This window comes from Molossus molossus, unplaced genomic scaffold, assembly GCF_014108415.1.
Source record: "Molossus molossus isolate mMolMol1 unplaced genomic scaffold, mMolMol1.p scaffold_m16_p_11, whole genome shotgun sequence".
Classification (NCBI taxonomy): Eukaryota; Metazoa; Chordata; class Mammalia; order Chiroptera; family Molossidae; genus Molossus; species Molossus molossus.
In genome coordinates, this window is record NW_023425346.1 from 47,024,348 (window position 1) to 47,096,436 (window position 72,089).

The 72,089-nt window shown below is 37.6% G+C and overlaps 1 protein-coding gene across 2 annotated transcripts; it reads right to left on the reverse strand.

Annotated features, from left to right (window-relative positions):
* Window positions 1-11,570: 11,570 nt before the first annotated feature.
* Window positions 11,571-59,539, reverse strand: GALNT3 (polypeptide N-acetylgalactosaminyltransferase 3). 2 transcript variants are annotated; one of them, XM_036254548.1, is made up of 11 exons: window positions 59,308-59,539; window positions 36,073-36,692; window positions 30,623-30,795; window positions 26,232-26,381; window positions 24,075-24,309; window positions 23,516-23,633; window positions 21,792-21,992; window positions 18,700-18,831; window positions 18,391-18,492; window positions 13,846-13,998; window positions 11,571-12,689 (listed from the first exon to the last, which is right to left on the reverse strand). In XM_036254548.1, exons 2-11 carry the CDS (start codon window positions 36,585-36,587, stop codon window positions 12,567-12,569), a joined length of 1,902 nt encoding a protein of 633 aa, XP_036110441.1. In that variant the 5' UTR covers window positions 36,588-36,692; window positions 59,308-59,539; the 3' UTR covers window positions 11,571-12,566. The 2 variants fall into 2 exon arrangements, 1 of the variants encoding a protein (XP_036110441.1); XR_004958689.1 differs by lacking the exon at window positions 59,308-59,539 and adding an exon at window positions 38,151-38,231 and having other exon boundaries at window positions 12,604-12,689; window positions 18,338-18,492.
* Between the last annotated feature and the right edge of the window lie 12,550 nt (window positions 59,540-72,089).

Below are 72,089 nucleotides of genomic sequence, written 5' to 3' on the forward strand. Positions count from 1 at the left end.
CAGTGATCCCACTTCTAGGAATATACACTAAGAAGCCTAAAACACCAATCAGAAAGAATATATGTACCCCCATGTTCATAGCAGCACTATTTACAATAGCTAAGATCTGGAAACAGACCAAGTGTCCATCAGTAGACGAATGGATAAAAAAGCAGTGGTACATATACACAATGGAGTACTATGCAGCTGTAAGAAAGAAAGATCTCTTATCCTTTGAGACTACAGGAAGGGACCTGGAAAGTATCATCTAAGTGAAACAAGCCAAACAGAGAAAGACAAGTATCATATGATCTCACTTATTTGTGGAATATAATGAACATAACAGTCTGAAGAATGGGATAGTCTCAGAGATGTGGAAGTGGGGTACAGACTGACAATCCCCAGAAGAGGGGTTGGTGGGAGAGAGATAAACCACAGAACTTATATGCAAGTATGCATGAACAATGGCCATGAACAACAAAGCTGGGGACAGGGCAAGGAGGGAAGGGGAGGGGGAATCAGTGGGGGGGGGGGGAGAGAAACATCTGTAACAAAAATAAATTAATTATTTAAAAAAGATAGTGGAAGCATATACCTTGTTCATCGATTGGAAAAATTAACATCATTAAAATGTCCATACTACCCAAAGCAATCTGTAGATTCAATACAATCCCCGTTAACAATAACCAACAACATATTTCATGGAACTAGAACAAATACACCAAGCAAAAAGACCCAGAATAGCTACAGCAATCTTGAAAAAGAAGAACAAAGTAGGAGGGATCACAATACCAGATATCAGGTTATACTACAAAGCCACTGTAATCAAAACAGCCTGGTACTGGCACAAGAACAGGCATATAGATCAATGGAAAAGAATAGAGAATCCAGAAATTGAGCAAATTGATAAATTAATATTTGCCAAAGGTGGCAAGAGCATACAATAAAGACAGCCTCTTTAATAAACAATGTTAGGAAAATTGGACAGCCACATGCAAAAAAATGAAACTAGACCACCAACATACACCATTCAGAAGAATAAACTCAAAATGGATAAAAGACTTAAATGTCCATAAAAATCTTAGAAGAAAATGTAGGCAACACAATTTCAGACATCACACACAGCAGAATTTTCACTGATACAACGCCTAAGGCAAGAGAAACAAAGGATAAAATGAATAAAATAAATGGGACTATATCAAACTAAAAAGCTTCTGTACAGCAACAGAAACAAGCATCAAAATTGAAAGGAACCCACTGTATGGGAGAACATAATGGCAGATACTGCATCAGATAAGGGGTTAATTTCTAAAATCTATAGAATACTCAAGCAGAGTACTCACACAACTCAACAAAAGGAAGACAAAGAATCAAGTTAAAAAATAGGCAGAGCACTTAATAGATACCTTTCCAAACAGGACATACAAATGGTCAAGAGGCATATAAAAAAATGCCCAATGTCACTAATCATCAGAGAGATGCAAATTAAAATGACTGGGGTATCACTTCACACCTGCCAGAATGGCCGCCATCAACAAATCATCAAATAAGTGCTGGCGAGGGTGTGGAGAAAAGGGGACTCTAGTACATTGCTAGTGGGAATGCAGACTGATGCAGTCACTATGAAAAACAATATGGTGTTTCCTTAAAAAATTAAAAATTGAACTGCCATTTGACCTAGTGATCCCACTTTTTTTTTTTTTTTTTTTATGAATTTTTATTTATTTTTTTGTTACAGATATTTTACCTTTTTACCCCATTGGCACCCCCCACCCCACCCCCTCCACCCTGTCCCCGGCTTAGTTGTCCATGTCCATTGGTCATGCATACATGCATATAAGTTCTGTGGTTTATCTCTTCCCACCCCCCCACCCCCCATCCCCTCTTCTGAGGGATGTCAGTCTGTGCCCTACTTCCATGTGTCTGGGTCTACTGTATTCCTCAGACTGTTATGTTCATTATATTCCGTATATAAGTGAGATCATGTGGTATTTGTCTTTTTCTGCTTGGCTTCTTTCACTTAGGATAATACTTTCCAGGTCCCTCCATGTCGTCTCAAAGGATAAGAGATCTTTCTTTCTTACCGCTGCATAGTACTCCATTGTGTATATGTACCACAGCTTTTTGATCCATTCGTCTACTGGTGGACACTTGGGCTGTTTCCAGATCTTAGCTATTGTAAATAGTGCTGCTATGAACATGGGGGTACATATATTCTTCCTGATTGGTGTTTCAGGCTTCTTAGGGTATATTCCCAGCAGTGGGATCACTGGGTCAAATGGAAGTTCAATTTTTAATTTTTTGAGGTAGCACCATATTGTTTTCCATAGCGGCTGCACCAGTCTGCATTCCCACCAGCAGTGTATTAGAGTTCCCTTTTCTCCACACCCTCGCCAACACTTGTTGTTTGATGATTTGTTGATGGCGGCCATTCTGACAGGTGTGAGGTGATACCTCATTGTTGTTTTAATTTGCATCTCTCGGATGATTAGTGATGTTGAGCATTTCTTCATATGTCTCTTGGCCATTTGTATGTCCTGTTTGGAGAGGTGTCTATTCAGCTCCTCTGCCCATTTTTTAATTGGGTTCTTTGTCTTCCTTTTGTGGAATTGTGTGAGCTCTCTGTATATATTGGAAATTAACCCCTTATCTGATACATCATTGGCAATGATGTTCTCCCATACAGTGGGTTGCCTTTCCATTTTGATGATCGTTTCTTTTGCTGTGCAGAAGGTTTTTAGTTTGATGTAGTCCCATGTGTTCATTTTCTCCTTTATTTCTGTTGCCTTAGGTGATGTATCAGTGAAAATTCTGCTCCGTATGATGTCCGAAATTTTGTTGCCTACATTTTCTTCTAGAATTTTTATGGATTCACGGGTCACATTTAAGTCTTTTATCCATTTTGAGTTTATTTTTGTGTATGGTGTAAGTTGATGATCGAGTTTCATTTTTTTGCATGTAGCTGTCCAATTTTCCCAACACCATTTATTAAAGAGGCTGTCTTTACTCCACTGTATGCTCTTGCCACCTTTGTCAAATATTAATTGAGCGTATTGCCTTGGGTCCATTTCTGGGTTTTCAGTTCTGTTCCACTGGTCTATATGCCTGTTCTTGTGCCAGTACCAGGCTGTTTTGGTTACAGTCGCTTTGTAGTATAACCTGATATCTGGTAATGTGATCCCTCCAACTTTGTTCTTCTTTTTCAAGATTGCTGTGGCTATTCGGGGTCTTTTTTGGTTCCATATGAACTTTTGAAGTATTTGTTCTAGTTCTATGAAATATGTCGTTGGTATTTTGATGGGGATTGCATTGAATCTATAGATTGCTTTGGGTAGTATGGACATTTTAATTATGTTAATTCTTCCAATCCATGAACAGGGTATGTTCTTCCACTTTTTTATATCTTCCTCTATTTCTTTTTTCAATGACCTGTAGTTTTCTGCAAATAGGTCCTTTACTTCTTTGGTTAAGTTTATTCCTAGGTATCGTAATTTTTTGGAGCGATGGTAAATGGGATTGTTTTTTCAGTTTCTCTTTCTGTGAGTTCATCATTGATGTACAAGAATGCCGTCGATTTCTTGACGTTAATTTTGTATCCTGCTACTTTGCCAAATTCATTTATTAAGTCTAATAGATTTTTGATGGAGTCTTTAGGGTTTTCTATGTACAATATCATGTCATCTGCAAATAATGACAGTTTCACTTCCTCCTTTCCAATTTGGATCCCTTTTATTTTTTCTTCATGTCTGATTGCTGTGGCTAAGACTTCCAGTACAATGTTAAACAAGAGTGGCGAAAGTGGACATCCCTGTCTTGTTCCTGTTCTTAATGGAAATGTTTTTAGTTTCTGTCCATTGAGTATGATGTTGGCTGTAGGTCTTTCATATATGGCCTTTATTATGTCGAGATATGATCCCTCTATTCCTACATTGCTGAGCGTTTTTATCAGAAATGGATGCTGGATTTTGTCGAATGCTTTTTCAGCATCTATTGATATGATCATGTGGTTTTTATTCTTCATTTTGTTTATGTGGTGTATCACGTTTATTGATTTGCGAATATTGTACCAGCCTTGCATCCCTGGAATGAATCCCACTTGGTCATGGTGAATAATTTTTTTGATGTATTTCTGGATCCGATTTGCTAGTATTTTGTTCAGGATTTTGGCATCTATGTTCATCAGGGATATTGGCCTGTAGTTTTCTTTCTTCGTAGTGTCTTTTTCTGGTTTTGGAATTAGAATTATGCTGGCCTCATAGAACGTGTTTGGAAGTCTTCCTTCTTCTTGAATTTTTTGAAATAGTTTGAGGAGAATGGGTGTTAGTTCTTTTTTGAATGTTCGGTAAAACTCCCCCGTGAAACCATCTGGGCCTGGGCTTTTGTTTGCTGGGAGAGTCTTGATTACCTCTTCAATTTCCTTAGTTGTTATTGGTCTGTTCAAGTTTTCTATCTCTTCCGGGAATAGTTTTGGGAGACTGTGTGTTTCTAGAAATTTGTCCATTTCGCTGAGATTGTCGAATTTGTTGCCATATAGTTGTTCATAATAGTTGTTAATGATCTTTTGTATTTCCGTGGTGTTGGTTGTTACTTCTCCTCTTTCATTTCTGATTTTGTGTATTTGGGTTCTCTCTCTTTGTTTCTTGGTGAGTCTAGCTAAGGGTCCATCAATCTTGTTTATCTTTTCGAAAAACCAGCTCTTTGTTTCATTGATCCTTTGAATTGTTTTTTTGGTCTCTATGTCATTTATTTCTGCTCTGATCTTTACTATTTCCTTCCTTCTACTTGCTCTGGGGTTTTCTTTTTGTTTGCTTTCTAATTCTTTAAGTTGTGAGGTTAGACAGTCAATTAGAAATTTTTCTTGTTTTTTGAGGTAGGCCTGTAGTGCTATGAACTTCCCTCTCAGAACTGCTTTCGCTGCATCCCATAGATTTTGTGTTGTTGTGTGTTCATTTTCATTGGTTTCCAGGAAGTTTTTGATTTCTTCCTTGATCTCCTCGGTGACCCATTCATTGTTTAATAACATGCTATTTAGCCTCCATGTGTTGAAATGTCTTTGCATGTTCTTGTTGCAGTTGATTTCTAGTTTCATGCCATTGTGATCTGAGAAGATGCTTGATATGATTTCAATCTTCTTGAACTTGTAGAGATTTAGTTTGTGTCCTATCATGTGGTCTATCTTTGAGAATGTCCCATGTGCACTTGAGAAGAATGTGTATTCTGTAGTTTTGGGGTGTAATTCTCTGTAGATATCTATTAAATCCATTTGGTCTAGTGCTTCATTTAGAGTCTCTGTTTCCTTGCTAATTTTTTGCCTAGAGGATCTATCCAGTGCTGTCAACGGGGTGTTGAAGTCCCCAGCTATGATTGTATTGTTGTCGATTTCTCCTTGGAAGTCCTCCAGAAGATTTTTAATATATTTTGGTGCTCCTATATTGGGTGCATATATGTTTATCAAGGTTATATCTTCCTGTTGGATAGATCCTTTCAATATTATGTAGTGGCTGTCTTTGTCTCTAGTTATGGTCTTCATTTTGAAATCTATTTTATCAGATATGAGAATTGCTACCCCAGCTTTTTTTTGCTTTCCATTTGCTTGGAAAATTTTTTTCCATCCCTTCACTTTCAACCTATGTGAGTCTTTTGTTGAGAGATGGGTCTCTTGTAAACAACATATAGATGAGTCATGCTTTCTTATCCAATCAGCTACTCTGTGTCTCTTTATGGGAGCATTCAGTCCATTTACGTTTAAGGTGATTATTGATATGTACTTATTTATTGCCATTTTTGTTTAGTGTGGTTCTATTTTTGTTCCCATTTCTACTGCTAATTACAGCAGTCCTTTTAACATTTCTTGCAGTGCTGGTTTGGTGCTAATGTATTCCCTTAGCTTTTTTTTGTCTGGGAAGCTCTTTATTTGATCTTCTATTTTGAATGATAGCCTTGCTGGGTAGAGTAGTCTTGGATTCAGATTCTTGTTTTTCATGACTTTGATTACTTCATGCCATTCCCTTCTGGCCTGTAGTGTTTCTTGTGAGAAGTCAGCTGAGAGCCTTATGGGGTTCCCTTTGTAGGTAACCTGTTGCTTATCTCTTGCTGCTTTTAGGATTCTCTCTTTGTCTTTAATTTGTGGCATTTTAATTACTATGTGTCTTGGTGTGGGCCTGTTTGGGTTCTTCTTACTTGGGACTCTCTGTGCTTCTTGAACTTGAATGCCTTCTTCCTTCACCAAATTAGGGAAGTTTTCTCTCACTATTTTTTTGAATATATTCTCTATCCCTTGCTCCTTTTCTTCTTCTTCGGGGACTCCTATGATGCGAATATTATTACGTTTCCAGTTGTCCCATAGTTCTCTTAAGCTGTCTTCCTGTTTTTTAATAGTTTTTTCCTTTTGTTTTTCTGATTGGTTGATTTTTTCTACCCTGTCTTCTAATTCGCTGATCCGGTCCTCAGCTTCCCCTACTCTGCTTTTTAAACCTTCCAATGTGTTTTTCATTTCGGATATGTCATTTTTTATCTCTTCTTGTTGGTTTTTAATTTCCATTTGGCTTATTTTCAGTGTCTCTATGTCCTTACTCATGCTGTTCAGCTTCCTCAAGATCATGGCTCTGAATTCTAGCTCTGTTAACATGCCTAATTGCTCCACATTGATCTCATCTTCGGTGGAGGTGGTTTGCTCTTTCATTTGGCTTCTGTTTCTGTGTTTCACCATTTTAGCTATCACTCTGGGCTTTGGAGCCTGTCAAGTTCTCCCTGTGGGTGTTGGTGTTCTGCTGTTTGTGGCTCCCTCTCCTGTGTTTAGATGAGCGAGGGAGGACCCGCGTTGAACACCACTGTCAAGTCTTACTTTCCTGGTTAAAGCTGCCAGCCCAGGAAACGTACTGTTATCCTCTAGCTTTTTGCCTGGAAGCTAGCAGTCTAGGTTAATTGATGAGTTTTGGGTTGTCAGTTGATTGAAAAACTCCCTCTGGTGCTCAGCCAAGGGGCTTTCAGGAGGGTGGGGCAGATGCTGGTCCTTAGTGAGCCTCAATTAACACTTCAATGGCCCACAGGGTGGGGTTGGATCTCCGAGGGAGGGGCTGCTGCCTCTCTCAGAGCCCTGGGAAGAAGCAATGTGGCCACCGTCCTGAGTGGCTGCACTCAGCCAAAGCTCCGAGAGCCCTCCAAACCCCGAGTGTCCCGACACAGTTCCAGTCCAGTCTGCCCTCCCTCTGCCGGAGCCCAAGGTGAGTGGCTGTGGCTGTTTTAGCCTCAGTCCCGGCTGCGCTGCGGGGCCGCCTGGGAGTGTAACCTGCGGGCGCCGCTTATAGCTAAGGCCGCTGCCGAGCTGCCGACCGTGGGCTCCCAGCCCCGTCTCGCGCCTTCGCAAGCCTACCGGGATGGAGTCAGTGTCCCTCGTTGTATGGTCCTTGCAAGCTGCTTTTCTGTTGGTTTTTCCCGTCGATTTGTCTGTGTTATAGTTGTAATTCCAGTTTGGTTCTGGGAGACGGTCTGTGTAGCTCTGTTCACTCCGCCGCCATTTTTCGGTCTCGTGATCCCACTTTTATGAATATACCCTAAGAAGCCTGAAACACCAATCAGAAAGAATATATGTACCCCCATGTTCATAGCAGCACTATATACAATTGCTAAAATCTGGAAACAGCCCAAATGTCCATCAATAGATGATAGATAAAAAGCTGTGGTACATATATGCAATGGAACACTTTGCAGCTGTAAGAAAGATATCTTATCCTTTGAGAAAACATGGAGGGACCGGAGAGTATTATGCTAAGCGAAATGAGCCAATCAGAGAAAGACAAATACCACATGATCTCACTTATTTGTGGAATATAATTAACAAAATAAGGTGATGAACAAAATAGACCCAGAGACATAGTAGTAGAATACAGACTGACAAACATCAGAAGAGGGGGATGTTGGGTCAGGGAAGGAAGAGATAACCCAAAGAACTTATATGCATGTATGCTTAACCAATGGATACAAATAACAATGCGGGGGGGGGGGGGGCAGAGGAGAGGAGGTCGGGAGGGGGATGTCAATGGGGGCAAAAGGAGAAACATCTGTAACAAAAATAAATTAAAAAATAAAACAGAAAGCCATTAAAATGAAGATACATATCAAATATTTTAACTTAAAACACACACACACAGTGTACATTAATTCCTTCACAAATATTCCATTGTAAGGCCAAGGCCTTTTATTTCAGTATGAATTGGTTTATGATAATTGTAACATCTTTCCTGCACAAACCACACTAAAATCCATCACCTGAAGACACTGTGTTTTGCTTTCTCTGCAGCGGTTCTCAACCTGTGGGTCGCAATCCCTTTTGGGGGTCGAACAACCTTTTCACAGGGGTCGCCTAAGACATAACAGTAGCAAAATTACAGTTATGAAGTAGCAACAAAAATAATTTTATGGTTCCACAACATGAGGAACTATATTAAATGGTCACAGCATTAGGAAGGTTGAGACCCAAAGCCTATTGTGAAGCAATTTTAGCACAGAATCTTCCTAGATTTTTGTTTTCCCTATCTTTTATAATTCTCATCCACATATAATTTAGCCACATTTAAAACAATAATTGGATATTTTTCTAGTTTTCCCAAAGCATTCAACCTTGTTTTCTTAGAAATAGCTGCTGCCTACACCTTTTGCTCTGATATGTTTATGGTTTACATAGTATTTAATTAAATTGTGAACAGCAAGGCCAATTCTTTGGCAATACAGCAACTTAAAAGTTATCATTATTGGTTGTAGTAATAGGCAATTTTAGTGTATTGCTTGTTTTTTTCTACTGGTTGTGTGGTCATATCCTGGTTTTCAGTGAGCCCACCCATCAGGTTGACTCCTAACAGGTTTGGCAGTATAGGTACCCAATCTAGAGTTCTGGGGCCTTGGTCCTCTGGAAAAAGGCAACATGTCAGGTCTTCTGCAGCATTTGCCACAGTAGCTTCAAACTGAGCAAGAGTTCCACAGTTTCACAAGAGCACATCATAAAAAGCATATCAAGTCAACCAGGTTTCATAAATAACTTCCTATTCAGACTTTTAAAAGATACTACCTGACCCAGAAGGACAAATCCCTAGTGAAATGAGTTAAATGACACTCGAGCAACAGCCTTGGGCTCCCAAATCAGGTAAGAACTCTCCCTTCTCAATGCTTGTAACACAGCCATAAACCCATCAACCTAATTAAACAGATTTAGGTTGGCTCTTGTCTTGACAGCATGTGACTAATATACAAAAGGCACTCAAGTTTGTTTTTGTTTTTTTTTTTAGTATGCTTTACTTCAGTTCTTTGATAAAATACCTTTGAGAATTTGTTTTGTTTTGTATAATGAGATATAACAAATTCTAAGAATAACATTTTCTCCTGGATGTTCACTCTAGAGCAGCAATTTTCAACCCTTCTCATCTCATGGCACACATAAACTAATTACTAAAATTCTGCAGCACACCTGTCAGAATGGCCGCCATCAACAAATCATCAAACAACAAGTGTTGGCGAGGGTGTGGAGAAAAGGGAACTCTAATACACTGCTGGTGGGAATGCAGACTGGTGCAGCCGCTATGGAAAACAATATGGTGCTACCTCAAAAAATTAAAAATTGAACTTCCATTTGACCCAGTGATCCCACTGCTGGGAATATACCCTAAGAAGCCTGAAACACCAATCAGGAAGAATATATGTACCCCCATGTTCATAGCAGCACTATTTACAATAGCTAAGATCTGGAAACAGCCCAAGTGTCCACCAGTAGACGAATGGATCAAAAAGCTGTGGTACATATACACAATGGAGTACTATGCAGCGGTAAGAAAGAAAGATCTCTTATCCTTTGAGACGACATGGAGGGACCTGGAAAGTATTATCCTAAGTGAAAGAAGCCAAGCAGAAAAAGACAAATACCACATGATCTCACTTATATACGGAATATAATGAACATAACAGTCTGAGGAATACAGTAGACCCAGACACATGGAAGTAGGGCACAGACTGACATCCCTCAGAAGAGGGGATGGGGGGTGGGGGGGTGGGAAGAGATAAACCACAGAACTTATAGGCATGTATGCATGACCAATGGACATGGACAACTAAGCCGGGGACAGGGTGGAGGGGGTGGGGTGGGGGGTGCCAATGGGGTAAAAAGGTAAAATATCTGTAACAAAAAAATAAATAAAAATTAATAAAAAAAAAAAAAATAAAGCACTTTGTATCTGACACATAATAAATGTTTCACAAATGGTGAAAAAAAAAAATAAAAATAAAAAAAAAAAAAAAAAAAAAAAAATAAAATAAAATTCTGCAGCACACCAAAAAGTATATAATATCTGACTGAAAAACAAGGTATAATTTTGACTTATTCCCTCCGGACATCTATTGTTGTGTCAGCTGTTGTTATTTTTTTATTTGACAATCTAAGGGGAAAGATGTCAGTGCCTCTGATTAAATAGTCAGGTATCACATGTTTTAAAAATTTTTGCAGCATACAGCATGTCATGTACACTGGTTGCAAATCGCTGCTCCAGAGTAACAAACTGAGAAACAGAGGTTGTATACGTAAGTGGTCACTGGTGTATATTTCACCTTACATATTAGAATATTATAGCAATAAAGAAATATCTTTACTTATTAAATCAATATCAAATATGAATGAGCTGGCATCCACATCATAAAATAGATATAACATCGTAATGTCACTCATTATACTATTTCAAAATTATTTGTCTTTTTTTCCTGCTCCATAAGACCTAAGCTCAAAGGCAATGTAAATCTTACTCTGCCTACCATAACTTGTCACATAGTTAGACACATAGTGAAAGGTACTTGAATTGAAATAAAAGTTTGCATTGTAATAAATTAAAGAATGCAGGTTTTTTGCCCTGGCTGGTTTGGCTCAGCAGTTAGAGCGTCGGCCTGCGGTCCAGAGAGACCCGGGTTCGGTTCCCGCTAAGGGCATGTACCTGGGTTGCAGTTTGTCCCCGGCCCTGGTTGGGCCCTGGTTGGGCCCTGGTTGTGTCGTGCGGGTGGCAGCCACTCGATGTGTCCCTTTCACGTCGATGATTTTTTTCTCTCTCTCTCCCTCCCACTCTATCTGAACAAAAAATGAAAAAAAAATGTCCTCGGTGAGGATAAAAAAAAAAAAATGCAGGTTATTTAAAATGCAATTTCAAAGTTATAAATAATGAGAAGATGGGACCAATAATTTAAAATTTTTCTTTTGTACAACTGAGGCTTTGCTGGATTTAAAATAGAAAGCCAATCATATGTTACTTCTTAAGTAAGAATACAAGAGATCTGTATATAAGATGGCCCAAAAGAAAAAAATGCTAACTCCTAAATAAGCATCACATTAAAAAAAAATTGTTCTATCAATGCTCAAGGAAAGTTACCAGAAATCAGTACAAAATTTTCTAAACATATAACATGGAATCCTCCATTCCCATTTTTTATGTGTGAGTTTTTCTTGAGAAATATCTGATGGCTCTACAATCAGTGCTTAGAATTCAGGAGACCAAATTCACGCTTCCCCCACCTACTGTCAATCAGGTATTTATCCAAAAGAGAAAAATACTTAGATCCAGTGATTACAATAGTAAGGATTTGTTTTATTGTGTTTTCCACATAGAGAGAAATAAGGGTTTTGGGGGGAAAAAAATTTGTTACAAAGACAATCTATTAATTGAACAGTTAACAAATTGACTTAAATCAGTAACAAATAAAATTTAGCTTTAAATGAGTCAAGTATTCTGCATTTAAGATTCAATTTCGCAAATATTCAAGATTAGTGAATTTGGGTAAGAAAAAAGAGACTAACAGAAAGGAAGAAGACAACTTTTCAACAGATAGTAAGTTATAAAGTCTTTTTAATTGATTTGGGAAAACACAGTATTGTTACTTAAGAAAAGTCTTTTAAGAAAGACTTAAGTGCTTCAAGTCAAGTGGACTTCAGACTAAAAATAGTTTTAAATTTGCAAAGAAATCAAAGTGTCAAAAATAGTTTTCTGCTTATTTATTTAATTCCATGTTTAAGGAAACATTTGACATATAAGTAAACAAATGGCAAAAAAAAAAAAAATGTTTACCTGCATTTTCATGTAATAAATTCTAGATCTATAAAAATTTCCTGGTATGTATACAAAGGCCAATGTTTGACCTTAATTGATCCATTTGTATGTAGTTAAAAAATACAGTATCAAATCTTTCTCCCTTCCCCCAAAAAACTAGAATATTTTAAGTTGTGAGTGTGTGAATGTAGCTATGTATATTCTCAAGTGTACAAAACACACAAACATCACTTGACTTGGAAAATTATCATCATCATACTGTAAACATCTCTTCCCCTACATCTGGACATTTCAAAAGAGTCTTTGGTATTATTAATTATTGTGCTTTGAAATGGAGACAAGAGATTTCTGTATTAATGCTACAGAGACATTGTAAGATATAAATAAGAAAAATGCACTTGGAATAAGTTACAATTAGCTGCTTTTGCATAATTTTCAAAAACTACAGTGTATGCCTAGTCACAGTTTTATGAGAAAAAATATCTCCTTTTTTAACTCCTTAATTTTAAGGAACACTTAATCATTTTGGTTAAAAATCCATTTTTGGAGTGGATCCGATGGATTGCATGGCACTAAGTTTGGATGCTCTCCATTCGCTGAAAGGCACATCTTTAAGAATGGATTATATAGAAGTTGATCCTAGAATAAAAGGAAACACAACAGACATTAAGTTTTAAGACTCTTAGTTAACTGATAAGTACAAACACTACTTTATGGTCTCATTGAAGCTAAAGGGAGACCTGCACACCAAATATACACCATTCTTCTTTCTAAGATCAACTCTGTCTGATAAAATCTTGGTTTCTGGGGTAACCAGCACTGTTTGTGCCACTATAGAAGGCACTGTATACATGAAGAGAGGTACACAGAGCAAGGTTTCCATCAAGTTTTCAAACAAGAAACATTCCATTTATATATCCATAAGTGACAAACTCTTTTTAAAAAATGTAAGTCATAAAAGACAGTCTTATAGTGTTTTGCATTGTACAAAACAATTTTCAGGTAAGAATTACTAGGTTCCAGCTAAGCCCTAAGATATGTTTTTAAAACCAAACAAGATCTTTTATGTATTCTCTCAGTTCTAGATTCACACAAAGAAGTACTGAAATGGGGAAAGAAAGAATTAAGCATTTTTAGGTAAGAAACAAATAATGGTTTCCTTTTCTCTCTGCCAAAAAAAAAATTGTGCCTATTACAAGAAGCACTATAAGAAACTTTAAAAAGACAAATACTGTCAACAACTATTAATAATTCACAGAAGTGTTCATCTGTACAAATCATGCTTTAACTAAGAAACTTTCCAATTATTTTGTTCCTAAGAGTACTTAACTCATAGATACAGTCTCTCTCTCTCTCTCTCTCTCTCTCTCTCTCTCTCTCATTAATCCCAAGGACATTTTTTCCATTGATTTTTAGAGACAGTGGAAGGAAAGGAAGGAGGGAGAGAAGGGGAGAAAGAGAAACATCAATGTGAAAGACACACATCGACTGGTTGCCTCCCACATGCACCCTGACAGGGGCCAGGGATGAACCGCAAACCAGGTACATGCCCTTGTCTGGGCAAACCTGAGACCCTCTAGTGTGCGGTCTGACACTCTAATCACTGAGCAACACCGGCCAGAGGAATACAGTCTCTTTTATCACATGTAGGCAAACAATAACAAAGTTAATAAAAGCTGAAAATTTCTGAAGGATAACATTAATACAATATGTTTCACGTATTTTCCCAGATAAACAGTTAGGGCTATTTAAAATAGTAATTACATAAAGGGGTGAATTAACTGTACTAAGGTACCTTTTGGATCTCCCATATCTGTTCTCCAACGGCAACTGTCTTGTGACCTTTGTAGGAACATGCCTTCAGTAGAACAGGACCTTGAGCAGCATGGAGACATAATTCCTTCTGGATGTTATGTCTAATTTCATGTTGAGCAGAGTATTCAAAGTACTATAAGAAAAAGACTGCTGTTACTGACAGAAGCACCCTAGATGTTCAGTTGCAAAATAACAGTTCAATGGAAAAAAAAAAAGTCAGCAACTTACTGAATAATGAAGTCATGTCTACTTCAACAAAATACAATAAAAATTGGTATCAGAAACATAAGCTGAGTTTTTTATGATAGAAGATACTGTAACCTTTTCAGGTAGAATGGAGGTTAGGACAGATACTCCCCAGAAAAGGGACTGGAAAGGTCTAGCAGGTACCTTAACTGCCTCTTTCTCTTCAAAAATGTTCCTTCTCTCTGATTCATCTCAATTCCTGGCATTTTTATTTAAACCACGACATTTAAAAGGGATACTTTCCATGCCTCCGTTTCCTTGGCTATAAGGTGGGTAATTTAATAGCTCCTACTCCTTAGTTTTATTAAGAGAAATAGGTTAATACATGCAAACCACGACAATAACTAGCTCATGGTAGGCATTCAATACATTTTAGCTATTGTTACTAGACTGATGATTCTTTCTCCCCATCGATCCAGTTAATTAGTCCCTTTGTCCTACTGAATTTTTCTCTCAGATGTTACCATCCCACCATCCTTACTTCCATATCCCCACTTCTCTTGTTCAGGCACTCAAAATCTCTGCTGCAACACCTCCAGTTATCTTCAATTTCTGCTCCTATACTTCAATTCACTCTGCTGCCTGAGTAAATGGAAACTCACTCTGCTTCAATTCACTGTTAGTCTATTAGAACATTTATCTGATCCCCTCCCTCCCCTGCTAAAGTGAGTCACTGCCGTTGCTAAGATAAAGTCCACACTCCTTAATTGGTACATGAAACTTCCATTTTCAATCTTTTATCAACCAATGCCCCAGTTATATACTATACTCTTTTCACACAATTCTACCAATGCAGAACATCTGTATCCATAACTCTAAGACTATGCTGTGCTGCGCTCTGCCTGGAATATCCTTGTGGGTCCTTCTATGCCAGCTAACTCCTTTTTAGTCTTCAAAAGGCCAATTCAAATATTACATTCTTTCTTTTTGGTTTCCATGAATTTGTCCTACTGCACAAAATTACATCCTTTTTAGGGTTCCCACAGTCCCTCAAAGATAACTTTTATTGCACTCTATTAGAATTGTGTGTATAGCTAGCTTCACTACAGACCAAAGTCAGGAAGTATGACTAGTAATAACACTCATCACAAATCAAAGATTTCATAATGGTGACATACTAAAAATAAAATAGCTGAATTATAATTGATTTTCAGTAGTGAAATAATTAGTCTTAGCACTAATATTTATTGAGGCCTTATTATGTCCTAGGCAGAGACTGTTCGAAACCCTTTTAGACATATTAGAGTAGACACTCTACAAATATTAGCTGAACTAATCTTGAGCTTCCTTGGTCTTAGTCTCATGCTTAATTTACCTCCTTCCACAAATATAATGTCAGTCATTTTTATAACTGGTAGTTCTTCAGATGGAGACATTGAAAGGAAATGGGTCTAGATCATGAAAACAGCACTCTGGTCATACATCTTTAAGAAAAATAAATCTGCCCTGGCTGGTTTGGCTCAGTGGTAAGAGCGTCGGTCTGTGGACCAGAGAGTCCCAGGTTTGGTTCCCACTAGGGGCATGTACCCAAAAAAAATAAATAAATAAATCTAAGGATTTCAAAGATGGTAAGAAAGGCTGTTCAGTATTTCACTTCACTCATATTATAACTCTTTTAATCGTTAAAAGGGACATTATTATAAGAAATGGAAACTAGCTGAAGATACTTAGGCAACAACAACAAAAAAGAGTATAGAATTAGCTAGCTGAGAGCATTGGCTAAACATGTAACTTAGAACCAGAAAGAATACCCTGGGAGAAAAAGTGGAAGAAGCAAAACACTGTGTTAAAAAACCTTTATGACTTAGACTGCATTGCACAGTTTACTTGTCAATTTAGTCACCTCATCAAAATACTTATTCTTACTTGGCATATACAAATACCATTACAATGAACCTTCAGTCATAAAAATATCATTATCTGGTCAAAGCAGTAGAAAAGCGCATGAGGAAACGATTACGTTAGATGACATCTCACAAAAACGTTTAGCATGGGAAACTAAAATTCGCAAAGTAGTTTAAATGTGAGGCTTGACTGGAAAGAAATGAGCCAATATAAAACTGATGGCTGGGTTAGGGGGATAGAAGCCAGAGTTACCTTCTTAAATATAAACCAGAAAATAGGCTTCTCCTGCTCAAAACCCTCAGATGGCTTCTGTCACTCAGAATTAAATCCCTGGTCCTTAAGAAGGCCTGCAGAGCCTACAGGACCAGGACCCTCATTGATGTCGCCACCCTCATTTCCCACACTTCTCTCCTTGGACCACGCTGCTCCACTCACGCTAGCCTTGTGTGTGCTCCACGCACCTGCCACTGGGCCTCTGGCCCACTGTACTCCCTTTGCCAGGATGCTTTTTCCCTGGAAAATGGTTCCTCTCCCAACCCCTTCAGGCTTCCATTCTGAAGTCACCTTCTCAAACAGGGCTTTCTGAACCTTCAAAATTACTCCCCTACACACACACACACACACACACACACACACACACCCTACCCTGCTTTATTTTTCTTCATACTCAAAATTACATACTTCTTGTTTGTTTCCTTTCCTTCTAAACACTAGCTCCACCAAAGCAGGGACTCTGTCTCTTTCACTACTATAACAGTGTGTGTTTCATTAGAGGCTCTAAACAAATATTCATTGGAAGAATATTTGAATTATTTCTCCAGAGACTAAACTATAAAAACATCTTTATGGCAATGATAGAGAAAAACACATAGAACAGTGTGTCATATATATCCTCAACTTTTATGATAAAAATCAATGTAATGCTAGAGAAAGCCTGAGGGAAATTTATTAAGTATTTACCTTTAGTGAGAAGAATTTTACAAATGAGGAAATATTTCTTATTGCTCAAGACCTTAATTTTTCCTAGCACAGTCCAGTGTTAGTTCCAAAAGAATGCAACTATTCATACAGTTACTTTTCTTCTAATATATAAACAAAAAGGAAAATTTTTAAATATGCATATATGTGTATATACCATACACACATGCATGGATGTGCATCTCCATCCCATTTCAGAATTACACATTAACCATCTAGCAATAAACACTGTTCACTAGCTGTTGCGTCTGGGCATCTGAATCATCTGCCCTCAGTGGACTGCTTGGTTTGGATAAGGACTGGAAATAAATTAAGATGAGGTTAAGGAGTAGGAAAACATGGAAGAACATGGACCAGGAGATAAATTGATCCTTTCTTCTTAAAACTGACATCATCAAAGTCTCATCCTGTTAAAACAGGATATTGTATTTAATTTTGTGAAAATCCCTCATATACATCTTGAACTCTACACCTGTAATTCCCCCAAAAAAAGACATACCAGCTTCTCTCCTTAGTACACCCTTCTTCACAGTTTTCTTGTTCCATTCTCATTCCCACCTCACTAACTCCTATGTACCTTTCAAAACATGTTTTCAAATGGCATCTTTCCAAAACAAATGTATGGGCACCAAGTCTAATTCAGATGCCCTTCTCCATATTCACAGGGCACTCTGAATATTTTACCCCAGATCTTATCATCCTGACTGTAACCACTGGTTTTGAAATGTTGATTTCCTGAAGGAGTTAGAATCGAAATGGTTTGACCCCAACGGAGTATCTGACATGCAGGGGTCACTTCATGAATTTGTTGAATTAATAGAGTCTAATCATTTCAGGAGTTCACTTGTAAAAGACAAGGAAAGAAAGGTAAAAACTCGAAATAATATTTTAATATGTTCTCTACTCATAGTAGGCCAAATAGTGACATTTGACATTAGAGTCTAAATTGCTAAAAACAGTGAAAATGTGGTAATAAGCAGAGATGTCATCAATCAAAGAGAATCAAGAACATACTTTTTAGAACATTTATTATGGCCTACCAAAGTAACTTATAAAGCTGATTTTTTAGTATTAATATGATGTAATATACTATTGAATCCAGTTAAATATAGCTTTTATGTATAATTTTGCAAAATCATCACACCAATAGTCACACAATATCAAAGTTCACACAAAAGATCCCACTTTTTATTTCTAAGGGCATTATTGCATTATTTCCTCTTGTACCTTTCTACTAAATGGGTAAGCAACTTTAAATTGTTTTCAGAACCAGAGTAAAAATCAAAATAAAGCACTCTACAATGTCAATATAAATTGCCAAACTTAATCTAAAAACATTTCATACATCACTTATGTGACTATAGAACTGATTTAGGACTTCTGAAAAATATGGGACAACTTACTTGGATTTGTATGACCAATGAGAAGGGACCAATGAGAAGGAAGCAGGGCTCACCTGGTTTCCCCCAAGTCCATGACACGTGTATAAAATTAATGGCTTGCCTCCTTGATTATTTTCTCCTACATCCAGACATATAGGCTGACCAACACTTTTAATCTAAAGAAAAAATTTCAAGTTTAAAAACTTTTTCAAATCTATGTGGTTAATATATTTTTCAACTGATTTCAAGAAGTAGTGTAAATAATAATAGTGTAAAAATCTCAAAAGCAAACAACCAGAAAGTATTTCAGCAATTTTCCCTGAACCACATAAATGTTGGTGGCCAGGAGTAGACCAAGTAAAAAAGAACAAGAAAATACTCACATATCCAGCTATAACAGGATTAAGGTCTGGCACATATACTTCTGGATAAATATTGTTTAGATACCATGTAAAATTTTTACATTGAAGGCGGTGCTTTATCTCAAACCTTTTTGAAAGATCACCAAATGATTTCTGGAGAAAGATAACAAGTGAAGAGAAGGCTTAATCAAAACAACACTGGTAAAGTACTTCAAATGCTACTATTTGTATTTATCTTTAGGTCTTAAAAAAATTTCTAGGCTAGCCCTGGCCAGTTTGATTCAGTGGTTAGAGCCTCGGCCCACAGACCAAAGAGTTGCGGGTTAGATTCCGGTCAAGGGCATGTACCTTGGTTGCAGTTCATCCACGGTCCTGGTCAGGGTTGTGAAGGAGGCAACCAGTCGACGTGTCCCTCTCACGTGAATGTTTCTCTCTCTCTCCCTCTCTCCCTCCCTCCCACTCTATCTGAAGATAAATGGAAAAATATCTTCAGGTAAGGGTTAAAAAAATAATAATGTCTGGGCTAAATGTAAGATTAAATTTAACTGCACTCATCATTCATTCAGGCAACAGGTATACCTGCCTGCTCATTTCTGGCTTCGAAGAGAATCAGGTACCACTGTGGTGCTATTTCATTTATTCTTCCTACGCACCACAAACCTCCCCCATAGGACAAAGATCTCTAGCAAACAGCTATGAGCAAAGAAATGGTAGTGGGAGCATTCAAAATTGATCCCAAAAATGATCTGTAAAGTGAGGCGTGAGAAAGCATGTATTGAGAAAGTGCCAACACATAATGTAATTTATACCTTTTCTCTGGTCAAGACCACAAAAAAATACAACACAGATGGGAATACTTTTTTCTAGTTTTATGGGTGTGGTTTACTCCTAACACCATCCCTAATAATATCCTAGCAATAACATCGTATTGCCAGAAAAAGGTAAGATTTTAGTCAATCACATTTTATTTTCCTTTATTTTAAGGGACTAAGCAAACAACTTTATTTATTTATTTATTTATTTATTTATTTATTTATTTATTTATTTAATTTATTGATGTTAGAAAGAGAGAGTGGAAGGGAGAGAGATAGAAACATCAATCGGCTGCCTCCTGCATGCCCCCCACTGGGGATCGGGCCCACAACCTGGGCATGTGCTCTGATCGGGAATTGAACTGGTGACCTCCTGGTATATGGATCAACACTCAACCACTGAGCCACACCGGCTGGACCAAACAACTTTTAAAAAAATAAAAAACTATTAAACTGAAAAGGAATTTAGTCTGTAGGTAAAATTTTGAAGAAAATTATATTATATTTGGTGCCTAAATATACGAAAAGGTAAATTCTCAAGCTTGTCAGCTCAACTACAGAAAATATTTTCCCTGCCAACTTCTAAGTCTTAAACCCAGGTGTTTTAGCAAAAAGTATAAAACTCTATAAAAGACTTTTGGCTAGCTTACACCTTTTACAACATAGAGCTATTTGCCCTGTACCAGGGAGGGGTTGCTTGCTGACTCTCCTCTTTGTGGGTGACAAGAGCATAAGCTGTATTTTTGCCTGCTTAGCCAAGTACACTTGCGCAGTACACAATCTGTCTTGGTGGCCTTGGGTAAAAGACAGCAATCTAACTCGGCAGTGCTCTGACCTTGCATCCTTCTGAACTGTTACATGGACACACTAAAGGCCAAAGAAAAGGTGAAAAGTGGGAACCAGATCTTCATGACCCTCAACATGATGCCCTTTAAACCCAATAATATACTGCCCCCTCCCCCAAAACAGCACTGTTTCTTATAAAGAGAGTTGTGTACCCGTCACTGAGCATGTTCTTAAATCGTCTAGTTCATTTACACATCCAATGTGACAACTAGTGGAACTCAGTTCTCCTGTATCAGTCACCATGATTCTGCAGAGCTCTTATCTGACAGGCAATAACAACAGTACCAAACATTTGTTAGCACTTATTTCCTTATTTCACAGCTACTCTGGGAGATAGGCAACTATTTCCTCTCTTAAGACAGGGAAGGACAGAGAAGAGAATTGGCTGAGCACACATCCCACATCCAGCTTATGGAGGAAGTGCTGTCACTAATTAAGAGTCTCAAAGGGACTTTGCCAAGGTGACCCCTCCAATGTGTAGTGGAACCAGAACTTAAGAGAAAAAAAAAAGCCTTAATACGCCTGGTATATTCTGACACTGTCTTTATCTCCAGTTCAAAAAAAACCACTTAGCACCTTGATTTAAGTGTTAATCACATCACCTAAAACCAGTTGAAAACAATTCCACTTAATCTTATCTTCTTTGAGAAAAATATTGAACCAAGGCAGTTACAAAACTAAATGGCTTCCAATAGTATAAAGGATAATATCAAGGAGAATGTCTACATTTTTTAAAAGCAGTTTACTCACCCTGGCCAGTTTGGCTCAGCGGTTAGAGCATGGGCCTGAGGATGGAAGGGTCATGGGTTCAATTCTCGGTCAAGGGTCATGCGGGAGGCAACCAACTGATGTGTCTCATATCTATGTTTCTCTCTCTCTCTTCTACTACTCTATGTAAAAAAAAAAAAAAAAAAAAAAAAATCAATGGGAAAATAGCCTCAGGTAAGGATTAACAACAACAAAACTGTTTATTCAATTTTCCTTAAAAAAATTTAAACTGGCATCACAAATTACATATTTTAAGAGTTAAAAAAGCCAGCTTCAAGATCAGCTTTTAAAAATAGTTTGTTCTTGCCCTGGCCAGTTTGGCTCAGCGGTTAGAGCGTCGGCCTGCGGTCCAGAGAGACCCGGGTTCGGTTCCCGCTAAGGGCACGTACTTCGGTTGCAGTTTGTCCCCGGCCCTGGTTGGTCGTGCGGGTGGCAGCCACTCGATGTGTCCCTTCACGTCGATGTTTCTCACTCTCTTCCTCTCTTTCCCTTCTACTCTATCCTAACAAAAAAAAAAAAAAAAATGAAAAAATGTCCTCAAGTGAGGATAAAAAAAAATTAAAAAAAAAAAAATAAAAAAAATAAAAAATAAAAATAGTTTGTGCTTGAGTTAATCAAATAAGTAAAAGAACGTGCAAACTTGGGAAAGGATTTTTATTGTAATTGAATTACTTAGCTCTAACTTACTTGTTTAACAATTTTTGCTGCATCTGTGTTTCTCCTGTAAAATATTTCCTTATATTCATCCATCCAGACTTCTGCAAGGCGAACTTGGTTGCGAGCAATCACCTGAGTGCCTTTTGGAAAGGTATGAGGGCTTTTGCTGCGAAAAACATGTCCAACAACAGAGCAAGGCATAATCTCCAACTGCCCACCACATTGCCATACCTGATAATTAATGATATTTGTTTAAATTTACAGTATTTTAGAAAAACCAGAGTGTTGCTTTTTAAGTTCACCTTTAAGATATTAATAAAAGCAAAATATAGAAAAGAGGTTAATCACAACTTCACAGATAGGCTTTGCCCCCTGTCAGTTCAGCTTAAGTTCTTAAATATAAAGAACAATTTTATTAAATGGTATACTAATGTCAACAAATGCAAATTTTCAGAAATCAAATGAAATTATTTCAGATCTTTCATAAAAATGAATTCCAAAATTTCTTTTTTGCAAACAATTATGCAAGCTCTCTAATATACACAGAAGATCAAAGGCTCTTTTGCATTTGACTTCTGTCTTATACAACTTATATGGTTACTTCACTTGAACAGTCTCTCTTCTAGCCGTCTTGGAGTAAGTGAGCCCATACTCTATGATTGCTTATGAAGCAACTGTGAGTGAAGACGAGAATTCTGGATAGTCATTATTACCAAAGTAAAATCTATTAAACTTATAAAGTAATTGGTCATTATTTTTTTTATAAAACCTCATACTTATTTAAAGATAGTAAAACAAAACAAAACAAAACAAAAACAAAAACAAAAAAACTTCCTTGCATTAACTCTAAATAAAATGGCAAATCATTAAATCAATGCCCATTCAGGTAAATATCTTGACAATCAGTTCTACCATAAATAAACACGAAGCAAATGATTTAAAATAATGTTTCATAGCATGCGCTAGTATTAGGGCAAGTGATCAAATTCTCTCTCTGCTTTTGTCTTTTAAAGAAATGAGAAAACTCAGTGATATGTTTAATTCAACAAACTGTGCTTGAGATCTAACATGTGTTACAGGTTGGGAATACTGAAATAAATAAAACAAGACCCCTGCCCTTAAGCAGTTCAAACTTGGCTAAGATTGTCACTGCCATTACGTGATGGAGTCAGAGCCAAAACTTAAAATCTGCTCACTTCTAGTTGTTATTTTTCCACTACATTTCAGCCTACAGGATGAAAATGAATGACAAAGTCATTGCAGATAACAAATTCATGAAATCAAGCAAGTACATGTGGAGACCATCCAAAGCCTTTGTTTTGTTTCTCATATTAACTTTTCATCTGTAGGGGGGGGGGGGGGACCAATTTAAGCCAAAAAGTTAAGTTCAATGTCCTTTTAAATTATACATAAATGTTTTTTTCCATTCTGACTCCCTTGATAATCAACTTATTTCCTGAAGCACTAGATTTAATTATATTTATCTTGGCTGGAATTCAGTAGCTACAAGTGCATTAATTGGTGTTATTGCCTGGACACAGGCATTTAACTGATTCCTCTTGTTACATGGGCAGCAAGAAATAAATATATTAAGTTACATTTTTAAAGGAAATATCCTATTCTAAAATTTCTAGCAATTAAATTTTAGAAAGCACAACATGAAAAGATTGCACACATCCACGGTAATCTGTATCAGCCAGTTAGAACAAAATATATATTTCATTGTTTCATATGTATGCTGTTTATAAACTTACTCTGAAAGACATTTCTATATTTTCACCTCCCCAGATTTCCATTTCTTCATCGTAAGTTCCAATATATTCAAAGTATTCTTTTGATATGGAAAAAAGACCTCCTGCAAAAGTGGGTGTTCTGAAAAATAACCCATTGCCAAATTTTACTATAAAAACCAAATAAGAAAAAATATATATTTAAAGAACAATATTAAATTCACAAACATATTAAAGATTCTAATTTCTATGTAAGAAGTTCTTACATAGATGAATAAAGGCTAAAAATGCTATCTTCAAAGTCAAGGTGGGGAGGGGGTACTTTAAGTACCCTTTCTCAACAGAGTCAAATGATTACATATCTTCTAACCAAGTTTAAAGATTCTTAAGTAATAATTATGAAGAAGGCACAAGAGCTATTCTAGTTCGTGCTCAGCAACATCATGTGTAGGCACATAAATAAATGAATTCTCTATTCCCTACATATAGAATGTGTGTGTTCTTTATTTTGTTGGCAATTACTGTAAAAAGCAAAGCTTGCATATATATACATATATACTGACTTTGTGAGCAATCAACTTACTTAATTGGGTAGGTTTCATCTTTCCTTCTTTGCCTCTCATGATCAGGAAGTGCTTCCCAGCCAAAAGAAAGGCTCCAGTCAAAATTTCCCCGGTTATGGTTACTTCCGTAAGGAGAGGGTTTGTTGAATTCAAATGTGTTCATATCTATGGACGCGATATCTGGACTCACAACGGCAGTGTAGTTCTCAGCTATTCTGGCCAACAAAGGTTCTAACCAACCATAAAAACACTCGCCTAGAAGGAACATATTTAATTAATTCAATGACAACAGGTTTTTTTTCTTTGGTTTTGAGGGAGTGGGTTTAGAGAGAAATGAGAACAAAGTTATTTATGCTTTGAACGCTTATATAGGGGGAGATTTTTTAAAGGCTTCTTGTGAAGAGATTAGGGTAGGAGTTGAAAAGTAAAGTAAGATTCAGCATTCTTAGGAAAACTTTCCTACACATGACAATCTGTTTTTACCTTTGACAGGTAGCAAAATGATACTGGCATATTTAAGTTCCAGATGAGCTTTCTCTTTCTAATGGGCCATGAATCAAAGATAACTTTTTCTGATCCATACCACCTAGCCCTAAATATGTTTTGACTTAAACTCGTCTCCCTGAGTAAAATATAGTAATCAAATTTTTCATTTTTCTGACTGGATCTTGAGAAAGTAAGTCAAGAGTCAGAATATTCTGATTTTAGCAGTTAGAGGACAAGGAACAGTCAAATCTGTCCCAACCTTAATGGAAGGTGGAGCAAAGGAATACTATGAAAGGTCTGGGCCCTGGTCACAAAACAGAGTTCAGGAAACGCAGGCATGTGCAGTCCTACTCAGGGCTCCCAGCAGGGGGAGTTCCGCAGTCATGGTCCTGAAGGAACATCAGATACATTCTTCAGGCAGGGAAGAATGCCCAGTCTGACATTATCGTAATTTTGGAAAGAGAGAGCATACTGAAGAATGGATCATTTCCTTTAAAATCACCTCTCTTGGATTATCTTAGATCTCTCTTCATTTTTTTAAGTGGCTTTTACTGAGAGAATACAGGATGTGTTAGCTCTAAAGACTCCAGCAAATCTGAAAGTCCTTCTGTGACAATTAGTATAAGCTTGCTACCACTTGCTGAGTCAAACACAACCAAGGACTGGCAAATCCAAAGCTAAACACTCATACAAAAGTAACACCCACTAAACTTAGAGCTGAAGGGACAAAGTGACATTTCATTAATACCTATCATGTACATTAAACATTGACTCTAAAAATACCTTCTAAATCCTTTACTGAAAATCATTGACACTGGAAAATAAAACCAACAACAACAAACATTAAAATACAAAGGAAAAAAAACCCAGCAGCAACAAAAACTGACAAAATTCATGGGAGAGCCCTGGCCAGTTTGGCTCAGCGGTTAGAGTGTCCGCCTGTGGTCCGGAGAGACCCGGGTTAGGTTCCCGCTAAGGGCATGTACCTTGGTTGCAGTTTGTCCCCGGCCCTGGTTGGTCGTGCGGGTGGCGGCCACTCGATGTGTCCCTTTCACATCGATGTTTCCCTCTCTCTCTCTTCCTCTCTCTCCCTCCCACTCTGTCTGTACAAAAAATGGAAAAATGTCCTCGGGTGAGGATAAAAAAAAAAATTCATGGGAGAGATATCAGAAGTTGGGAGGAAGAACCCCTAACTCAGCACAAGCAGTATGTGAATCTTTGGAGGGAAAAAAAAAAAAGAACTGAAATACACAACTTAAAAATGTGAGTACAGGAACAAAGTTTAATGATAGGGGTTGACTATATTTAAACAAGCAAAACTTTCACTTATTTTAAATTATAGAAATCAAGAAAGATAATTTAAAAAAATAAAAAACACTTTTTTTTTCCCCCTACAGAATGAGCATCTGAAAAAAATTCTAGGCAAGGATAACTCCATGGGGAAGCTGGTCACTGGAAGACATTAAAGTTGAGGAACCTTAATAGCAAAGAAGGTAAGAAATTTGCATAAGTGAAAGGAAGTTCCTATGCAGAGCTGCAATCTGCTTGGGCTGTCATTACTATAATCACCAGTTGAAAAGGATGTTAAAGAAAATGCAATTAGGCATTTAAAGCAAAGACTTCCTTACCTTTTAAATTAGGGGGTAGGGGGAGGAAAAATATTACAACTATGTCTACAGATATATACTTACAGTGAGCATCTAAAAATGTGAGCGTTTCAGCTGTTGCTGCTGTTGCTCCTAGCAACCGTGCAGTGATCAGACCTTTTCTCTCTTTTTGTCTGACTATTTTTACTATAGAAAATTGTTTTATATATTCCTCTAGTTTATCATGTAAGTACTCTGAAAGAAAAAAAAATCAGGATTAACTCTTCTTAAGTTTATTTTTATATATGATATATAAAAACTAATAAACTACAGGACAAAAATACCTACACATTCATTAAAAATACCTACATGTTAACTGTTAAGATTACACATATTCTTCCATTAAGATGAAAATTATACTTTAACTCTTTATTGAAAAAAAAAGCTGTATATCCAAATCTTGTGAACTACAGTAACATGTAACATTATAACATATATTCTGTATATACTCTATCAATACTTTGGGGCAAAATGAGAGACTTCAAATGGAGCATACCCCAGGAGTTAAGAAAATTCATTGAGACATCTGAGGAAGTAAAGAAACTAAATTGAGCCAAAAAGACATTTAATGCTTTTAAAAATTGTTATTTAATTTGGAAATTGGAAGAAAAACACCCAGTATCAAAAGGATTCTGATACTAAGGCAATGATCAAAATAACTTAAGACCATAATGTCGAGCAAAAGAGAGTAAGAAAGACCAGGGCTACAGAAGTTTGGGAATATTTCTACAGTCAGCAGAAAATTTTCGAAAGCTTTGGAGTCTCCTGACACAGAATTTTTTCCAGTAAAAATATGAAAGAATAAGAGAGCATGTGAATCAGGAATGAAGCTAAACTTAGGCAAAATTTTACTAATAGATATATAATTTTAGGTATTCAATATTCCAATTTGGATGAAGCATATTATAAGCAAGAGTTAAGACAGTAGGTAAAAGAAAACACATTAATCAAGTCAGTCAAGTGTTCATATTTTTAAACGATTTCTTAAGCCTGCTTTTCATCACTAAATTTTGATTTCTCGTTGAGCATATAAGGCAGTTCTTTCAGAGGGCTTCTTGGGCCCATAAGATAGCCTCAATAAAGATTAGGGAATATTGAGAACATAAATAAATGTTCTATGGCAGATGTCTGCTTCTGTCAGATTTCAGAAGCAAATGTAGATGGCTTCATCTGTGATTATATATGTTTTTTAAGTTCTCCAGTGATGCAGATAATAGAGCTGTTACTCAAAGCTTAAACATTCATAAAGTAAGAATCTAGGAACAATTTTAGTTTAAAAACAAATATAAACATTGTTGTCTCAGAGTAATAGATTAACTTTTTAAACACCTTCTAAGTACATACCTCACAATTAATTTTCTGCAAGACAAGCAGGATTGTAATTTGTCTTAAAAATATAATTATGGATATTTCTGCTTTAATCCTAGACTTGTAAAACAGAAACTTATAAAATAAAAACATTTCAAAAGTATTAATGGAGATTTTTAAAAACTGTAGTTACTACAGATTCCATTAAAAAAAAAAGTCCCAATAAACTGTTTGAATTTTTAAAAATTTTTATTTATGAACACCTTCGAAACTTCCCATATAGTCTTATCTGCCCCCTAAATTTAGTCCCCATCTACATCTCAATTTTTGTGAGGTTAAAAGCACAAAGCTATGAAATCAGACCTCAGTTCAATTTATAGCACCATTACTTTTAGCTGTGTGACTTTGGGCAAATTATCTCATCTTTTTGTAACTCAGTTTCTTATCTATAAGTTGATGATGATAGGATTTACCCTTACAGGGGACTGTTAGGAGGCTAAAATGAGAGGTTACTGTGTGACTAAGCATTTAAAACAGGGCCTATGCTCTGTTAAGTGTTGATTATCTTCTGTTTTGCTATCATTGGTATTTAACTATGTCTCTTACTTTATTACCCACACATTTATGCTGCTTCTCCCTAAGCCAGTTGGAATCAGGGACTGCGGTTTCTACTTCACAAGCTACTCACAGCAAGCAGGGACACATTTTCCACAGTGGATATTCATTAGACGGCTCTTTGATTCAGTAAGACACGTTACACTAGTATGCAAAGATAGCCCTCGCCAAGAAAACTGTTCCAAATTGATTGTTAATTGCTATAAAAATTATAAAAATACTCAGACCCTTTTGATCAAGCAGTCCTACTTCTGACTTATCCATAGATATAATTCAAAAGAAAAATAATGGAACTGCAAGCATTTTCATTGCAGTAGAATGTAGAGTAATAATATGAAGTGAATAAAGGTGAAGGGTTAAGTAAAATGCATCTAGTCCGTACTTGCCATTAAAAATAAAGTTTTGAAGGTAAAAATAAATGAGCTAATAACAAGGTTATATGATATGTCAGATTTCATAACTAGATTTCTGACATGAGTATAATTAGATAAACATTCAATATTTATTTAGATAGTGATTTAAAAAGGAAAATATTAAAATGGTTGAAACAGGAAGATTAAGAATGTCACTTTTCATTTTGATTTCCTTTAATTCTATTAATTTTCTTTGTGCAATTAAATAATAAAGTTTCTTTCAACTGAATGCTTACGAGAAGTAGCCTTACTATATTCCTATTGTCTCACTACTTGAAAATCAAGCAAAATAAAAATCTTCTAAAAATAAAGTTTAAGAAATCAAAGAGGGAAAGATTTCTCAGATAAAGCAGTTATTGTTGAAAGTAAAACATATGAGGTATGCAGAAGTTAATCAGATGTCACTTTAAACTCTATGGACTTCAGTCCAAGTAGAAAGAATAAGAAAATGTTCAGAACAGATCAAGCAGTAAGTTAGTTGATTACAACTGAGTGGTAAAGTAACCTGACTAAGAGGATTAAAGATTCAAATCAGAGATCTGGATAAAGTGTGTAATTGTATGTAGGGGACTGGGATTATAAAACTTCCCCCTTTAGTAAATATGTCTCACATCCAAGTCAGAAATCTCCCAGTGATAAGCAAACTTATTCCTAGATGATACTTTAACTTGGGAACATAACCTCAATTCACTCAGGGAGATTTTATTTTGAAACCATAGGAGTGTTTTAGAATTATAGAAATAGATAAATAATTGTATATTAGAAATAAATAGGTTAATAGTTTTATGCTTTATTCACTTATTCCCATTTCTGAAGTCTCTATACATCTCATCGTTGATAACATTTCCCTTTCTTTTTTTCTTATGGTACATTAAGTAATGGTTTATCTTACCACAAATGTTGCTTTGAATTTGATGAAAGAATATCACCCCATTTTACAGATGCGTAAACAGCTAATTAGTGTTGGAGATAAAATTTGTCCTTAAGGAATTTGGCTGCAAACTATACTCATTCTGGAATAAATTTTGTAATCATTGAAACAACCTATGTCTGTTGGGTATTTAAAATGCTTGTAATGTTTGAAAACTTAGCAAAATAGAATATTTGTCAAATTAGCCTTGTGATTCCAATTTAAAATATGTAATTCAGTAAGTGCCTCTTGTAATTTTAAGGAGCTATGTATTAAAGAATTTGGCCAACTTTGTAAACAATATTGGAAAATTTAAGAGCAAAATAGAACAGAATGTGGTGACTCATTAGTGATTTTTAACTACTCATTTACATCATTAATTATATATTATTTCTATCAACTCATCTAATCTTCAAAACAACCCTAATAATTATGTATTTATATATTTTCTCAATTCTAAACTGCACAGTTAAATACTTCTTATAATCAGTGTTATCTTAGTTTAAGTGGCTGTGAGGGCTTTTTATACTACTGGTATATAAACTAATTACATATCGTACAATAAATTTGATGAAGTGTGGCATTTTTTTCCATTTTACAGATAGTGAAATGGAGGCATAGGGGGGTTAAATAACTTACCCAAGTTACACAGCTGGTTAGGACCAGAGCTGGGATTAACATCAAGGCAGCCTGACTCCAGTCTCAAGTCTGAGCTGTTAACGACTAAGCCTCACAATAAAAGTGTTCCCCTGAGGCCTGGCCAGTGTGGATCAGTGGATTGAGTGTTGTCCCATGAACTGAGAGATCCAGGTCCGATTCCCAGTCAGGGCACATGCCCAGGTTGCAGGCTCAATCCCCAGTAGGAAGTGTGCAGGAGGCAGCTTACTGATGTTTCTCTCTCCCATTGATGTTTTTCTCTCTCTCTCCCTTCCTCTCTCTTTAAAAAAAAAAAATCAATAAAAGCATAATTCAAATAAATAAATAAAAGTGTTCCACTGAGGACTTGAAAGTTATCAATAATGGTGTTTTATATATTTTTGAAGAATAAAATATTTGAATATGGATACCATCCAAGCTATATAGTCAAGCTCTGAAATGGCATACAGGGAGTACAATATTACTAAATAGACTTTGGACACCACCACATGGATTTACTTGGGAAACAATCTAATTGGCATGTTCTTTCTTACCATCTACACTAGCATCATCCACCAGAATGATCTCCTTCAGCAGTATTGCAGGTGAAGAATAGAGCACACTGTGGACCGTTCTAATCAGCGTGGACCACGCTTCATTATGAAAAACTATTATGACACTGGTGGTAGGCAGGGGAGGACAGCGCTTAAATTTTTGTTCAATACATCTAGAAAAAGTCAAAGTAGAAGAACAATTATGAATTTTATTACTTTATTTCACAGCTATACCGTTACCAAAATTATTGACTTGCATCACTCTAGAAATGATAGTGAATAGTTTTCACTATGTAACATGATCTTAATGCTGTGTGAACGTAAGTAGATTAAAACAAAATTTTTTACAAGTGGACCATGCACCCAGAGATCGTGTCCATGGACATGGACCACATGTCACGGATTAGAACATGCTGTTGTAAACTTCCTCAACAATACAATTTTAAATACAAATAACATTTCAAATAAGGAAAATAACGCGCAAGTGACACCACCTGTAAAAATGGCAAATATTTGTAATTGGTCAAATAAAAACCACATTTTTCTCCTTCCTTGTAGAAATCATACATTTTTCTTATTTGCAATTTTTAAAACTGCAGTTTTATTAAATGAATATTCATCTTCGTACAGATTCTTTTCAATTAGATACTTTCCTAGTATGTAATATTTTCCAAGTTTAATCAATTTATTTAATCTATATTTGAACAAAAGGAAAAAAAATAGCTTACTCTAAACCTATTTTCTTATGATTTTTGTCATTCATCAACACAAGTTCCTACCATATGCCATATCCTGTTAAAGATTTTGCTCCAATAATCCAATCTATTGTTTAATTGAGACTAGGCATTTTAAATATTTCTTTTAAAAAAGAAACATACTTAGAGATTTAAAATAAAAGTCCTAAATCCATGTTAAAAGTCCTGTGCTCCTGTTGCCACATGAATCATTGATAGGCACAGGGAGAGCAACCCTAGTAGTTTTTGACTGATTAACAGCACTATGCTACCCATTAGCCATAAACATTAGTTATAACTTGTTTTTTAATTCAATTTTATAACAATGTCTTCCTCAGTGAAAATAATCTTCATAATAACCTTGTCCCTCACCTACTGCGTTGAGGTGAAGATTAAATAAAATAACAAGGCTCAAAACATTGTAAAACCAGAGTGAAACTGCAACATAAAATATGTGTGGTCTATGGTAAAGGTAAGTAAATAAGTTTATCTTTAAGTACACTTAAAAACCATAAACAGTTGTATAATTTTGGACAAGATTACAAAATTCTGCCATCCAGTCAAAAGCCACAATAAATACAGTGTGTGAACAAGTGCTGGTCAAACACAGAAAAGGAAGTCAATGCAGTCATGGAGATAAGAGCCCAGACCACTTCAGTTGCTCTGCCAGGGCCAACAGGAAAACCAGAGGCCTCCAGTGTGGTACTAGAGACCTGAGACTGCCGCCCTAAAAAAAGATTCCTACAAACTCTCGTTAACTGCTTTTGTATCCAGATCTCAATACATATGCGTCTTAGATTCTTTTCTGAGAGGGGGTCTTTAGGATGGAATATATGTAGTGATAAATAGAAATTAGACTGAGAATAAAGTATTGAGATGGTGTTAATACAACTGAGCAGAAAAAATAGAGGAACAGACTGAGTGAAAGTGATTTTGCTTGCTCTCTAGTGCCTTTGTTATTTCAAAGTGTAATGTACATACACAGTCAGAAGCAAATAATCACATTCATCCTCATTGGTAGATGAAAGCAAATGATTTATTTTAGATTGAATTTTGGATAAACTACCAATTAAAAATAATGTCCAGGCCTGGCCAGTGTGGCTCAGTGGTTGAGCGTCAACCCATGCACCAAGAGGTCACTGGTTTTATTCCCGGTCAGGGCACATGCCCAGGTTGTGGGCCCGATCTCCAGTGGGGGGCATGCAGGAGGTGGCCAATCCATGTTCTCTCTCATCGATATTTTCATTTCTCTCTCTCCCCCCCCTTCCTCTCTCTCTAAAATCAATAAAGAAAAATATTTAAAAAACAAAAAAATAAAATAAAAATAATGTCCAAACACAAACCACCTTTTCATATGTACTCTTAATTACATAGTAACAAATGACTAAATATAAGCTTGTACTTTTAGACATAAAGGTTTATAAACCAATGTAAACTATTTAAACTGTAAGTAAAAATTATGAAAAATTTCCATATTATATTTTTTTTAAGAAAAAAAAAGGAACTCTTATGATTTCTTATCTTCTAAGTATTTTGGGGAGAGATTTTCAGGATTCTTTTTTTTTTTTTAATCCTCACCCAAGAATATTTTTCCATTTATTTTCAGACAGAGTGGGAGAGAGGAAAAGAGAGACAGAAACATTGATTTGGTTGCCTCTCGTATGACCACAACCAGGGCTGGGGAACAAACCATAACTGAGGTACACGTGCCCTTGACCAGAATCAAACCTGTGATTCTTTGGTCCATAGGCCATTGCTTTAACTGCTGCACCAAATTGGCCAGGGTGATTTTCCAGATTTTTTTAAAAATATTTTTTTATTGATTTTTTGAGAAAGGGGGAGACAGAAACATCAATGTGAGAGAGAAACATAGATCAGCTGCCTCCTGCACGCCCCCTACCAGAGATCGAACCCATAACCCAGGCATATACCCTGACCAGAAATCGAACCATGACCTCAGTCCATGGGAGGACGCTCAGTCCACTGAGCCACACCAGGCGGACCAATTGTTAGGATTAAAAAAAAAAATGTTTCTCTACATTTATTTGTCATATGACTATTATAATATTAAGAATTACAAAAAAGTTCGAAGATTTAAAGTATAAAACTTTACAAAAACTCACATTAATAAAATGTTATCATTTTAATCTTACAATGCTTTCCCTTGGTTTAAGCTAGGATTTATTTGCTTAACTGATAACCACTAATATCAAATAAAAGTGTCATGACACGCCCTGGCCAGTTTGGCTCAGCGGTTAGAGCGTCGGCCTGCGGTCCGGAGAGACCCGGGTTCGGTTCCCGCTAAGGGCACGTACTTCGGTTGCAGTTTGTCCCCGGCCCTGGTTGGTCGTGCGGGTGGCAGCCACTCGATGTGTCCCTTCACGTCGATGTTTCTCTCTCTCTCTCCCTCCCACTCTATCTGTACAAAAAATGGAAAAATATCCTCGGGTGAGGATAAAAAAAAAAAAAAAAAAAAGTGTCATGACATATAATTAATGCAAGTGGTAATAAAATTTCACAATATGATTTCATAAACCTCATTTATTTGGAAACAATTAGCATGTTAAACTTATGCTTTAAAAACTGTTTCACATGTCATTTAAAGTAGTGAAATTAAAATAACTTGCCAAATTGACAGTGTATTCCTAAACCATTTGAAAATTTTGGCATATAGAAAAGTGCTTAATCAGTCACATGACCATCTGGCTTTGGGAAAAACTGGATCTATATTTCCAATGAGCAAGAAAAAGATTAAGAATTCCTCAGAAAATGTGTTCCTTGTTGATAAAGGTTAAATTTAAAGAAACAAAGTATTAAATTTTCATCAACTCTTCAGTTACAGGTATTGATGCCTATGTAAAAAAATGTCTACATGCTTAGTTGTTGCTCACTTACTTAATGATTATGATTATTGAATGTTATTATAGTTTTAACATGTTATATTGGGAGAAAAAGGTTTATCTTGAGCCAACTTTGATTGTCATATTAAAGAATAAAAATCATGCTTCTTCATTTGTGATGTGAATTGATTTTCAGTCAAGACCTGTCTCAAAATAAAGTGCAATACTGCATTTTAACCTATTATCATATAAAACTGTGCCCTATTATAACAATTAGAATATTTTATGTACATCCATGTGTTTCTTTACACATTCATTTAAAATGATGAACCTTGAATCACACAGATTAGAATTCAGCAACAGCCCTGGCAGGTGTGGCTCAGTTGTTTGGAGTGTTGTCACATGCATCGAAAGGTGGCAGGTTTAATTCTTGGTCAGGGTACATACCCAGGTTTTGGGTTTGATTCCCCCATTGGAGTGCATTCAAGAGGCAATCCATTAATGTCTCTCTATATCTCTCTCTTTCTCTCTCTTTCTTCCTCTCTCCCTCCCTCTCTGTCAAATCAATAAAAACATATTCTTGGGTGAGGAGTAGAAAATACAGTATAGTTCTACCGGTGTGGCTCAGTGGTTGAGCATAGACCCATGCACTAAGGTCACCAGTTCGATTTCCAGTCAGGACACACACCAGGTTGTGGACCTGATCCCCAGTGGGGGACATGCAGGAGGTGGCCAAAGTTCTCTCTCATCAATGTTTCTCTCTCTCTCCCTCTTATTTCCTCTCTCGATAAAATCAATAAAGGGGGGGAGGGAGAATACAGCAACAGAAATTTAATCTGCACAACTTCAACACTGAGGGACTCATAGTTGAAGCAGGTATTTATGATCAGATCACAAATCTTGAAAAATGTGAGTGAAGCAATAGACCTAAGTCTACCAAAGTCCTTTTCTTCAGGTTCACTTCCAAATGTAATTTTATAACCAGAAGGCAAATACGTAGTCATTATTTGCTTACAGTTCATCTGTCTTGCACTTTTAATAAATTTACAGATGAGTTGTAAGTGCTGGAAACTCATTTTAGCTATTACAGTTCAAATAGAGCGTTTGAACACTACCTCAAAGACAACAAAATGGTTACTTAAGTAAGTACAAATAGTATAGTAGAAGCTTGGGGGAAATCTTAATCAAAATACTATATATTTGAAATAAACACAGAAACAATAAAAGCAATGTTGATCTCTCCAAAGCTAAAGGGAGACAACTCTGTAATACCAGGACTTACTCAACAAACTCTAGAGAAAGAATCATAGTTGAATTAGTAATTATAACAAGACTGTCCCTTATACGAAAGGTTATGAAGCACAGGGAATTCTAAAATATAATTACAACATGGAGAGTAACCATAAAATCTGTGACTTAGATTCATAAAATATCATTATCTAACAGCTCCAAAATCTTGGCACATTTTAAAATTATTTCTATTCTATAGTAATACACGGAGGAATGGAGAAAACTCCCACATTTCGCATAAAAACTACCCTGTATTATTTTCTTAATAGATGAAAAAACTAAACATTTCAGAATAAAGAAGTTTATTTGTGGTTCTATAGATGTCAGATCTAGAATTCAATTTTCTAATTTCTAAGACAATAACTTTTTACATCTGCAATGCATCACCAGAAATAGATATGAATATCTGGCCTCAATAATAAAAAACAAAACATAATTAAAACTGATTAAATAAATGGTAATTGATGATTGTTTTTTTCTCTTAGAGTAGCTGAAGAACAAGCAATTTCCTTAGCTAAAGCCCCCATCACCCCCCTTGAAAACCCCGGTGATAAACAGGAGAGACAATGAATATTCTTGAACATACTCAGGAGGTCGAGTATCTGGTCCAAGATCTCGATGTAAGGAAATCCTGTCACTTGCAAAAGCATTAAAACAATGTTTTGTTTCTCCACGTTCTTTTTCCTTCTGCTCTTCAATACTTAGCTCAAGTGTCTTGAATGCTTTACCAGAAGCACCAGGTGCATTAGAGTCCTGAGGTGGACGTTCAAGAATGGGTTTCAGTTCTGCTGCTGTGTAATATCCTTGCAAACAGGGTCTCTCACCAGCATCAATATTTTGCCTGACAGGTGCCCCTATCTGCATTTTTGGCATCACATCTTTAATATTATTTACAGCTTCTAGCATTAAATCAAGCATCTTGTTCCTGTTTTTCATGTTCCTTTCCATCCTTGATTCCTCTTTGGAATACTGAACACTTACTTCTCTTTGCATTAAAATCAAAAATACTACAAAGAAAAAAATTACTGCACCAAGCTTCCAGAACTTTTTATGATAATGTCTTTTCAGATGTAATTTCACTAGTCGCTTTAGGTGAGCCATTCTGACATTAAAAGCTTGTCACTTGACAAATAACAGTTATAGTTTCCTCTTTTACTTATATTTTTATCATAGGCTTGCTGGCAAGGTTTCATTAAATGGTAACACCTATAAACAGAAATAAATGACATTAGTAGCTATTCTTTTCTATCAGCATAATTCAATTCATTCATCCAACCAACAACTCAAGAGGAGCTACAAACAACATCAACTCTTATGGTTAACGAGAACACAAAGATATCCTGCTCAGGGAAATTACTTTTGGAAGAACACAACTGCTATTAACTATAATTTATTAGGACTATAAAATATTAGGGACTTCCCTCCAGTAAAAAAAAATACATTGTTAACTCTGGCAAGCAACTATTATACAATATGCATAAAATTACTTTTATAAATATATTTTATGTCTAAAATAACAGGTATCTTAACTTAATAATCAAGGGGCCAAAGGCCTTCATTAAACTGATTACAAAGAAAGGAGGCATCCTTAAGAAACCAAAGGTATACTGACAGGTACTATCAGCCATTAATTCAAAATACTGCCATTTATTTTGTGAAATTTGCACATAACCTATGAACCTTTACTCCAACTAAACCAATTAATATAAAAAGCAGCATCACCAAGTAAACTGCCATCCTCTCAATTCGCTGACCTGATAGCACTAGCAAATTCTGACAGAACCAATAAAGACGAGAAAATTAAGAGCATTTGTTGTTATATTTTTTTTTAAAGCCATTTTCAAATACAATCACACAAATACAAAATCTAAAAGAAAAGAAAAGGTATTAAGCTTTACTTGTAATGTCTCTAAAGAGGCAACAGAGATCATTGAGTTATAAAAGCAGTATTTGACCTGATAAAATATCACTTACCGTGTCCCTAAGAACAGAGCAACATGTTTACCAAACCCGAATATAGGACACCAGGAGTGAAAAGAAAAGAGGGGGAAAAGGACATTGATGACAGGCTGAATCACAGTGAGGGCTGGTTTTCTTCATGATGCTTAAAAAGAAATGTTTTGTGAAAGAGTTCTAGTACACAATTACATACCATGCACCATTATAATTATTCAAGTAATATGTAGGGGTAAGACCTGTCCCTCCCCAAACATGTTTTTAAGGAGAACATCATTTATAAAAGTGAAAACTAACTGTGACATTTTATTCAGTTTCTAGTCCAAAGTTATTATTGAATTTAAAATAAGAAAACTAAGTTCTAAGATGGAGTCTCTAGCCTTTAGCAAGAAATTTTAAGCTGAATGAACAAAATTGGCAGAACTTGCATACTCAATTCTGTATACTATTTCTAACTGGACGGCTCTCTATATCGTTTTTGGAATGGAATGGACTGGCTCCAGAAAATACTTCAATCATGATGTATACTGCCCCTAAAAATTAGATGCCAATTTATGAGCCTCACGTAAAGATTAAAATACCCTCCTAAGCTTTTCACACTGTTTGAAGACACAATATAAAGAGTAAGAGAACCACAAAATTATTGTGTAATTTCTTGTGTCATCTGTTTTGCTAAACTTAGACTATAAAATTAAAGATACCTCTTACCTTTAAGAAGTGAAGACTAGTATGATTATGACATGTCAGCAGGCAACCAGAAAGCGGCATGATATGTGCTAGGACAGGAGACTATGATGGAGGGAAAGGAGAAATGTTAGGGGAAATTTCCCAGAGATGACACCACTGAGCAGGATTTTAGACAGGTGGACGAGAGAGAGGAGAGAGAAGGAATGGCAGACATGCAAAGGCACAAAAGAAAAAAAAGTCACGGTCACTCCCAATACAGCAGAAGGGGAAGGCGCAGGTATGAAATGGTCGGAGGTAAGGCTGGGAGGTCAAGTAAAGACAAGTTAACAAAGTGAATTTGGAATCTACCAATTTTTATCCTGAATAAATTGAATGGAAAGAATTGGACATTTTCAGAAAGGATCACAATCATATTTATGTTTTAAAACAATCAGTTTCCTTAGTGCCGATAACATTGATAGATACAAAAAAACATTAAGAGAGCAAGGCTAGAAAAGACTGATTCAAAAGAGTCCAGTAAGTGGTATTACATAGGGCTTGGTGAAAGAAAGGGATGAATGGGAAGTAGATGGGTCAAGTGATGACATTAATAAAGGCAGGGAATATAAGGATAGACTTGGAGTGGGAATTAAGAATATACTTTTTAAATTTTGGACATGACAAATTTGAGATGCTGGTAAAACTTCCACGGTGAGTTCCTATAAGCAAAAAAGATAGATGAGACTAAAAATCAGGAAAAAGCTCTGTGCTAGAGATGAAAATTTGAGTCAGTGTCAGGGTACAGAAGACTTCATCCATAGCATATAGAGTCCAGAGAAACAGCTACATTTAAGGGGTGGGAAGAAAAAGAAAAACTGGAGAAATAAGAAAAACAAACAAAGGAGAGGCAAGTGAAAAGAGATTGGCAGATAAAGTATTTATGTCAAGTGAACTTAGATTTTATAATCAGCATCTTATTTTGGGGAGATGATAATTGTTTGACAGCTGGTTGGTCTTTAAAAATAAACTTACTAGACCCGGTCCAATATCTTTAGTGCAAAATCAGGAATGAATCTTGGCAGAGTAGTTATAGTTATGTCCCCAAGATCCTAAGGCTTAGGATCCAGATGCTCTCAGACTAACAGGGCAACAACCCAATCAAAAAGGTTCCAGGAAGATAAAGATAGCAAAATGTTGGGATAAGCAAACTATTATTTCATGGTCCCCAACCTATTAAATACAACCTGATCACCTTTCTCTAACCACAGCTTGACAACTGAGAAATAGATAAAAATCAACTTATGTTCACACTCCTTTCTGTCCCTGGGAAAACCAATAAAAATCCCCTTCCCAGGTTGCTGTTTAGTGATACTAGATTTCTTCCGTAACCAAAAGTAGGCTAGATTAAAAATTTGGGAAGGAATAAGATAGTCTCCTTAGGATGTTTTAACACAATAGAGAACAAAAAAAGAGTTCGGAGAAATCAGAGTAGAGGGAAATGACAGAACTAGATTCTTCTACAGCAGTGATGCCTTTCCCAAAACCTTTTATGTCAGAAATCATATTTGTGGCTAGGGTGGGGAATTAGAAAGAATAGAATTAATGAAGCAGTTGGAAGAGGTTTTTTTTTTAGGAATAAATTATAAACTAGAGGAGTTCTCCATTAATAGGGCAATAATCCTACCATTGTGTGGGTATGTTTGCCTAAGAGAGTCACTCAAACAGCAGGTTTGAGTTTAGGATGTCTCTAGCGCAGGAGTGAAGAAAAGCTCGTGAAGGACCTGGAGAGCGTCTCCCTTATTCATGGCTGTTTTTCTGGTAGTTACTATAATGTTGGTGGCATAGTGGGTACCCAATAAATGTTTGTTGACTGGAAAAGAGTAGGACCAAGACTTAATTTATTATTAGAAATAATATAGCAGCTCTATTTACAATAGCTAAGATCTGGAAACAGCTCAAGTGTCCATCAGTAGACGAATGGATTAAAAAAATGTGGTCATTTACACAATGGAATACTATGCAGCTATAAGAAAAAAAAAAGATCTCTTACCCTTTGAGAGGACATGGAAGGACCTGGAGAGTATTATGCTAAGTAAAATAAGCCAGTCAGAGAAAGACAAATATCACATGATTTCATGTATATGTGCAATCTAATTAATAAAATAAACTGACAAACAAAATAGATCCAGAGACATGGAAGCAGGAACAGACTGATGAACCTCAGAGAAAAGAGGGGATGGGATGGGAAGAGATAAACCACAGAACTTATATGCATAAACAATGGACACAGACAATAGTGAGGTAAAGGCAGAGGGAGTGGGAGCAGGAATGAGAGGGTCACTGGGGGGGAAACTGGGGGGATATCTGTAATACTTTAAAAAAATAAAGATAAATTTTAAAAAGTTAAAGAAATAATAAAAACGATAGTTAACTTTGGTTAACTGTTAAGTCTCTTAAACTTCAACACTTGCGATATAAGTCCTAATTTAGTCTTCCAACAGTCCTGTCAAGTTTGCTACTTCCATTTCCCTGGCAAACAACAGGAGTCAAATAGATTCAGCAGCTTGGACAAGGTCATTTCGTTTCAGGGGAAGAGCATGCATTTCCCCAACTGTGTTCAAACTCAGGTCTGATGTAAAATCCTGAACTTCTAACTGGAGTTATCTAAAAAACATCTTTACAAGTCAAGAATTGATATCCTAAATGTCAGGAAATGGGGATAACCTAGGTAAAAAAAGTACAAATAGCCTCATAGCACCTCAGGTAAGGTTTGTAGGGCAAATAAGTTTAAAAAAAAATGTTTTCAGCCCTGGCCGGTTTGGCTCAGCGGTTAGAGCGTTGGCGTGTGGTCTGGGGAGACCTGGGTTCGGTTCCCGCTAAGGGTACATGCCTCGGTTGTGGTCTGTCACCAGCCCTGGTTGGGTGGTGCGGGAGGAGGCCACTCGATGTGTCCCTTTCACATCAATGTTTCTCTCTCTCTCTCTCTCTCTCTCTCTCTCTCTCTCTCTCTCTCCCCACCACTCTATCTGAACAGAAAATGGAGGAGTGTTCTCGGGTGAGGGTAAAAAAAAAAAAATGTTTTCAGAGGATGAAGTTGTGAATCTTGATGATGGGGTATTAAGATACTGAGAACTTTTAGTTGCTCTAATAAAGTAGAAACGATATTTTGCTCTTTTCAGATTATTTCTGAAAAGAAGAGTCTTCTTTTATCAATTGCTGGTCACTTGAAGATTCTAATATTGATTCTCCAGGGACTTTCTATGACTTTTCTGTCCTTTCCTGCTAATGTTCAATATCAGGCCTCTGTTAATGAAAACTGCACTCAACATTAAGCATCTCCATCAGTGATTCTCAACTCTGGATATATATTAGTGGAAAGGTCTTCAAATATGCGGTACCTCAGGCCCTATACCTCTAGAGAGTTACATTTAATTGTTCTAGGGGAGGGCCTATTCTCTGCTTCTGTTATTGTAGGTTCTCCTGATAATTCTGAACTGCAGCCAGGTTTAGAAATCACTGGTCTAGGTCGCAAGCCTTTGGGCAAATCAAAACTAGTACCTGAGAGAAAGAAATTCATCTATCCAAAGGCAACCACATTATTAATTCCTAATACTTCAAAAATAGGTTTTTCAAAAAAGATTCTTGACATAAATTGAGTAAAAGTGTTTTTGACATGGAGAGAGAATTTAAAATCCAAAGCCAGAATGACCCCAAGTCTCTGGAAGAGGCTCAGGAATCAATGCTGCTATAAATGAGACACTGGAGTTTTATTGCCAATTACAATGCTGTAAAAAAAAGTTTTTGAAATATTTTGTTCCCATCACAAAGACAGAAAACCTGAGACTCTGAACAATAAAACAAATAATCCAAAACACACACTAAATTCATAAGCAAAACAAAACCAGGATTCTTAATTCTAATTGCTGGGAATAATGCCATGTCCCTACACCATACTTCTGACAAATTTGAAGAGCTATGTTTAAATAGCCATTAAAACAAAACAAACCTCTCCTAGAATCAACTTTCAACTGGACTCAGAAGTTTGAGGCTTGGAAAAAAAAAAAAAAAAAAAACCAGCACAACAGCAAACTCAAATATATTTGTACATTAGAAATGATTAGATTTGTTATCCGCCTATCCTAAAACCTTTAAACACACCAATCCAAATTGGTCATTTGCTAATTATTAAAGATCAGATTCACAGAAGGCGAGAAGGGAATATTATAAAATAGTTTTTTAAACCTAAAAAGAAAATACATTTTCTAAATTAGGAATCATTATACATTTCTAAAATATAGGGGAAAAATAAAAAATTCAGAGATGTTCTGGTCTTAAAAAAATATTAAATCTATAAATACTTGTATAGATGTACCTTACTAAGGGGCATTAATAATAAATAAAAATAGCCATAAAATGACACTTAGAAAGGCTAAACCAATATGCACGATTCTATGTCTATGAGCCTGAGTTAAACATCAGTGGATTATTCTTAGGGGTAAAATATGCTTTCATCTTAACAACAACAAAAAACACTGATATCTCACAAATTAAAATTAATCTAAATATAAAGCTGTGCCTTCCAAATATCTAGACTATAGTTTCTCAAACTTTAATGAGACAATGAATCACCTGGGGCTGTTTAAATGCAGACAGATGGGAAAATACTGAGATAAGAACCATCTTCACAGTCCTGGTTGTCCCTCCAGGTGGAAAAGCACACACTGAGACTGTTAGTTTAATTTGAAAATTCCAAGTGAAGCAATCCTCTAAAGCAGTGAAAAGCAGAACACTTCATAACTGCATGAGGAAAGTACCATTTAATAAAATAAGAGGATAGTGATTCTTTCCATTTCTTGTTTCTGTATTTGTGACAATAAAACTTTACAGCTGCAGGGATTTAAGGTCTGGTTCCAGTTGACTTTTATTGGCACAAAGCCTAATTGGTGTATGAAACGCTAGATACTGAGTTAAAGCATGCTGTAAAGAGTTAAGGGTAACCACACAAAGCAAGAAATTACAAAATTACATCTCACAACCTAGCATAGGTTGTAGATTTTTTTTTTTTAACTACAATATTGTGAATTAATACTTTGGGTTTTTGCCACAGACTATCATCTGGATTCACTCACTGAATTAAAAAAAAAAAAAAAGACAACAACAAAAACTGATAATAAACCTTTAAATGCTTGGGCAGAAATTATATTAAGTGTCACCCATCTGCTGGTGAAAATGTTAGGTAGGGAAGAGAGAAGTGGCAGGAAGTGATTTCTGCTTGTATTTGCTGGAGGAGTCAAATTTCATGGTGATTTGCTACTGTAGTTTGTTAGTTTTGGTTATGTTTAAGTCCATGTTCACTCACATCCTTGCTAGTAATTCTTCAGAGCAGCAAGTGATTTATGGATGTATGACAAGGGACAAACAATGATGCAAAGCAAAGTGTGTTGAGAAAGTCACCACCTCCCAGGAGGCAGCAGCAGACATGCCTCAAAGATCCCAGCTAACGACAAATTAGAGTTGCTCCAGGTGGCTGGAAAATGCCACCAGCAGACAACAAACCGCACGTAATTGTCATAAAGTGGGATGACTTTGTCATAACATAGGATGACTTTTGTCATAAAGTAGGATGACTTTCTGTGCAAAGCTTTCTGTAGGTTATGAGACAAAAAGCCTAGTGACAGTTTGACCTCCGGCAATTGTGAGGAACAGGTTTTAAAACACAGAAGGATATGGTCAGACATCCAACTTCCCAGCGACACCTGGTCAGATAAGCATCTTTGAAGGTGAAAGGGTATAGACAGGATCTTGATTTGTGGACCAGCAACTCTACAGTCCAGACAAAGAAAGCAATTACGGAGCTATACTACCCATGGAGGGTGGGAAGAGACTGAGAAGGGGCTCACATACTCTCTCCTGCCACATCTGCACCTGTGAATGAATTTCATACAACATATGAAAGATATATATTATTTATGACATATTAGAGAGTAGAGGAATTTTGAGGTGTGATTGGAGTGGTTCCACAGACTATTCACTTAATTAATATTTCCCCCAGGCAGAAGCACTGCATTTTAAAAGATTTGTCCATCTAATTAGTTATATTACAAGCATAGTTGATGGCTTTTAGATTAGTAAGGAGACAGAAATTACATAGTGATTTGAACAAGGAAAGTTTGATGTATTATTAATTAAGGATTAGAGTAAGAGAATTGGCTAGTGAGCGTTAAAGAGAATTCTAAAGTATACAGGAGTCAGACATAAGGGGCAAGCACTAGCCCCTAAGGCTGAGCTGAGGGCCGAAGGAAAAGCTTTCTCCTCACCAGGGCTCAGATCCAGAGATCTCTACAGAGAGGGCATGGTATTGGTTCTCTGACAGTGAAAAAGTCACTGAGGTGCCTCACTTGGTGAGACTTGTTAGAAGTCTGCACCTGGAGTCTCAGAAGGAGCCACTCATAGGGAGGTGTCAAATCCTAGAACTTGCTAGGTAGGTGCTAAGGAAAACTGCTGGCTACAGATGGATCTCAGAGTTGAGTTGAGAAGCTGTCCTCTCCAGGAGTCTAGTGCATGATGTCTGTGGCTCCAGGGTATACCACTGCTGCTCAAGTCAAGCTTTGGAGGAAGTGCAGAGGCAGGCGGATGCTGACTCTGGAGAATGCAATTACCTAGCATTGAAGAAAACTGTGTCGGGGGCTGAGCAGTAGAGAAAAAGATATGCCAGCAAGAGCCTGGCCAGTGAGCCACCTTGAAAACGGGAAGAAAAGCCCCTTCCCATTTTCAGTTCCTCTACTGACAAGGCTTAACACTGTGCCAGCCAGCAAAGGAGAAATATTTACAGGGCCCAGCTCCATTACCATGAAGTGGGTGAACAGAATGAATTTGGAGTTGAGAAACAATAAAGATGAGCGGCATGGTTCATCCTTGTGACTACTCAGCCTCCACAGTCACACTTTCCCACATATTTGAACTCCTGTACAATAACAAAACAGTTCTATATTTCACCTAACAAGATGCCAGTGTACTTCTTACAGTGTAGAGGAGACCTCAAAATGAAAAGATACAGAGTGCCAACAGCCATTGTATCCACTGCTGTGACTACTTCGCAAATTCTGTCACAGTCCCACTTAATATTCTGTTACCTACAGACTAAGTTGTACATTTAATCTCTAATGCCTTCTATGTAATATCTCTCTAAAAAAAAAAAAAAACAGGAAGGAGAGAAGAAAAGTGTATATATATATATATATATATATATATATATATAACAAAACAAAGAGAAAATATATGCAAAGCTACTACAATCCTCATTTATCTAATTGACCATAAGGCCACAATTGGTATCTATGGCTTCCTTCTTCCACTACCCATTTTGTATTTACCCTGGCCTCAGGCATTCTGTGAGTCACAGATGTTGGTGCTGGCAGAAAGGGCAAATCCATATCCAGAATATTTATCTATTCTAATGAGGGCAAATTTCTGCTCACTCAATGATGTAAGAAGTCAAATATAATCAACCTGCTCCAGTGGCTGGCTGGTGCCCCTAGGCACTCAGTGTTGGTTTTTACAGATTAGGAACTTGGCAGTAGTGCTAGCCAAGTCAACTATAGAACAAGGAAGTCAATGTTGCTTAGTCTATGCATACATAGCCTCCACTCCTGCCACATGGCCCCTGTTTAAGGGCCCATTGAACAAGCACTGGAGTGGCTGAGGAGAGAGGCTGACTGACATCCACAGTGTGTTCTTTTGTCCACTCGAGCAAGAGCGATATATGTCTTATGGTGGGCGTAAAGATAGCCCAGGTCACTGCCCCACACATGTGCAGTCAAACCATTAGCAACTGCTCACAGACCATTACAAAGCTGTACTTTTCACCATCTCTCATTCCAGACATAGTGCACAATCATATCTACTGTTCAAAATTCTACCTACTGGGAGAATTTTCCTTCTCCACTGTCTTTCACAATTACTCTTAGAGGGGCTGTAGCTGGAGTAGTACAAGCATATCTGTAAACAAGAATTGATGTTTTTCTTCTTCCATTAACGAAACTAAGGACATCCCCAAGAGGTCAAAGGCATGGAGTTGAAGGAGAGGAGGCCACACAACAAGAGTTTTTATTGAAGAACTCTGAGCCACTTTCATGCAACTTGTATTTCACAGATCTGTCCAAGCTCTGTCCTTACATATCATTTCCACTTGATGATAGAGTGCTGCAACACATGGCCAGCCTCATGGTTAGGTAGGTCAGGCAACAACCAGTTAATGATGAGCAGCCTGGTCTACATGGTATCCTGACACTCAATGGTCATGCATTTAGTATCTACCTAGTAGCAAGCCAAAAACTGTTTATCAAAGGGTGAATAGTTATCTGAAGGAGTCACAGATTTATTTCAAAATCCCACAGATCTGCACTGTGTTTCCGGTATTGGTTCTTGCCAAATACAGAATCCCTATTTGTTACAGTCATTTAGAGAATCACTGGATCTGCTCAATCATAAAGCTAAGTGGCAGCACAGCATTCACTGCATCCTGGACTTGCTGGGCAGCCTTTTCTTGCATTGATCATCATTAAAACCAGCAGTCTTACAGGTTAAGGTAGCATGTTAAAATGTGTGTATATATAGCCTCCAAAATCCAAAAAGGCATATTGAGCAAAGTGACCACTGAATGACCAGAAATATTACTGAAATGCCCCTGAATTTTTGTGAGAATAAATTATTACTGTGGTTCTCATATGCTTAACTAAAACATCTTAAGTGTTTGCTTACTTCTGCTCCTCAGATATAGTCAACATAATGATGTCATCAATGTAGTGGACCAGTGTAGATTTCTAAAACAGGAGGCAAGACTGTGAAGGTGTACTTTGGCCCTGCTAGGTAAAAGCAAATTGCTTTAGGTGGTCTTTGTAAAGTGGTATGGAGAAATAGCAATTAACCAAGTCAGTAACTGCAGAGCAAATGCCAAGATCTGTGTTGATTTAATCAAGTAAAGATATTACCTCTCAGGCAGCTAGGGTTGGAATCAGCCAACAATTAAGATTACAACAGTCCAGTCAGTCATTCTCTAAGATGTGACTTCTACACAGGCCAGATAAGTGAGTTACATGGAGATGTGATAGATATCATAAGTCATATTTCAAATCTTTGATGGTGGCATTAATCTCAACAATTCTCTCAGAGATATGGTATTTTGATTTACTGTCTTAGAAGGAAAGAGAAGTTCTAATGTCTTCCACTTAGCTCTCCTATCACAATGGTCCTCAATCCATGATTTAGAAAGACAATACAAGGATTCACCTGGGCCCACTGTGAGTCAGACTTGAGCTAAGACTCCAACCTGACCTGACCACAGTAACTTCCCATCTTGACTGATGGGCCACAGTGGTATTTTGGGTCCCCAGGAATTAGTACGAAAGACTTGAGTATATTCTTTTCCCAAAGCATGATCTAATAAATGGCTAAAGGTCCCTTTGGGGAAAACTTGGAGGAAGATTTACGGTGTATGCGTGTAGCAATGGTGCAGCACTCCTCCACTTCAGATAAAGGGATTTGAGCCTGGGAACCAACTTAGGTTTGGCAACTGGGTTAGAGGTTGTGACTGGCAACTGCATCAACGAGGGTCAACATTTTTGCTACCAGACCTAAAGTTTTCCTGTTATGTACACAAAGTGATACTGTAGTACCGCCCATCAATTTCATTCATTAGTTACCACTAAAAGTCTGCCAAAGGCATTACCTTAACTATGAACACCATTTGAGAGCCAATGCCTTTTGATCACATCTATGTGCCCTGCTTTCCATTATTGTATTTGTACCTCCTTAGTCCCTGGTGTTCAAGTGCTGCCACTTGGCTTCTGCCACTGTGGGATGCCATCATCTCCACTGAAATCAGGGAGCCAATCTCAATGGCCTACAAAAGAGAGCAACCAATTTTGTTTTGTTTTGTTTTTTGCACCAATGCAGGAACTCCTCTCACAGTGTTTCTCAATGCCTTAGTAAAGGGAGTGTCTACTGGGGCCTTGTCATGGACTATGGTTAGAAGTCGGGTGTGCAGGTTGCACACACTAAATCCAGTCAAGTGCTTATAAAGAAATCCAAATACTCAAGCTGCAAGACAAATTCTGTCTGTTCATTCTCCCTTTGAGGCCCCAGAATACTAGGGATAGGCAGGTGGGAAAGCAAGGGAGTGAGACTGCTTGATCAATAGCTATCACTGTGCTTTCACTTATCTACAGATTTATCCACAACTCAGTCACCTCCACCTCTCAACTTCCATTCCCCTCTAGAAAAGGTGCCAGCAAACTTTCTGTCAAAGGCTAAATAGTAAATATTTTTTTTCTTTGTGGGCCCTATGGTCTCTATTGCAACTACTCAAATCTATTTCTGTGGTGCAAAAGCAGCCATAGACAATACATAAATGAATGAACCTAGCTGGCTACAATAACATTGTATTTATAAAACCAGGGGGCACAAGGGCTATAGCTGCCAACACCCAGTCTAGAAATTAAAAAATACTTCAACCTCAACATTTATATAGTATCCTTCACTTACCCGTTCTCCATTAGTTGCTGCATCCCCAGATATAAAAGAACAAAATTAATTCTCCACAAAAATTGTGTATAAAAGCAATGTCTGTCTTTAAGATGAGGCTATATGTGTGCCTGATGTATATATTAGCACACAATATCACTCCACTTATCAGTTACCATCTGAAATTCCTGCATTATCCACTCCTCATGGTGAAGTATGAAAACACCCTTTTCATATATGTTTCAGTTGGAAATAAAACAGTGTCAGCCTTAACTTTCACTCTTTTTTCAAAAGCTGACCTCACGCCCAGCCGGTGTGGCTCAGTGGATTGAGCGGCATCCCACAGGCCAAGAGGTCGCTGGTTCGATTCTGGGTCAGGGCACATACCCGGGCTGGGGGCTCAATCCCCAGTAGGGGGCATAAAGGAGGCAGCCAACTGATGTTTCTCTCTCATATGAATGTTTCTATCTCTCTTCCTTCCTCTCTCTCTCTCTAAAAAACAAACAAACAAACAAAAACTGACCTTGAGTAGGGTGATTTTCCTCAGGATCATACATAGACAATTACCACACAGTGAGGTCTATGAGACAGCTGCTGAACACCAATCTCCACATAAAAAAGGGGAGGGGTGTCTAATTATGTGGGATTTGTACTTAATTCTTTAAGCAAAGGGGAGAGGCCTTGATGGAGTTTAAGCAGGGTGATGACCTAATAAGAACTGAAATTTAGAAAGATTATTCTTGAAGCTGTGCTGCATATGGATTGGGGGAAGGAAGGAAGAGAAAGGAGGCTAGAGGCAGTTAGGAGACTATTAAGGATAATCCAGGCAAGAGATGACTAGAAGGGGTGTGGAGGCTGATGACTGGAAGGGATTTAGCAGGTAGAGTTAGCTGAACTCAGCAAATAAATCAACGGGAGGCTGGGAAGGTGGTTAAATTATGAAGTGTGGTAAAGATGGGTTCCTGACTTGTTGAAAGAGACCAGCTAATGGAGTACTCTCTGTTCTGAATTATTTGCAGAGGGAGACCCAGAGCTAAAACAATGGGCAAAAGGCCATGAACATTAAAGGAGGTGATGATAGCGGGCAAAGGGTATAAGAAGGAGATTGAAGTAACAATAGAAACAAGTGCTATCCAGTTCAAAAAGATGGGCCATATCTGAAAAAACAAAGGTCATGGTTAAAAAGCTCAAATGAAACAATAATTTGTATTGGAAACCCTCTCTGTACTATTTTTTTTTTAAATATCCTCACCCGAAGGTATTTTTCCATTTATTTTCAAACAGAGTGGGAGGGAGAGAGAGAGAGAGAAAGAGAGGGTGAGAGACGGAGAAAGAGAGAGGAACATCAATGTGAAAGAGAGAGACGCATGGACTGGCTGCCTCCCATACAATCCCAACAAGGGCTGGGGACCGAAAAGCAACTGAGGTGTATGCCCTTAATGGGAACTGAACCCTTGACTCTTTGGTCTTCAGGCTGATTCTCTAACTGCTGAGCCAAACCGGCCAGGGCCTCTCTGCACTATTTTAATTGTCCTTCAGAAAGGCCCAGTCTGCCATCAGGTATTTACCATTGGGTGTTTGTTTTTATTTACCCATTTGACTAGGAATCATCAATGTGCAAGGTCTCAATTCTCCACCTGTGTATTAGGTGTGAGAATAACTTCTAGAGATTTACCCCACAGACATGTTTGTATTTAAGTGAAAAGACAACCTGTAACCTTGCACATTAAAGCATCATTTTAATATCAAAGGGTTGAAACAACCTACAACTCTACCAATAGGGAACTTGATCAATAAATTCTGATAGTCACATGGTGGACTATTATGCTAAATTATAAACAAAGAAGCTACTTTAGATGCTAAGTTACCTCCACAATAAGTTAAATTTTTAAAAAAGCAAGATTTGCTCTGGCCAGTTTGGCTCAGCAGTTAGAGCGTCAGCCTGCGGTCCAGAGAGACCCAAGTTCAGTTCCTGCTAAGGGCATGTACCTCAGTTGCAGTTTGTCCCCAGCTCTGTTTGGGGCCCTCTGGGAGGCAGCCACTCGATGTGCCCCTTTCACATCGATGTTTCTCTCTCCCTCCCACTCTATCTGAACAAAAAATGGAAAAATGTCCTCCAGTGAAGATAAAAAAAATAAATAAAATAAAAAAGCAAGATTTATTTTGTAGTTGTCTTTTAAAGTATGTTTTCATTGCTTTTTTTAGAGAGAGAGGAAGGGAGACATAGAAACATCAATGTGAGAGAGAAACATCAATTGGCTGCCTCCTGCACGCCCCCTACTGGGGATCGAACCCCCGACCCGGACATGTGCCCTGACTGGGAATGGAACTGGGACTTCTCAGTCCATGGGACAACGCACAATCCACGGAGCCACGCTGGCCATGCTTTATCTGCTTTTTAAAAAGACTGAAAATATATAGTTTCATATTTTAAAAGATAGCATTTGTGGCCCCCAGAGAGAAAATCTGGGTATCAGAAGGCAATGTGATAGAATGATCACACACCCCTTCTTACTTTTTAAAAAACTTTGAGCCAGGTGACTAGAGTAACTACTAAAAGACAGTAATAAATCAATCAGAAAAAAAAAAAAAAATGTGAAGGTAGAATAAAGATGTTCTGACAGGCAATATCTCAAATTTCCTAATTCCATTCAGCATTTCTTAGTAAGCTACTGGGAAATGTGTTCCATCTAAATGAAGGCATAAATAAACAACAAAAGCCATAGTGTCTAAGAAACAGAGACTCCCAACAGAAATGTCAGTGAAGAAAATTCCCAAACAACAGCTATGGAACAGGCCTAGAAAGCAACAGTCCAACTGGAGCAGGAGGACAGGAGGCTGCAGGAAGGGACGGACATATCTAATAGTTTCAATTATGTAGAAAAATCACCCTGAGATGTTGGAGAACAGAAACATAAATTGACATATGAAAAAACAAAACCAATTTTCTTTTCTTAAATTAGTTAATTATTAATTCCATGGGAGGGGAAAATTCTGTAAGTAAGGAACAATACTCCTAATACATTTGCTTAGCTCAGTAGTGAACAATATTTGCATCTAAATAAATAAATAAATAAATAAATAAATAAATAAATAAATAAATATTAAAATGTAAACAAAGGAATGATAGGATTTTATTGGCAGGAGGCGTGTGTGTGTGAAAGAGCTAAATATTTATCTACCAAAATGGGAAGTTAGTAGATAATGTCAAATATTGACACATTAAGTAGTAGTAGCATAAGCATATTACTTCAAAAGTAAATTGGAAGAAACATCTCCAAGTGGAGAAAGTGGTTTCCTTCAGTCAGCAAGACTAAGGAGATGAGCACTGACTAGATTTTTGTTGCCATTGGTGTTATAAACCTTTTAATATTCCTATTTAACTGTATTTACATATAAGTAAAAGTACAGAAGCAGACTGCTTAGATTGAATATTGGCTCTAACCTTATAATAGAGGCAAATGACTTTATCTTGCAATTTGCCTGTCTCTAAAACAGGGAGAAAAATAGTATGTGCCTCAAAGGGTTGTTCTAAAGAATAAATTATTAATTCATGAGGTTGCTTAAAATATACCTGGCATATAAGTGCTCAAGATAAATAAGAAATAATACTTATTATGACAATAAATATTAACTAGCGTTACTTGATAAAAAATATAAAGGTATTAGTAACTCAAATCTAATTTTTAAAATATGAGCCAGAGATTAAAGTCTGCTTCTGTTGTGAAGAAATTTTAATTTTTTAAACTTAATACTCCCACTAGGTAGCTCTTTATTTAGGTTCCAGTCTTCATTCTAACCTAGTGATTTTCAACCCTTTTCATCTAATGGCACCTATAAACTAATTACTAAAATTCTGTGGCACACCAAAAAATATATTTTTTTCTGATCTGACAAAAAAATAGGTATAATTTTGATTCATTCACACCAGAGAGCTTTTGTTATGTTAGCTGTTGTCATTTTTTATTTACAGGGAAAAGAGGTCAGTGCCCTAACCAAAGAGTCTGGTATTGCGTGTTTTACAAATTCTTGCAGCACGCCAGTTGAAAATCGCTGTTCTAATCCAAAGTCAGAGGGGGAATAAAATGAACCAGTGGAAAAGTGCAGTTTTAGTAAGTGCTGAATGATGAGGTTTAGTTAGATAGGGCAAAGGAGAGGGAAGAGAGTTCCAGGCGGGGGTGGTACTGGTAAAGGCCTAGAGGCGAGAGGACATGGCCATGAAGAAATGGTTAGCAGAGCCAAAGCAGAGAATAAAGCAATGAAGGGCTTTTGGCAGAGGGTAGCCACATGTTTTTGAAAGACCAGGCTGGATGCAGTGTGGAGAATCAACTAGAAAATATTCAGGAAGAATTCAGACAGCCATGTTTGGTAGGAAGGCCATAGCAAACATCCAGGCAAGAGATGAGGGTAGTGATAGGAATGGAGAAAAGTAGATGGGATTTGAGAACTTGGAGATGGAAGAATCCTAGAAATGTTATGCCTTTTTTTGTTGTTCTAGTCTAATTACATTATATTCTTTAAATAAAAGCTACCCACCCCCCACAAACTCATCACTATTAGTAATGTACTCAATTGTAGAGTACTGATAAAAGCTGCAAGACATTTCAATCACAAAGTTAATTTTTCATTTCTAAATGGTAAAACCCAGATCTTGGAACAAAATCGAAAGGCACAAAAATAACATGGGATTCAAAGGAATGAGATGGAAATAACAGCCATCTAAATTAAATAGGATGATTAAGTATGGTGAAACAAGTTTCCTATTCCCCAGTTTATGTGGTCACTGCCACTTAAAGAGCAAATATACTACCTGTACAACACCTCTCCCTTCTTGGGCCACTTTCACTCCAACATTTTAATCCACAGTAGGAAAGAAAAATTTTACATGCTTTTCAAATAAACTAAAAAGGGGGTTTATGTGTGTGAGTAAGTGGGTGTATATACACAGACTATATGATATCACATATGTAAAGCACATTATGAAAGTATCCATAGGATATAGCACCTAGCTTAGGTGTATGTGGAGGTGTATGGGGGGTGCAGTTTTCTAAATAAGGCAAGACCTCAGTTGAGCTTTAAGAACCAGTCAGTTATACAGGTAAAGAGACTAGGGAAGGCATTCTCAGCAGTGGAGAGTAACAAAACAAAAGCACAGAGTAAAAATGACTGAAATCTATTGCTGGAATATAAAACTTGGTTTGTGCAGCAATGTCCTGTGGGACCATTTTAAGGGCTGTGGGTTCTATCCTGGAAGCAACAAAAAAGTTTTAAAGAATTTTAGGCAGAGGAGAGAGATGTTCAGGTTTCTATGTTTAAAGAGATAATCACCTTAGGGGTTCTATTGAGGATGGATTGGGACATCCATTGAGACATTACCTAGCAGGTGATTGTGGTACCCCAGTTAAGAGTTAATAAGACCCTAAACTAGGGCAGTAGAAGTGAAAGAGGTATTTGTGTAGGAAAAAATCAGGTGGAAAACGTTAAGTGGATTCAGTGATCTGATAGTTGTGGAGGTTAAGAACAAAAGAATAAAAAAAGACCTCTGGATTTCTGGCACAACACCTAGACAGTGGTACAGATCCATAACCTGTTCTCCAAATCCCTGGAGCCAAATGTGTTTCAAAATTGAGAATATTTTGGGTGTTAGAGGGTGACATGGTTCTTATACCCGTATAACAGTGTACCCCATCAGGGCCAGGGATAATAGCATGTAATCAAACTCAATACCGTACTATTTTTGCAGCGAGGTACAACCCACCAAGCAGGTGAAATCATAAATGGCCTCCTGACAGTTCACTCAGGTTAGCAGCAAATGAGTTCAAGTTTTGCTGACCTGATGAGTTACCAAAAAAAAAAAAAAAAAGGTGGGGGGTTTCAGAGACATTTTGGTATTGGAATTGTGAATAAGAAATGGTAAATGTACTAATACTTACAAAGAGAATACATGAAGCAAAACAGGTTGTCTTTGTGTGGTTTTCAAAATTTGTTTTGTTTTATGGGATGAGGGTTCTGATTTTTGCATGTGTAACCTCAGGTCATTATGAAACCGTAAAGACATCCAGCAGGCAATGGGGAAAATGAGCAAACTAGTTCAAACAGTTTAAAACTGAAACAATTATAGAAAAAATGTGTACTCAGGAAAATACTCTCTATTTAGTGCCAAAAATATAAATCCAACTCAGAGAATGACTCAAGGAGATTTCATCTAATTGTCAATAGTCCCTAATGACCTAGAATTCAGAGTCCTACTTCTCTTTGCTTTGCCATAAGTTAATGCATTTTGGTCTCTTGCCATGACTGGCATTGATTTGAATTCAATGTTGCTATTGGCAGTACATTAACTGTGTTAAAATTATCCAAATTATATAAAATTAATTATTCTGATATGAACTAGATGCATAATTAGATAAGTAATTGAAAATATTTTCTTCTCAATCATATTTTATTTTATTTTATTTTATTTTAATTAATTAATTTATTTATTTTTGGCATGTGCCCCTAGTGGTAACCGAACCCAGGACTCTCTGGTCCACAGGCCAACACTCCAACCGCTGAGCCAAACCGGCCAGGGCTCAATCACATTTTATACCCATAAAAGATCTATCATACCTAATGCATTTTTACACTATGGGCCAGAGAACTGAATGTGTTTGAAGATGATCTGTGCACTGATCATTTCCAAATATCAAATACAATAATAATTTCTTTCTTTTTTTTTTTTTTTTTTTTAAATCCTCATCCGAGGACATTTTTCCATTTTTTGTACAGACAGAGAGGGAGGGAGAGAGAGGAAGAGAGAGAGAGGGAAACATCGATGTGAAAGGGACACATCGAGTGGCTGCCACCTGCACGACCAACCAGGGCTGGGGAACCGAGGTACGCGCCCTTAGCGGGAACTGAACCAGGGTCTCTCCGGACCGCAGGTGGACGCTCTAACCGCTGAGCCAAACCGGCCAGGGCAATAATAATTTATTTAGAGGAATATTCCTTCTACCCAGAATGGGAAGCAGGTTAAAATGAAAAGCTTCTATGAAAGTCTTAATCATTTAATCCCAGTTTCCAAGCCTATATTTCTACAGGTCATTGATGGATCTAATCTAATCTCTTATTCTTGTCTTTTTTTGGAGAAAGGAGTATGGTCTCTACAATTTGTCTCATATCTGTTTTACAGTAAAAGAAATATATTAAAAGACTATGAAACAAATGATAAATTCTCCTGTTTACTCTAATAATTTTTTTCAGACTCCACCCAGTACTATATCTCAACACAAAAATTAAAATTTAAAACAAACTGAACAGAATTACTTGTGTCTCTCAAATTTTCACTTGGTAATTGTTACCATCAAAATCCCATCAGAGTGGCCCTAGTCAGGTAGCTCAGTTGGTTAGAGTATTGTCCCAATATGCCAAGGTTGCAGGTTTGATACCTGGTCAGGGCACATATAAGAATCAACCAATAAATACATAAATAAAGTGGAATAATAACTCAATCTCTCTCTCCCTCAAATTCATCAAATATTTTAATCCCATTTGAGTAATTCATTTAAAATACAATAATGTACAATGAGATTTTATGCAGTTCTTAATGTTTGGGAGATTTAGTCTAGCACCAGGTTTTAAAGTCTCAAACCTTCTAATAAATATTTAATAAGGATTACAGCACAATTTTCTATATTAAAAAGTTCAGCTTGATTTTTTTTTCTTCTTTCAAGCATATGGGGAAGAGGGAGAAAGAGAGTGAGAGGGAGGGAGAGGGGGAGAGAGGGGGGAGAGAGGGAGGGAGACAGAGCTAGTAAGCTGGTAGAAAACTCAGCCTTGAAAAATGTAAATTCAGTAGGATACCATCATTTTCATTATAGACTCCAGCCCATTTGTGGTCATAAAATCAATCCAATGTGTTGAGAGCAATATTTTAAAAACAAAATAAGAAAACATTCATGTTGTAAGATTAAGCACTGTTTTGTGAATCTTGTTTCATTTATACACAAACACACTAGAATGTACTGCATTGTGGCATAGAATGCATTTCTTACTGAGGATCACAATCCAAAAGAAGTTTTTTAAAAATTGGTGTTGAGGAAATAGGCTTGCCAAGCAAAAATCTACCATTGCAAATGGAGGCAAGACCCTGGGTAGCTGCCTCATAAAATAGATTTTAAGCCAATGCAATAAAAGATCAGAGGACTAAATTTTGTTGTCTATGTTGACTCAAAAAATTAACTGTGGCTCTGAAATACCAAGAAAGGATTTAAAATCTCAATACACAGGCCATCTTCAATACACATGTGATTCACAGTGAGAGGAAAAGAATGACGGCCTCAGTCTACCTGAAGTCGAGTATCACCTGGGCAAGTAGAAAAGAGATTAAATCAGAGCTGGACAAAGAATAATTGACTATTATTCTGTCAATACAAAGGCCTTACAAACCATATGAGAGTCAAAAAGATAAACTTACGATAAGTGAGAATGTGGGAGGTAAAAAGTGAAGATAACATGAGCATGAGTCAAGCCACTAGAATAAGAATGCCATGCCTACCACTAACTTGCTGGGCAAACTGAAATTAAACTACCTCTCTATGCTTTGCTTTTTCACAAACTGGATGGGTTGACTGAATCTCCAAGTGAGAAGGGGATCCTGAAAATGCTAAGACTAGAGGAGATTCCTGATTTCTTCAGTATTTCAATCTAAAAAGTATTATTTTTCCAATTTTACAGATAGTTTCACTACTGTAGCTAATGCAAATGTGTTACAGTTCTCCCTGGAGTTAAAAGTAAAGATATTCTATAATATTTGGCCCAATAATCAGTGAGGATTAAGTTACTACTCTAAATTGAGAGAGCAACACCTACCTCTAATTTTTAAACAGTATGAAGCACATTTACTGCTCTGTATGAAGACAAGATTAAGAAGTCAGACAAGGTTCTTTAGAGAAAAGCAGAAAGCACTGATTGAAAATATCCCATTATGTCCCCTCACACTGTGGTTGACGTTTTAGATTTTAATTGCAATGCTTTTTAAAAAAAAAAACACTATGTTGCCTGAGGCATTTTATGTTAAATGTGCAATTTAATATATGTGTGTGTGTGTGTGTGTGTGTGTGTGTGTGTGTATATATATATACACACACATATATATATGTAATTAGCAAAGACAAAACTAAAACTAGGTAGTGGAATTGCCATTTATTATTAGAAATTTCTATGTAAAAACGCTGATTAAAGCAATATAAAAAGAAAGATGGTTGGTACTAAATTGTACAGAATGTTGAGACTAATACATATGTATGCTAAACTTCAGATATTAAAAGTTAAATTTAAAGAAATCTAATTGTAGGTTATGAATTAAACCTCATGTATTTCAGCCACAAACTCAAAGAAAAATTCATACTGTTAAAGCAGCAGCAGATTTTCCCACAACCAGAAATTCTCAAATTAAAGTACAGCAACTTTCTGATTTTTTAACAATAGAATTTGAGTTTAATTATTTCCATTATGTAGTATAAGCAAGTTATGTTAGCAAGTTATCTATATATAGCAAGTTATGTTAGCTTAACGTTGCCTAGAAATCAGGAAAACTGGTAACTCGATGGGGGTTCTAAAAACAGAAATAGTTATTTGATGATTCGGAAGTGAAGTGTTTTGATGAGTTTTAAGAGAAGGAAGTGCTTTGATGAATTTGAGAGAGAAGAAAATAAAAATCGAATGTAAGCACCAGTTTCACCCTCAATTCTTAGGCTTCAAAAAAGCCTAATTAAGCAAGGAAAGGAATTTGAGCCTGGCACACCCAGTTTCAGACGTGGCAGGATCCTGAAACAAAGTTTTTTTTTTTGAACCTTTGAGTCATATGCCACAGGCAAACCATAGCTGCGATACACAGGTCGTTAAGTCAACAGGTCCTTTAACGACACGGTGTGGGTGTGCGGTTGGTGAATGGCAGCGGGGTTTCCTCCTGCCACGAAGAAAAGAACTCTTCTTGATCAAACCAGAAAGTGGGCGCAGCTCTGGCTTAGGGAGCGCACCTGGAAAAAGTAGGGAGCGAGAGCGAGCGAGCAAGAGAGACAGGAGAGGGAGAGAGAGAGAGAGAGAGAGAGAGAGAGAGAGAGAGAGAGAGAGAGAGAGAGAGATGTCCGCGTCCCGACCACAGAGCGCTTTCCAAACCACTCGGAAACCATTTAAATGGCTCGGGCGGCCGCGGTTTCCAGCTCAGGACTGTCTGGGGTCCGGCTGGGAAAGCTGCCTGGCAGTCATGCCCTCCCGCGTCCCGGGCTTGGCCCCTTCGGGCTCGGGGGCGGGAGGACACTGGCAACCTGTTAGACCGAGTGGAAACTCGGCCGCCTCGCGCCTGGCCCAGCCCCTCCGACTCCCCACTCTGCGACCCTCGCAGGGACAAGCTCCGGACCACCAGGACTTCGGAGCTGGCCCCAAAAGTGACTGACAGGGGTCACCGCGGGCGGCAGGGCTACCTCCTAGGAGCCACCGCCCCCCCCCCCGGCCGCGGGCGCCCCTTCCGGCCTCTCCCGAGAGGGCAACTGAAAGCTGCTCTCGAGACCATCTCCAACCGGCCACCGGGACCGTGCCCCCTGCCCATCGCGTGAACCTCCGCACCCGTCCACCACCCCGCTCCGGCTCTACCCAGGGGCTCCCGAACCCCTGGCCGAGCGCCGGCTCTCCGGCTTACCTGGCGGGTGGGCAGGGCAGGGCGGCGGGAAGCGGCGGCCGGGCGGGCGCTGGACGTGGGCCGGGCGCCAGGTGCAGGTGGTGGCGGCGGCGGCTCCGGTTGCTGTCGCTACAGTTGCCTCTCAGTCCAGCTCCTCCTCCGCCACCGCCTCCTGCCTTCCCGCGGGGCCTCCTGAGCGGCCAGGAGAGGCCGTACCAAGGCTCCGCTTCCTTCGGAGTCTCCCAGGTGAGCTCCAGCCTGCGACGTCGGCAGGGGCGAGGCCCCTGTCCCGCGCCTGCGCGCCAGCCTCCTGCCCCGCCCCAGCCCTACCTGAGCGCTCCAGGTAAGGACCCGGACCGCGTGCGCGGGGAGGGTTCGCCGTCCCGGCGGAGCGCGGCCGCCACGCGGCTCCTCTCCCGGTGGTGGGCGAGGCTGGTTCTCCGCGCCAGACGTGCCTCAGCCCGTCGACACTGAGGAGCCCTGCACTGACCTGGGGGCAGTGGTCACCGGGTCACCAGAGCACAGTCTGGGTCCTTGGGGAAACAGGTCTAGATTTCCCTGCCACACTTCTCTCCTTCCTCTTTGGTTCGCCAGAATGAAGGGACTCGCTGCCCCGCGGCTGGGGGGCCCAGTGCCTCCGGGGACCACTCCTGACCGCAGCCTCTGTGGGCTGGTACGGTTTCCTCGAGCAGGGGTCAGCAGTTTGTGTCACCGGCGAGGTTCTGAGCTGTTGGAGGAGCTTCCTTCCCATGTAGTCTTGATTTCATCACTTGACTCACTTCAGCGCAGCTAGTGGTTTCCGTTTCTGTGAGCGCGCGCTCTGGTAGGGGCGCCTCACGTCCAAAGGAGGAGCCTTCCTCTTCCACAGAAGAGCCGCTGGCCCTCGGCGGAGCCTCGCTCGTTTGGGGCGCACCACCCCTCCCGGGGTTGATATCGAAAAGCAAACCGATTCCCAGATCAGAGGGGAAGCAGCGACAATAAAGAAGAGCCCGCCGTCCTGGTTTGGAAAGAGACTGGTTTCCTGGAGGGGACTGAAGGTTTGCAGAAAAGCTCAACCTCTGTTGGGTAGGTGAGAATGCAGACTCTAGGGAGGTGATGGGTTCTGCTGTTGTTTTTAAGACAAAAAAAAAAAAAAATGTTAATGGTATTTTTTTCCTTTTATGATTTTTACTACTTTCTGTTTCAGCCTTCCTTCTGATGTTATGACAAACCTTGACATACCCGAAACCAGGACTTGAAATGACCTTCATACCTTTCTATGAACTCATTCATTTATTCGGCTGTCTCTTCAATATGCATCGGAATATAAATAGAAAAGTCGCTGTAAACGTTTTGGTGATGTGCTTAGATATAAGGTGGCAGGTTTTTTCTATAAAGTTTAGTTGTGGCCTTCCTCCTGCATTTTGACACATAATCTATGGTTCTTAATTATTGGTATGTCGGTGTTATGCATGACCTAAAAATATGGTTTTGAAAGACCGTTTAGTACAGTATCAACAGGTATAGCTTTAGCTTTAGAACTTGCCTAGTCTGACATTGATTTTAGCATCCACAGTGCTATTTTATACCACACCTATGAATTAGATTTAAAACTTTAGTTAGTTGTTTGTTTTGTGTATTGTGCCTACTTTGTAAGCATCAAGGAAACTTTGTGTTGGGACATTTTAATAGTAGTACCTATCAGTAATTTTTACGCTCTCCTTTCCCCCATAAAAGTTTAGTTCAGCCCTGGCCGGTTGTTCAGTGGTTAGAGCATTGGCCTGCAGTCCAGAGAGGCCCGGGTTCGGTTCCTGCTAAGGGCATGTACCTCGGTTGCAGTTTGTCCCTGGCCGTGGTTGGGTTGTGCATGTGGCAACCACTTGATGTGCCCCTTTCACGTTGATGTTTCTCTCTCTCTCTCTCCCTCCTACTCTATCTGAACAAAAAATGGAAAAATGTCCTTGGGTGAGAATTAAAAAAAAAAAGTTTAGTTCAGGAACTACTTATGTATATGATCATACTAACTTGATAATATTTGATAATATTTGTCCTTCAGTCTACAGCTGGACACACTAACTACCCAAGTCCCCACTCCCCAACCATATATATATATATATATATATATATATATATATATATATATATATATATATATATATATTTTAGGTACTGCAACTGGATTTGCTGTTTGCCTCAAAATGGAGTTTAGAGTATTAATCTTTGAAAACTTTGAGAGCAATCCTAAATGTATAACCAAAAATTCTGTATCTCTTGTCTTGGACCATCCATCCCTGAATGAGGGAGGAACCAAAGATTATCAGAGTCTGATTCCCCATCAGGCAAAGATAAACAATTTTTACAGACCACAGATGAATGTAGAATAGCAATCTGGAATCAAAGACAGAGATGCAAAACTAGTTAAGTCAAATAACAGTGGAAAAGAGAAGCTAGGGCAGAGCCATAAAAAGAGAGAGCAAGCAAATGCAACCAAAATGCTGCATGAAGAGTGAAAAAGAACAGAAATAAAATATAAAAACCAAAAGTTACTAAAAATTGACTGTCAGTTCTACAATGGAGACATAATTTAAACAGTATTTCTGGATCTGGCATACCTACGAGCATTACACATACTACTTCATTTCATTCTGAAAGCAGTCTTAAAATTAATGGAAGTTGTTTACTTAACAATAAAATGGAAATGTTACAGGCCCACGGGAAAAAATATTATTATGCTGAAATGTTTAATTTTAGCATAATACTTTCTTGCCCTAAATCTAATCAAAGGGTGGATTTTTTAAAGTATCATACCATTCAAAATTATGAAATAAAGAACTTGTTTTATAAAGGGAAAATTAGCATTTTATCATAAAATGAAACCCAGGAGCCTTAGTGTAGACATGCTTCTCAGAAACAAGCTAATTTTATTAGTACATGTTTGGCATATTATGGCAGTTAAAATAGAAAATTGAGCAGATTTTACAAAGGAAAGAAAAGAGACAAATCCCCCCCCCCCCATAAACACACACACTCACAAACACATGACTAGCCAAAATGCTCACTTATTGGATTTGAAATAATATCTTTAAATACTCTTTGTTTAATAATTTGTGTTAACATTTAAACAAATGCCAATACCATTATCTGGCACTTAGTAGGTGCTTAATAAGTATTTGTTAACTGAATAAATTGATCCATTAAACTTCATGAAAAGGTTAACATGCATAATATCTTGAGCAGAGTACAAGTCCAAAGAATGGTTTAACCAAACTTTATGGAAAAATAATCTGGGGCAAGTAAGGATAAATGAACTAGGAATCTAAGGGATAAACTTTTCATGACAATAGTTACCACTTATGTGTTTCATAAGGCTTGGTGCAAAGAAATGTATACTCCTACGAATTACTTCACTTCTGGGCTTAAATTTTCTCTTCCACAAAACAAAACAGTAGTATAAATTGTTCAGATTCACTAAGTCCAACTTTAAACATTTTTAGCATGTTAATCACCTAATTGTTGGTTACCCAGGGCCTACCAACGTTCATTTGAAACATATTGCCTTGCCCTGGCCGGTTTGGCTCAGCGGTTAGAGCGTCGGCCTGCGGTCCTGAGAGACCCGGGTTCGGTTCCCGCTAAGGGCGCGTACCTCGGTTGCAGTTTGTCCCCTGGTCGGTTGTGCAGGTGGCAGCCACTCGATGTGTTCCTTTCGAATCGATGTTTCTCTCTCACTCTCTGTTCCTCTCTCTCCCTCCCACTCTACCTGAACAAAAAGGTGGAAAAATGTCCTCGGGTGAGGATAAAAAAAAAAAAGAAAGAAACATATTGCCTTAGTTAACCTTTTTTTTTTTTTTTATCCTCACCCGAGGACATTTTTCATTTTTGTTCAGATAGAGTGAGAGGGAGAAAGAGGAACAGAGAGAGAGAGAGAGAGAGAAACATCAACGTGAAAGAGACACATGGAGTGGCTGCCTCCTGCACAACCCCAACTGGAGCCAGGGACAAACTGCAACCAAGGTACATGCCCTTAGCAGGAACTGAACCCGAGTCACTCTGGACCACGGGCCGATGCTCTAACCACTGAGCAAAGCTGGCCAGTGCTTGCCTTATTTAACCTTTAAAAATAATTTTACCTCATGTGGGAACTGGAGTCTCCAGTCAGGATCTCAAAGTCAAATTGAGAAATTTGGCTCTAAGACTAAACAGACTGAAATAATTTCTACTAAAAGAGTCGAATGGCTATTGATTCAAAAGGGGAATAGTACTGGTATCATAGTGAAGAGCCACAAATATGTGGGTATTTTTTTATTACGATTCAGCATAGTTGTACATTTAGTTTAAAATATTACAGAAGTTAAAACAGCGAAAACATGAATAGATTATTTTTAGTATGAACTGCCTTGGCCACTGTTTTATATGAGGACTGCTTTAGTTATTGATTTCTCTCTTCCTCTCTAAAAAAAATATCAGAACAACCATCTGTAACTTTCAAAGAAGTACAGATTTCTGTGAGGGCACTTATTGACTTAAATTGCAGTAGAACTATGTCTTGTTAATCTTGTATCCTAAATGCTTGGCACGTAGTAGGTGCTTAATAAATATTTGATGAAATGGATTGAATAGAGTGCAGGGTTTCAAGCTTTTAAGCATTAGCATAAGAGCAAAAAGAAATGCCATGCTGAGTCAGGCTAATATGCAGTCTAGCTAGCTCCAAATTCTGAAGTATATTTTGTGGAAAAATGCTAACAGTCCAGCATGATGTTAACCTCAGAGATGTATTCCAGGTATCCTTGACTCTATCTCTTCTAAATTGATCTCTCTTTTTCTATATTATGTTTTAAATTGTTGAGTATTCATGTTCATCATAGGAAAATCAGGAAATACAATAAGCTAAAAGAAACCAATTTTAGCCCTGGCCAGTTTGGCTCAGCGGTTGAGCATCGGCCTGCGGACCAGAGAGTCCTGGGTTCAGTTCCCTCTAGGGGCACATACCACACAAAAAAAAAAGAAACTAATTTTAAAATATCCAAAAGTCCTCCTATGAAGATGACTCCGTACATGTAACTACCAGAATCTTTCCTATTGTCTATCTTTCCAGATACTTTTATATTGAAAATGTTGGGTGAGTACAATGGGGAATATGGAGGGAGACAGACATGTTGTAAAATAAAATTAGGTTGTATTTATTTGGGTGTTGTTTTACAGCCAGAATTTTCTATTTAACATATCTTTCCATGCCAATAAATCCATGTTAACAGCATTATTTTTAGTTACTGCATAGTTTCAATTTGTAAGGAAAAATCAGCTACTTATTATTGGACAAGAAGATTGTTTCCAAATTGTGCTATTGCAAGCAGTGCTCGAATGAACACAGTCTTCATCTACTGATCACTATTTCATCTGCTGAAACATTTATAATGATTTTCTTCTGACTTTTATAAACCACTTTGTATTAGTCATCTAAGATCCTAAACAATAGTGACATCATTAAAGTCATCGTATCATAAAGACAAATCATAGAAAATTAGCAATTTAGCATTTTCTCTTTGTAAGAATATAAATTCTGGTTTCCAAACCTTAAGGTAAAGGATGCCCATTATAAGGAAAATCTTGTCATTTAAGCAACATGGGAATAAAGTGTACCCCTTATTTCAGAAAAGTCAGATCCCTTACCTTCATCTGATCATAACATACTATTTCCCGCCTCTGAAAATCTGTGTGTATTTTGATAGGATATTCTTTCTTCACCTCTCTAAAACCCCTCCAGCCCAGTCAAAAGCCCTAGAATCCCTGGTTCATCCCAAATCACCTGATATTTCTTAATTTCATTGCAGTGGCATAAACTTCCCTTCTCCCTTGCACCTCACCCCCCATTTCCCACCCTCTTACTCCAATACCATAAAGGGAGAATGGTGGAGAGATACTACCAGAGTACAGTATCATTTACTGCCAGATAAGTTACGATGATTTTAAAAATAAAGTCAGAATATAGGGATGCTCTTTCACCAACAGAAATAAATCGTGCCCTGGCTGGTTTGGCTCAGCGGTTAGAGCGTCAGCCCTCAGACTGGAAAGTCCCAGGTTCAGTTTCTGCTAAGGGCATGTACCTCAGTTGCAGTTTGTCCCCGGCCCCGGTTGGGGTTGTGTGGGTGGCAACCACTCGATGTGTCTCTCTCACATCGATGTTACTCTCTCTCTTCCTCCCTCTCTCCCTCCTGCTCTATCTAAAGATAAATGCAAAAATGTCCTCAGGTGAGGAGACAAAGTAAAATAAAATAAAGAAAGAATATAAGAAATGGCATCATTATAAATAAGTTCAAGAGGAAAATATGGATTTTTTTTCATGTATACTAGAAGAGGAATTTTGAAGGAAATTAAACTTTTCCAGTGTCTTTGATTTTTAATGTATTAACAGGAGAAACATTTGTTGCCAACGATAGAATGTCATCGTCATACCTCCTCGGCCACATCTAATCACAGGAGCAGAATGCGCCAGTTCTTTACTCCCGAGGGAATCAGCAGACCCGGAGACCACAGCCCACTCTTCTGCTCTGTCAAGCTTCAGGGACAGGACATGCAGCTGACATCTGGGGCTACACACACAAAAAAAATCACTGCCAGGGAACGAAATCTGTTTATTTCTATTGGAATGGTTGGTAGATAACAGAGAAAAAGGAGTGGGGATGAAGCTATTGTAGAAAGGGGTTTAGAAAATAATAAAGGAGGAAATGAATAAAGGGTGAAGAATCATTCATGTGGAATTTCATCTGAAGGTTTACGGAGACTCTTTGGGGACAGACACCCTCCACTCCAAGGCCTGGTAGAGCAGCTTCATTCCTGGGAGTGAACAGGGAGCAGTTTAGGTCAACCAGGAGCAACATCCAGTGTCTGTCCCTCTCACCTTCTCCCACCAACCCCCACTGCAAATTCTGTACAACTCTGGAATAACTACTTAAATTCTGTGGTAAAGATCTTAACCTCAGATCCAGTGTGTATTTGAATCACATAAAATGGGATCCAACAGGGCCTTGACTAGCCTGAACAGTGCTTTGTGTGGATTAGAAAATTTCACCACTAGGCAGAGAGAGTCCAGAGCACATGGCTTGGCAAGTGGATGAGACCTTCCTTGTGCTAGATGCAGATCTGTCGCAGGGCATCCAGCTGGCTAGCTGGAACCTGCTGCACTGCAGCCCTGCTCACCCTTTGGCAGGATACCTTTATGCGGGGCACAACACACGCAACCTAGTGTCCCAACAGGTGAAATCTGACTCCTTGCCCTTTGAATCTAGAGTGTTTGTGTAACTCACATTGACCAATAGAATACGGTGGCAGCAATGGTATGTGACTCCCACGGCTAGGCCTTAAGAGATTTTTCACCTTCTGCTTTTACTCTCTTGGAATGTTGCCACATCATGAAGGAGATTGGAATGGATAATGGAGAGAGAAGGGCCTGGCTCTCCCAGGTGTTCCAGCTGAACTCAGACTCTAGCTAACCACTAGCTAAAAGCAATGTTGTGTCGGAGCCTAGGCAAATACCAGCAGAAGAACCACCTAGTCAACCCACACAATTTGATGAATTTTTAATTTGTTGCTATTTTAAGCCACTAAGTTTGGGTGGAGTTGTTTTATTTATTTAACTACTCCATCTAAATTGGTCTCTCAATAAGAACACAAGTATTTTTTACATGTGGGCACCCTTTGTACTCTCCCTGTTCATTCAGAGAAAGCTTTGGGAATTTTTAAAAGTCTAAGAATTGAATGACTCTACCCAAAATGTATGCCACAAACCATATATGTTAAAGATTATGTGCTCAGTCAGAGTCAGCTTTCTAGTGCCACCCAAATCTTGATGGGATCTGTGCATAGTGGGTAGGGAACAGAGCATCGGGCAGCAGGGCGTGGGTGGTACCACTGGCAGCATGCTGAGAAGACGCCCTGTAGCTGCACCATGCAGAGTGCCATCTGTACAACAACATGGGCCACCATGCACATTGAACACGACATGCCATAGTGCAACATGGGCCCTGGAAATGAGACTGGTGAGGGGACGACTCTGAGAGCAAAATAGAAGCTGGGCTCATAGACCTTATCCTAGAGAGCAGCAAGACCCTAGGGTTATCCCCTGCCCAATGTTGGGTGATAACAGAAAACATTTCTAAATGGGATCTTGAGTCGGACAGCCCTTGGATAGACCACAGTCCTCTTGAGTTCCAGGAAGATTCAGAGAACCCTAAGGACATTGTCCAATGTAGATGGTAATAATTTAGATCTGCATGTTTTTGTAAATAAAATGTGTATTAAGAGAGACATGCTCATTCCTTTACCTATTGACACTACCAAGGAAAGAGTTGAGTAGTTGTAAGAGAAAGTATATGGTCTGTAAAGCCTACGATATTTACTGTCTAGCCCTTTATAGAGAAACTCCTTAGATGGAGCACAGAGAACTGCAAAAACCTAAACACTTAACAAAAATAAACTTTGTAGGTCATGACCAAAAGACGCATTGGGACCAGCATATAGTATCAACAAGTGCCAGCATGGATACCTATGATGGGCTAACACTAATTTTTCCCCACTCTCATCCCATACCTTGAACAAGGGAACACCTGTGGAACATAGCTGAGTCCCTCCTGAAACAGGGCATGTCTCTGACTTTACTGGGATTTACTTATTATCACCTGGTGTAAAAGGAATTTGAGACAGAAATTAACCTTATAGACGAAGAAAAATAATTTTACTTTAAGTTTCTTACATATCTGATTCTGTCTTCAAAAACTAGCACCCTACAGACCTTCCATAGTGATAAGCACAAAAATCAATGCAAAAGAAATCTATATTGAGTGCTCAGCCTCAGTGGGTTTTCCTTTGGTGTCTTGCTCTACAAAAAGCATTGCCATGTCATATAGAAAGTATGTTGTTCACAACTCGTGTCTTATATCATCTTTCTCCAGTGATAATGATGATGATGATACACATTCCGTATTATTTCCATCCCCTCCTCCACTATAAGCATTTCCATTCCCTGAGAAAACCATTTATCTCTTGGCCCAAATCCCCAAACACACTGGTAAATGGTTTGGATGATAAGGAAGTTGTTCATAATCCATTCAATGGCTGATGTTCTCATACTGAGAAAATTTTACTTCCTACTTTGAGCTGGAATGTGGATCAAAGGGAACATTTACTGAGTACTAATTTTGTACAAGGAATTATTCCTACATATCTCATTTAGTCTCCACAAAACCCTTGTGTCATCTTTTACGTGAGGAGACCTCAGTGAGAAGCTCAGAGGTACATGGCTAATAGAGCTGGAATGTGAAAACAGGTCTGTGAAACCCCCAAACTGTGCTCAGCTAACTACGCTATATCATAGAAGTTATCCAGTCATTTTGCCTTGAATCCAAGGGTGGATGATTTGGCATCTTTCACTTGTCTTTAGGCATTCATTAACAATTTTTATTTGCACAATTTCAATACAGTCATATAATGGTAACATATGGAAAAGTTAAGCACCAAAAGGTTTTATTCACACATAAATTTTACAGTATCTTCAAATATATCACAACCAAAATTTTTAATTTGGTTTATATAAAAATGTATTTAAATGTAAGATGCCATGAAACAATGTCATACCAAAAAGCAAACACTGATTTCCACAATCAAAACATTGAGGATCACAGGAATCTCCGGATAACTCAGGAAGATAAGAGAGAGTACAAAACCATTTCAATAGAGTACTTTAAGTATGATGAGAATTCCAAAAAATGGATTGTTAAAATTTTGGTATCACTGTATAGTAACTGGATATGTAGATATTTAAAAACATAAAACAAAATCCTCCAAAGTAATGATTTATAACATTCAATAGCATAATGTTGTCCATTTAGTTATAACTAGAAAAATGTAAAGGACCTCTAAATGGATATTTTGATATAACAATAAGAGTCTCTTATTCTTTTAAGTACTATATAACTTTAGGTGAAAGTGAAATGCTTGTTAAGACTTATGGACCAATGATTTGTAACGAAATCAATGTCTTGACAGAAGCAAAAATGTGAGTTGAGAAGATACAATAAAGTTCATTAATATCAAAAATGGAATCATGGGTTTTTTAATTTATTTGTATTGGAGTACATGTACACATACTGGATGTATGGAATTGCAGTGTTTGGATTGCATTTAAGGATCTATTCTAGAAATGTATAATATGAAACTGTTCACTGAGAAGATAGACCAAAATAAGAATGCTCATGCATAAATATGTTTTATAATATCTCAGTGAGAGTTTTCAAAATAATTTTTCATTTCAAAATACTGTCAAACACAAAAGACCTGGGGCAGCCTGTCAGTTTGTTTTATGAAATCTGTAGCATCAAAGACCATACTGAGCTGAACATAAGTAGATGAGTTATAAAAGACTAAATGATTATATTACTTTTTAATATTAACGTAGATACAATAATGGCAATGATTGGGTAGCAGTATTTGCTTTTTTTTTTTTCCAACAAATAGTGAGCAGTTTCAAATGAACTTTTATTAAATGCATGCAGTATATAAAGAATCATAACAATTGTGTACCTACCACCTACTTAAAGAGAAAAAAATATCCCCTGTGGGACTCTCTCAAGTCCTACTGCTTCCCAACTTTGAATTTTGCGTTAATCATTTCCTTGCTTTTTAGAGTTTTGCATATATGTTTTCATGCCTAAGCAAAATTCTGGTTGACTTTGTACATTTTGGAACTTTGTATATAATGCAAACGTATGTGTGATAGCCTTCTATTTGAGTTTTTGTTCACTATGTACATGTATACTGATTTATACATGTTTTTGCATGTAGCTGTAATTAATTAATTCTCACACTGTATTGGGTTTATCTATTCTACATGTGATGGACATTTGAAAAATCTCCAGGTGTACATATGAGAGAAAGAGATTACAAACAGTGCTGCTGGGAACATTCTTCTCTACTTGCCTCCTGGAGCATGGAAAAGAGCTTCTCTTGGATACCCAGGAGTGAAATTGCTGAGTTATAGCAAATTTACCAGATAATGACCAATAGTTTTCCAAAGTGGTTATGTAACATACTTCTGGTTTGATGGCATTCTCCTTTACTCAACTATAATATATGTTGTATCTATCCATTTATAATTATACATTACTCTTGTTAATGTATATTACTTTTCTGAACATTTTTTTTTTAAACTAGAAATCTAAATAACAGTATGAATAATGCTTTTTCAAAGACCCGAGAATTGTGAAAGATGTGGTTGATTGGGAATTTTTGTTATTTGTTGCCAGGAAACAAAATATTAAGGAAAAAATGAGAAGAATGTTTTAGTTATGTCTTAACAGATGGAAAAACAAATGTATTTATCTTTCAGTTGCCTTCTGTTACACTACTGATGTCTTCATTTCTAGGACTGAAATAGGCATTGACTCCATTCTCGATCTTTGTCTTTGGTCTTCTGAAGAAGTCCAAGGGTTGATTGCTGACATTCAAAACAACGTGTGACACAGAAACCAACTTCAGGGATGGAAGGAAAGCTGCACTTCTTCAGCTATAACTCATAAAAATCATCAAAGTGGGAATACTGGAAAAGATTTCAATATCTTTTTGTCTCCTCCATAATTTTTTTTGTACACTTGCTTCCTCTTGTAACAATTCTCCAGTTTAAGTTGAAGAGGGTTCATTAACTGCCCAATTGGGTATATTTCAAATACTCTAAAAGTTTAGGCTTTACTTAACAAAAATCCTCTGGGTACAATACCACCAGAAGCACATGCTTCTCATTTATATCTAATAAGTTTTCTTTAATCAGTGCAAGCCCACAAAAACGTGGTGTTCTTTAGAAGGAACATTTTGTAAAATGCAAAAAAAATAAAGGGGGGAGGGGGTTTCTTTTTTTATTCCCTTTGTGTAAACAGTGTTCATTTTGAAGCTTCCTCATGTTATAGAAACCACAAATTGCTTAAATTAGAACAAAGCAAATAATATTATCTTGAAAATTCCTTGGGTGGTTGGTGCCATCTCAGCTCTGGTGCTCAACGCATTAATGTGTGTGCCCTCAGGACCACTAGGATCAGAAAACTAGGAACCCCGATCTTGCAGTTAAGGTGCAGTGGGTTAGAAATTTCCCCATGTGTTCATTTCAGTGGAGCAGTGCATTCACTACCATGTTTCATAAATACTAAGTGAATAACCAGAGTTATTTATAAGAAATCCTTACTATTAAACTAATGAGGAATTATTAGACACAAAATGCTATAATAACAAACATGTCAAAGGGCCCTCCTAAAAGTTAGATGAAGCATGGCAGAAATTTTTTAAGATTTCTAAGAAAAATATATATGAACTCTAAGTTACATGGTCATTGTTACTGTTTTGTTGATGGAGGGCTAAACAGAGATGCTTTCTAATCTTCAATCCAATATTGCAACATGAGCATATCAGCCATTAAAAAAATCGAGCATCTTAAGCTGAAATAATAATGATATTGAGTGAATATTAATGAATGATTATTATGTGTACTAGCATTTTACATATTGTATTTCATTTAATTTGCATAAGGCCCTATGCAGTAAGTAATAGTATTATCATGTTACAGATGAGAAAACCAAGGCTTAGAAGATTAGGTAAATTACCCAAGTTTACAAAGCTATTGAGCATCAGAGTAAGGACTCAGCCCATGCAGGCTATGCAAAAGCTTATGTTCTTAATCACACTGTGCAGTTCTAAATACTATAATAATATGTGTTTTCCATCTATGAACACTGATGGTCTAAACACTAGGTAAATACCCTTATGTCTGAATGGTATGCCTGCTGTGG

Bases quoted from the DNA above. Each gene is read 5' to 3' on its own strand.
- GALNT3 (XM_036254548.1), bottom strand. From the start codon at position 36,587: ATGGCTCACCTAAAGCGACTAGTGAAATTACATCTGAAAAGACATTAT. The intron at 23,634-24,074 runs GTAAGTTGATTG...GTTATTTTTCAG, and splicing joins GATGAAACCTACCCAATTAA to AACACCCACTTTTGCAGGAG. The intron at 13,999-18,390 runs GTGAGCCCTGCT...TTTTTCTTATAG, and splicing joins ATGGACTTGGGGGAAACCAG to TACTTTGAATACTCTGCTCA.